Genomic DNA, 60,948 nt, shown 5'->3' on the forward strand with positions numbered 1-60,948 from the left:
GGGGGGGGGGGGGGACAAAAAAGCAAAGTATGGATGGAAGGGCAATAAAGAATAAGAAAGAGATAAGGAGAAACCTGATCAGATAAGATAGGGCCTTTTTGGAAGCCATTATTAAAAGTTTTCAACATGGGAATGTTATGATCCAACCTATGGTAAGACTAAAGGAACAATGGAAAGCGGTGAGTAGCTAGGATTCTTCAAATGGTACCTTAGGCTAAGGTGGTAACAATGAAAATAGATGCCGAAACAATTTTGGCAGTAGAAACAGGACTTATTTCCTATGCTTTTAACACTACCAAAACTCTTACATAATTTAAAAGAAATCAGGCTACCTGATGACATAATGTGCATTGCTGGCTTAAACTGTTATGTCTAGCCAAAGAGAAGAACTTGAACTAAACAAACCTGGTATCAAACTAAAGCTGTAGGGCCTCCAGTTAAGTCACCCAAGCTATTTACTCTTCCGGAGAATAAATTCCAATTATTTTCAAGAATAGATTGCGGTAGTATTTAAAGGTAATAATGCAGCACCCTAGCACAGCTCCTGGGTCTTAACAAGCACTCACGAGGTAGCTATTTATTTACTTTTCACCAATTTAGATCTTGCTTCCCCTTTAGGTTATCATCATTTAGGGAAAAATATTTTTATTTTTATTCCCCAAAATACAAAGCAAATGTTGGCTGAAAACCATTTCATTTAAAAAGTTCGCAGCTGCTTCTAAGTCCGTGCCTCTTTTTCAGCTGTTAGTACCAAACCATTTTACAATTGAGACACAAATTTAAAATCCACAATATACATATATATTTTAATAAACTCTACCCCCAACATGGGGCTCGAACTCATGACCCTGTGATCAAGTCATATGCTCTACCAACTAAGCCAGCCAGGTACCCCAAAATCCACAATTATTTTTAATCGAGGGGAGAAAGCCATTACTGAATCATATCAAAAAATAAGGTCAAATACATAAATTATCTTTACGTTTTAAGTAAGCTCTATGCCCAACATGGTGCTTGAACTCATGACCCCAAAATCAAGAGTCACATGCTCTGCTGACTGAGCCAGCCAGGCACCCCAATACATATACTATCTTGACCTAAGGTACTTCTCAAGACACTCAAAGTACAGGAAAGCAAAAAGAAATGGTCCCTCAATCCTGTCTCATCTATAACTAATGCCAAACAGGCATTTTTTTCAACATATGATCATCTACAACTAGAACAACCATTCCATTATCTTATATAAAAATTCACTTTAGACAGAAGTATAATTCAAGCCGACTCTCATGATACGCCACATGTAGGAATAGTTTTCAAAATACGCTCCTTTAAGGAACACATTTAGGACAAGGGTACTCATTTCCACAATAAATACAAAGTAGCAAAAAACACCCTAATTAACTTGAATTCTATTATTTCTGTAGAATGCTTCATTTCCTCAAAAGTCTAGTCCTCTCAGTTATATTAAGGCAAATCTCCCAATTCCGTTATCACCAAAATCCTACCACAGTAAAGCATCCTTTTAAAGCAACGATGATACATTCAATTCATCCTAGTGGATGTACACCATCACCACTAAAAATATCTTTTAAAAGGCACCAAAATGCAAAGCCTCCTTCAGGCAGTAAATAAACATGCTCCCAGATAAGGACTCAAATCACAAACTCAGAAAAAAAAATGTAAAAAAAGGACAAGAATTAGTTCCTAGATGAATCAAAATGGCTGTTTGCCTATCTACGGAACTTTCTGCATTACAGTTAAAAAACTTAACTATATCAATAACACTATATATTCTAAGCCTATAGCAATGCAATTTTGGACAATCTTATTTGTTAAGCCAAGGCAACTGCCCAAACTGAAACATTATTTCATAATGTGTTTTTACTGGCACTCAAAATCATTTTACAATTGGATTATATATCCTCTTCCTCTAATGATGCATTTTTTAAGGATTCTAGAAATCATCTAGAAATAAATTCTCGTAAGGACCCACCATAATTACCGTATTTTGGTAGCAAGAATTAAGTGTCCTAGAAATGTTGGTTTAATGATTCCTTTAAAAATATTAGTAAGAACACAAATCACCACTTACACACTAAATAACCATACTTACTAAGGAGAGTAAGAACTTTATGTAATATCAAATAAAATGGATCTGAAAACAATGGTAAATTCTGTACTTGCTTGTTGTAGTAAGATATTTGTCTTCTCAATCATTCTACAATGCCACATTAAAACTTAACCACTACCTTATTACTACCTGGCAAAAATGTTAGTATTCTTTTATAAATTAAACTAGATGATTTCAAAAGTATCTTCCCAAAACTCTAAAAAAGTCCTTAATTTTACCTCAACTGCTTAAAAGTTAAAATTTTGACCACCCAAAGGTTATCAGGAATGGTTACCTAGAACTATGCCTGCTCTGAAATAGGAAGCATTCTTTAAAGGAGGGAAAAATCACCCATGACTTAAAAAGAAATATCTAAACTCCTGAATTCTTTTTTTAAAAAAGACACTACAATCTTTCAAGTACCACTTTTCTAATGTAGTCTTTACCATATTCAGTTATACACACCAATGGAGAGATTCAAGCAATATAAAAAGCAAAAACAGCATAGTTGGCTTTTCTCCTTATGGTATGCCTTAAAATGTGAAACATCTGAATGTGAGGAAAGGAATAATAGAATTCAGGAAAAATCAACCCGGGGATATTAAGTTTACTTGGAATTACCCATAAAATATGTAAGTCAGACAGGGCAAATTTAACAAATAACTGCCTTAATGGACCATTTACAAAAGTTCCTCCCCAGTTGTACTTTTTGGTACATTTTTTGGGTTGAAATTAACCTTGACATGTTAATTATAAAATGTAGAAACCATCTGAGTCACAAAACTTAATAAAACTGGTTTAAAGATGAATTATATAAACTATAATTTGAATCATTAAAAATTTTTTAAAAAATTACTAGGTCCCCACACCTTACATCTGGTATTTTGAAATCAAATACTGCAACTCACCAAAAAACCCTTTATTAACTAGAAATTTATCATCACAATGTCTTTGTGATATATTTTAGAAAAAGGGATAGCCCAGATACAGCCAGAATATAAGGAAGCCCTACCCTATATTGTTACTTTCTGAAATCTTTTAACATTCCTATTAAACCATTACTAAGCCAGATGTTTTAAAAAACCAGTAACTCAGATTTCTGACACACTAACATAGATCCTCAGTCCAATCAACTATACATGCAAAAAATACTGCTACAGTGAGTACACAGAGATTTTAAGACAGCGCCTTATCAGCACTTCAAAAAACATTTGGTTAACTCTTATGCACAATAAGAAAAAACCTGGCTTTAATTAAAGATAGTGAACGTGGAGACTGAAGGAAAAAAACTTACCAGTTTAACAGCCTCCTGAGCTGCTTCTTTTGTACAAAAAGTGACAAACGCGTAACCTCTATTGAGACCAGTGAGTGGATCCATCATTAGACGAAGATCCCATATCGGTCCAGCTTTCTCAAATAATGGAACAAGTTCATCCTCAAACAGATCTCTTGGGATCTTCCCCACAAATATCTGTAAATTAAACATGAAGTAAAAACCATGGAGAGTTTCTTTAGGAAACCAGATACCTGTGCATTTACTACAAAAGGTACAAGTTTTTAGTTTCTTTACCTCAGTGCCAACAGAAGGCTGCTGACCTGAATAAACGGAATCTGGAGGCGGTCCCCCATACTTCCTCTGTCCAGTGGTCACATCAAGTGTGTAGCCTGTTCTTTCCAAGAGTGCCTTGAAAAGTTCAAAAGTCATTAATACATTTAATTCACAAGACCACACCCATGCATTTCACAGTTAAAAATCAATCTTGTTCAAATCTTTCCCATTTACCTTGGCAACAATCCCTACAAACAGGTTTCTGGTATCTGTTTTAGAATTTCTCCTTTAATGTACCCTGCCATAGCTCTAATTTCTAGTGAAAATTTCAGGATCCTGCTCAAATTATTTTCTGATCTCCAATTATTTAGTGATTACTGAACAACAAAAAAACTAATGTTGATCCATCAACAACTTTCAAGACAGAGTCTGTATCTACTCTGCTAGTTATCTCCTAAAAAAATTACTGCCCCTAATTTAGCAGTTTAATTCTCTCCCAAAGGAGGAACTAGGGAAGTTTCCTCTCCCCCAAGTCTGGATTTTTCACTCAATAAATTCCCTGTACCCCACACTTGAGGTACACACTGCCATTCTGGGCATTTCACCAACCTTAAATTATACTCCCCAAACTAAGTCCAGAAACTTAGGAGTTACAGGAAAAACAACCTGAACACATCTGACATTCAAGCACCATGCTTCACAGACAACATGGTTCATTCAAAACAAAAGTCCAAAATGACTTTGAAAACTTTATCTTACTGCAACAATGTGAAATAACTTCTACATTTTATCTCCCTAAAAGCAAACTGTTAAAATTTACACAATTCCTATTTACTAATCAGAGTGTTAGTTTCTCTTACCCCTTACTATAGGCAAAAAGTGTTAGAAGTGGTCCACTGCTAGCCTAAGGAAAAAAACAAGAATTATTCTCCTCCACCATCTCAACCACAAAGCACAGAACCCCTTTCTAAAGAATAAAATCTAATAATTAGCTGATAAATTCTGAAATAAAAATAAGCTGACACCAAACACAATGACAATCTTATCGAAATGCTGTTAAGTGACTTGGGGTCACTTCAGTCTCTGGAAATGAAAATGACAAGACAGATTTTATACATCTCTTACATGAAGAATGTTAAATATCTGTGAAAAAATACTAAAGTAACTATTCCTAAAATCCCACAAACCGTTACATTATCTTAAGCAGTCTTTTTCTATTTACCCAAATGTTTACTAAGGATGCAACACTGAGTAACAAAAATAAACTGAAACCTATTACACTACTAAAACATAAATGAAACCATTAAATGGCTCATCTTCCTTTTCCCCATGTGTAATCCCTATTTCTTTCACCTTAATTTTTTTTCACTTTGATCTTTATGACCCAAATAATACCTTTTGTCTCAGTCCCTAAAAGGAAAACTTATTCCCCAACAAACATCCTATTAAAAAAAAAAAATCCTATAAAAAGTACCGTCTTCTTGCTGTAATTTAAGTCACGCTAAAGCTTTAAACCACTCTCTCCCAAAGATAGAACGGAAAAATCACATAAACTAGACTTTACATTTTTAATAAAACGTTAATAATCGTAATCCCTAACTGTATATTTAATTAGAATTGACATAATTACATTGGGGACAAATATACTCCATTTCTATGGAAAAAGTTAGATTTATAATTCAAACACAATTCCTCACAGCTAGACCTGTGAAAGCCTCAAATTTATGGATGACATTAACAGCTAACTCCTTATCCCAAGTTTCCCTCCTCCCATACCATTAAAACATCACTTAGCAGCATTAATAACTGACTTTCTTAAACCATAACCCTTGGTTCAAGAGAACTAGTACACTGTATTAAGAGCTTCAGATTAAAACTACTATGATCACCATTATTTTCTATGAACTAAAAACCAAAACAAAGATCAAAACTTAGCTGCATTTGAGTCCATTCACTGTTCTATGACCTTAATAAAAAAAAAACTTCACTCCCAGCCTGTTTCTTCATTTACATTTCTACACTAATCAATTTTATTGATAAAAGCTGCCTTTGCAAACGAACAAATTAGCCTTAAAATCAACAGTAATAGAAAGGAAAGAAGATAACGTTTAAAATTCTAATCCATTTAATTTGGGGTTTGAGAATTCTAAGTCAACTGTTAAAGGTACACTCCCCACCAGTAGTGGAGTGACCTGATCCCCTCCCATTTTTGATCCACTGTCATTAATCTGGACTTGCAGGTTTTCAGAAAACATTTAGAAATATGGCAGACGTATTTAAAGTGTTTTCCTTAGAATACCAATAGCACTGATTTAAGCCATAGCTCAATAACAACAAAAACTTAAAAATGAGTTGTTCTAAAAACATATAACTAAAGGCAGGACACTTTTCAAAAAATAATAGAAAAGATTAACAAATTATCTCATTGTTATTAACTCTCAACATCTTAAAAAAACCCATTTCACATCCAAGGAATATTCAGCAAAGCTAGAAAAGAGTTAAGAACTTTAAAACTGAAGGGAATTTTTTTAAAAAAGTTTTTAAAAACATACCTTAATTTTTGCCTCATCTGGTCCTTTGCTAGAATCCGCTACTTTGGTCCCTTGTTTTTCTCTCTGCCTGTAAGTCTTCATGACTCCACATAAAAAGGCACTTTTGTTCTACAAAAGAATTTTCCAAATGTATTTAACAATTACTGTCTTATCTGTATCTAATCAAATAAAACAAACTATTTCAAAACTACTCATATTTATTTACACTGAAATTAGCATTACCTGAACATGAGAGAGATCACTGTCTTTAAACTGCTGAAGAACTGCCAATGCGCCGTCTTCATTGAATTCTTTTAAAGCTTCGATAGCTCTTTCATCTAAATCACTATGTGCAACCAGCCCTGGAGAAGAGAAAACTTAATTAGTTGTCAACTTTAATATTTTTGGAAACTTTTTTTTAAGAGACCATGATTTGCCAATACAGGTACATGCTTGCCAACTAAGAATTCTTCCATTTCCCTTATCTATATATAATGAGAAACACACATACTTTAGTCATTCTGAACTGCAATCTCAACTAAGGCCCCTCAACCACACTTGCAATAATGAATCAACTTCTTTTACATCATGTTCTGTGTCTAAATCACATAGTTCTGAAGGCTAAGTATTTCTACAGTAAATATACAGGCTTACAAATCCTAAAATCAACCAACAAAGTACCAAGCATGACAACTGAACCTCTACTCAATTTCAAATACCACTAGAAAAAGCAACAGCCACACCAAGACAGACAGACTACAAGTCTACAGTTACCAAGTTATTTAACAAGAATCCTACTATAAAAATACCCCCAAAAAGTCACATGGCCTGTTCCCAACATTTAGCAGCTGTTGCTACCATCATATACTTTTCCATCTGGCCAGCCAGCCTTTACCTCCTAATCTTTCCTTCTTCCCTCCCTCTATACACCTAAACCTCTCGTTCACAACTGTCACAACGAAGCAAAACTCTAGTTCCCACACTTATTGGAAACCACAAAAAGTTGCTATTTTAGCTCAAAGCCAGAAATCCAATAGAAAAATTTCATAATGTAATTTTGCAAGTGTTAGTTCTTACCTGCAACGTAAATTTCATCTAGTTTTTCAGCAACTTTCTGTGGTAAACCAGCATCAAGCAATGTCTGAAAATTTTCTGAATGGATAACTGCAGAAGTAGTATCCATGGGCTCTTCAGTACCATTTCCATTAACATGTTCTGTAGCCATGTTTCCAGAGATCTGTTCAAACGCAATAAGCAAAATTAAACTAGGATCTTCAAAAAGGGTAGAGGAAATATAAGAGCCCCAATCTTTACTTTCTCTACCAATTTCTACACCAGCCAACCTGCGCCTCCCTTTAAAGAAGCCTTACAGTCACTATCGCCTGACAAGCCAGATTTGGAGCGCGGGGCACAGGAGGACAGATTCACTATGTTTTTCCCTAGCACCACCCCTGACTCACCTGCTAACACTCCCTAGAAAAAACCATATTACAAATGGAGCCCAATCAGCACGAGGACGAGCCAGCGTGCCACATACAGCTGTGCCCGTACAGAGAATGAGGTGTGTGGAGAAAGCAAAGCTGGGCTTTTCTCTCTCAAAGGTAAACCCCCAAAGTGCGCGCTTTTCCCGCCTGCCGCTTATAGATCAGTAACAACAGCCAGCGAAGAACAAAGCGCTCACACAAGCTACCTTCCTACCACCCAATTTCTCCACCCTTCACCCCCGCACCCCAAAGCCCGCCCCCGACTCCGCACCCATAGCGGCAGCCTCACCGCTGCGGCCACCAGGAGCCCATTAGAAACACGTGCTCTGCGCCTTCAAATGTCCTACAACTTCCTTCAACGGAAACCCACCGAGTCCCAGGCCAAGACGACCATCACCTACTCCCAACGTCAACCTGAAGCCAAGATCGGAGCCCCCAGAAAGCAGTAGCAGCACAACCTCGCCCCTCCACACCGAGGCCGCAGCGGCGCCAGGCCACAAGCTCTCCCCGCCCCCCCCCCCAAGCGCCGCCGTCTCCGCCGTGACACATGGCTCTCTCCGCCCCGGGCGCCGGCGACCCCCGGCCGCCCGCCCGCCCCGCCGAGACGTGAGCCGCGGCGCATGGTGCAAGCCCCCACCCCTCGCCCGTCCGTGCAGTGACTGCGGCGCCGGGGCCAGCTGTCCCACCCCCGGCCCGGGGTCCGCAACCCGGCGGAGTGAGGGCGTTCCGCGAACTGCCTAACGCCCGCCGGCCCGCGAGCACCACCCAAGCTCGCCGCGCGGCTGCGGGACGGGACCCGCTCCTCTCCGCCCACTCCCGCGCCGCGACGACGGCCACGACAGCACCAACTCCGCCGCCGCTCGTGGTCCGCGCGGGCCATGGGGCCGCCTCCTCCCTGGAGCGCCGCAGACAAAGCCCGAACGGCGGCAGCACATGGAGAAGAGGAGGAAGTGGCGGCGCGGGCCGCGGCCTACTCTCAAGCAGCCCCAGTCAACGTGCTCCTCTCCCCCTTGGAATCCATTTTCCAGAAAAGCCGGTTTCTCCCCACTCTTCCTTCCCCCAGCTCACTCCACAATGTCACGGTGCTCCCCTCCCAGACCCGGGTCCAGGCGGTCGTTACCTCCCCGTTGGGCTGCGGCGGAAGAATCCTGTCCGAGGAGATCGGGTTGCGGGAAACGCGTGCTCGCTGCTCCCTGTGTCCGGCGCGAGTGGAGCTGTTGTAAAATGGCGGCCGAAGCTCACGCCGCTGGCAGCAAACCCGATCCAGTTCCACTCGCCTCCGAGCGCGCTCCCGGTGCGCGCGCGCGCGCCCGCGTGACCCCCCCCTTCCCTTCCCTCCCCTCCCTCGCGCGTCCGCTTCTCTCACTCACTCCCTCTACCCCTGCCCTCCTCCAGCTCCTCCTTCTCCCCCTACCACCACCACCAGCCTCCGTCAGGCTCCTTTCTCGGCCTTTCTTCTTCCCCTCCCTGCTCCTTTCCCCCACTACTCCCAGTGGCGTCCGCGGCCGCTCAGGCACGAGTGGCCGTCTTTCCCCTCCTCGCTCGAACGCTCGCTCTACACCCTCCCTCGCTCGCTCTCTCGACTCCGTCCCCCAGTCCCAGCCGAGTCGGCTCCTCTCTTTCTCTCTCCCGCGCTGACGTGACGACGTAGCCTACGACTCGGGACGCGCGCCCGCGGGCTCCGCCCCCACGCCCCGCCACCTCCCTTGCTCCTCACCTCCCGGGGGAGGGGGGCGCGAGACCCCGCCCTTCCGCTCCGGCAGCGACGGAGGGGCCGACAGTGAATGAAAGGCCCGCCCCTTCCCCTCCCGGCACTCCCCCTCCCGCTCTCCTCCATGCGGGGCGGGCCTGCTCAGCGTGTCCCACTCGTTCTCCTTTGTCAGGAGACAGGCATCTCCCCACCCCGCCCCACCCCACCCCCACCGCAGCACCACGCGCACGCCACCCCCACTGAGCTGCCACCCGCCCCACCCCCCGCCCCGTCCCGGGCCGGCGGGGCGGGGGGCGCGGAACGCGGAACGCTACCGCAGCTCCGGAGGGCACCCACCGGTCCGTGCGCGCCCGGCCCCCGCCCCCGGCGCCGCGGCCGCACAGCCGTTCCCGGCGGTGTCCACGCCGCCGCCACCCCGCGCTCTTCTCGCTCGGGAAGCTGCAGGCGCACGTGTCCCCCGGGGCGGGGCGAGGCAGACAATGGGGCGGCGGGGGGAGGGGAGTGGCGCGGAGACCCGTAGACCTTTGGTTAACCTAGATGGTGGGACCCGAGTGCGGGAGTCGTGCTGGGGAGACCAGGTCTCCCCAGCGGGACAATGGGATCTTCGGCAGCCCCGCGCCCGCGCGGCTTCACTTTCGCGTAAAACCTTGGGCGGAGGGAGGGGCGCCCATGGCTCGGACGAGGAAACCCTGGCTGCTTTTGAGGGGGAACCGGGTTGGCTCCACTGGAGCCAGAAGCGACTCCGGCCGTGGGATGATACGAAGGCCAGATTTGGAAGCGAAACCGCCCGGTGGTGAAGAGTTGTGCAATAGTCTGTTTCAGTCCCTGGCCTTTTAAGCAGTATAAGGGCTTCTTCATAGCACAGTTTGAGCAACTTGAAGCAGCACAAAAGCTGCGTGGTTAGGGCAACTGTGAGGAACATATCTGTGTTTCTTTTTTAAAATCTTGGCAACTAATCTTATGTGAAGTGACATTTCCTTTGTAGCCATTTACTAGGTATAAGAAAAACAAGACAAAGGCATTAGAATTTCAATCGCGGTTTGGATACTAATTTTATCCAATTCAGCTGTAATGTAATACTGTCCTTTTGATTAAGAAACAAGCTTATTTTTAAGAGCTCACTGGTTCCCGAAATAAGCTCTATGATGTGACAACAAATCAGTAGTTCGAGGAAAAGTTAGATGAGTGCTCTTGAAAGTGCTCAAGCACATAAAATGCCAGTTTATTTTCCAAAGGCAGCTGGATCAAAATATGAAATACTTGACCAAAGTACTACCTAGCCAATCTGTTCAGCAAGGATCTGACATTTCCACTACCTAAAAATCCCTTACTAATTTTTAAACATGTATCTGCTATGGTATTTAGCTAATTCAGCAACAAGGATTTTCGTTCGTAATCCAAAGGTTGGATAATGTTATAAATAAAAAACAACCCAGATGTTTACAAAAATAAAAGAGTAATCCTATTAATGAAATGAAATGAAATTTCATTAATTAATGAAATAAAATTATGGATCTGAACCATCGAACGCTCTTTTAGACCTACCTGGCGATCAAGTTCCTTAAAGAAAAAAAAAAGTGCCTTTACCTAGGCAATGTCTTCTACCATATGAACAAGACTACCAAATTAAAATCTCTAGCTCTTCTCTGACCTCTAATTCCTTTGTCTTATCACCCCCTAGACCTTTAAGTGGATTTTCAGGGCCTTGAAAACAACATTTCAAAACTGACCACATGATCTTCCCCCCAATCTTATATCTCCAGAGTTCCCGTCTCAGTGAACGTCACCCACTTACAACCAGCAGCATTAGCTGGGAACTAGAGAGTAATACAAGACCCTTCTCCCTCTCAATGCCATATCAGTTAACCAAAATCTTGTCAGTTCTGTGTCCCTAATGTATCTCCACTTCTCTATATATTGTAACCAGGGAACAAGTCACCATCAACTACCACTGGACTAATGATATATAGCCTCCCGACTCATTGACCTTGCAGCTTTCCTAATGCATTTAAAACCCAAGTGTCTCCCCCCTCCTTCTCTTTTAACTGCAAATAAGACCCTGTGGAGCATCCACTTAAAACCCTTCATTAGTTTACCATTTCCTTAGAACAAAAGCAAAAATCTTTAACCAGATCAACAGAGCCTTCCTTGATCTGTCCAACCAATGTCCCCGGCCACATTTCAGGCACTTTTCCAACTTCAGCTGGCCTTCTCTCAATTTCGGCATTTCTCAGGTTTGTGCACACTGAGGACCTACGCAGAGAAGTGCCTGATACCCTAAACAGACCTGAGAAAAAAGCAATCCGCCATGCTTTCCATTTGACACCTTTTTGGGTAAAACAATAGTATCATTTTCCTCCTGATCTACAGAACCTATTCCAGGCTTGACTCTTAAGAATTACTACCATTACTGAAACATAGGAATACCTAATAATACTAAAAAGAAAAAGAAAAAAAAAAAGAACCACACACACACAACAAAAACAAAAAATGTAGATTGACTTGGTATATATCATACCTAATGTATCTGAAAGATCTGGCACAAGAAAGTGCGCAATAAGTATGTGTTCTTACTTGCTGAATCTTCTTTAGTACTTATTACAAGATGTTTAGTAAATATTTGCTGAACAAAACCAAAGAATAATAGGCTGAGACCCAAAAAATCTTGGTCTAATATCAGATCTGCTATTAATGGATAGTGTGTGGTTAAATAAATCATTTTACTTCTCAGAATTTCTATTTCCCCATCTATAAAAAAAAGTTCACTGAAACATAATTTTTAAGATCTCTTCGAGGTCAAACATTTTATAATGTATAAAAAAATTCTCAGGGGCGCCTGGGTGGCTCAGTCGTTAAGCGTCTGCCTTCGGCTCAGGTGGTGATCCCAGAGTTCTGAGGTCGAGACCGCATCGGGCTCCCTGCTCAGCGGGAAGTCTGCTTCTCCCTCTCTCTCTGTTGCTCCCCCTGTTTGTGCTCGTTCACTCTCTCTGTGTCAAATAAATAAATAAAATCTTAAAAAAAAATTCTCAAACCCTTTCTCTTTCACTGCTGTAAAAATATTCAAATGTCCTATTTGCCATTTAGAATCTTCCCAATTTGAATCCCAACTTCACTTTAAAGCAAAATAGCCTGCAATTCCCCTTGTAAAGACCTTTTTTCCAAACAAAAGAAACAGCAACAACAACAAAGATTGATAATATCCAATTTGGGAAATCATCCCTAGCATTGATGTGGAGAACTCAACACATTCACTGTTAGTAAGAAGACAAATTGATAGAACTTTTATACAAAGTAATTTGGCTATCATGTTACTGCAGTACTGTTTGTAATGCTGTACATAAGTATGCGTGTGTGTGTGTGTGTGTGTGTGTGTGTGTATAAAAATATATATAACCTAGGGGCTCCTGGGTGGCTCAGTCGATAAGCGTCTGCCTTCGGCTCGGGTCATGGCCCCAGGGTCCTGGGATTGAGCCCCACATCAAGCTCCCTGCTCAGTGGGAACTCTGCTTCTCCCTCTCCCTCTGCCTTTCTCCCTGCTCATTCTCTCTCTCACTCTCTCTCTCTCAAATAAATTAAAATATAAATATATGTATATATATATATAATGTAACCTAAACATCCAGTAATAGGGTACTGGTTGAATAAATTATAATGCATTCACATAGTGGATTATTCTGGAGCCATTGAAAATAATGAAGTAGTTACTGATGCCCTAACATGGAAACATATTCAGGTCACATTCTTAAATTAAAAAAAAAAAAAAGCCACCTACAGAACAAGGTAGAGTGTGACATTTATTCATTCCATTTAGCACCTTCTGTGTACTAAGGCCCATGGTGTGCCCTAGGCTTACAATGATGTACATCAAGATAGACATGGGTGATCCCTGACTCATGAAGCTTGCATGTCTGTATGTATGTGTATAACCAGGTAAGCATAGGTATAAAGATATTTGTTTCTATAGAAAATAATTACAATTATAAAGAAGGATGGTGTGGAAGGAGACCATCACTTTTTACCTCATACACTTTGTGATACTTATTACATACATGTTTTTATTTTTTATCTTATTTTATTTGGGGGTGTGGGGTGAGAGGCAGAGGGAAAGGGAGAGAGAATCCTAAGCAGGCCCATGCCCAGCATGGAGTCCAACATGGGGCTCAATCTCATGACCCTGAGATCATGACCTGAGCTGAAATCAAGAGTCAGACGCTAAACCAACTGAGCCACCCAGCCAGCCCTAAATATGTGTTTTTAAAAAGTTAATTATTGTGCTCACTTCAGCAGTACATATACTAAAATTGGAATGATACAGAGAAGATTGGCATGGCCCCTGCACAAGGATGACATGCAAATTCGTGAAGCGTTCCATATTTTAAAAAAATAAATTAAACTTTAAAAATTAAAAAAAAGTTAATTATTTATGTACCACATTACTGTCTTTTCACCCATGAAGTAGTGAAAAGGTTAATTTCATTGCAGTTAATGAAAGACAGGCATATAGGCCCACCTGTTTGAATTTTTTGTCATCCAAAATTCTTGCACTTAGTGCTATACTGTCCTAAACTTTCTTCAATACCATATATTAATGTGGTAACGGAGAGGGGACGCTAGAATTAATGTGGGAAAAATCCATAATACACCATCATTCTCTCCACAGAATCATAAAAACTAGAGTCAAAAGAGACTGGAAGTTATTCAAGTCCATCTCCCTAGTAATCAAGATCGTTTTTTGAAAAAAAAAAGTGGATTTTTTCCCTTTTTAAAAAATTCATTTTTTTTCCTTAAAAAAAGTTTTCTGCAACATCTCTGACATCTTATCTTTATGGTAATTAAAAGGCTGATGTGTTAAAATTTAAAACATCTGTTTTGCAAAGACACTGCCAAGAGAATGAAAAGGAAATCTACAGATTGGCGAAAATCTTTGCAAAGCACATATCTGTTAAAGGACTAATATCCAAAATATACAAAGAACTCTGGGGCACCTGGCTGGCTCACTCAATGGAGCATGTGACTCTTGATCTTGGGGTTGTGAGTTCAAGCCCCATGTTGGGTGTAGAGATTACTCAAAAATTAAGTAGTTAATTAAAAATAAAAAATTTTATGGGTGCCTGGGTGGCTCAGTTGGTTAAGCAACTGCCTTCGGCTCAGGTCATGATCCTGGAGTCCCGGGATCGAGTCCCACATCGGGCTCCCTGCTCAGCGGGGAGTCTGCTTCTCCCTCTGACCCTCTTCCCTCTCGTGCTCTCTATCTCTCATTCTCTCTCTCTCTCAAATAAATAAATAAAATCTTTTAAAAAATAAATAAATAATTAAAAATAAAAAAAATAAAAAATTTTAAAAATCTTTAAAAAAAAAAATATACAAAGTACTCTTAAAACTCAACAATAAGCAAAGAACCCAAACCCAATTAAAAGCTGAGCAAAAGACCTGAATAGATACCTCACCAAAGAAGATATACAGATGGCAAATAAACATATGAAAAGATTAGTCAACATCACATATCATTAGGGAATTGCAAATTAAAATAGTGAGATACTACTACACACCTATTATAGCCAAAATCCAAAACACTGACACTAAATGCTGGCAAGGATGTAGGGCAACAGGAACTTTTATTTATTTATTTTTAAAAATTTATTTATTTGCGGAAGGAGGGGCAGAGAGTGCAAGTGGGTGGGGGGGAGGAGCAGAGGAAGAGGGAGAGAAACACTCTTCCGTAAGTGTGGAGCCTGACACAGCACTCCATCCCAGGACCCTGAACCGAAATGAAGAGTCAGAAATTCAATCAATTGAGCCACCCCAGTTTCCCTGGGCAACAGGAACTTTTAATCATTGCTAGTGGGAGTGCAAAATGGTATAACCACTTTGGAGGACAGTTTGGCAGTTTCTTACAAAATATACAAAATTAAACATACTCTTATCATATGATTCAACAGTTGTATTCTTTGATATTTACTCAAATGAGTTGAAAACTTAAGCCCACACCAAAAACAAAACAAAACAAAACACCAAAAACAACAACAAAAAGCACACATGATGTTTTGTTTTGTTTTGTTTAGGGGAGGAGGGGCAGCGGGAAAAGGAGAGAAAACCCCAAGCCAACTCCATGCAGAGCATGGAGCTCAACATGGAGCCCAACGCAGCCTCATAACCCTGAGATCATGACCTGAGCCGAAATCAAGAGTTGGACACCTAACCAACTGAGCCCCCCAGGTGCCTCCAAAAATGCACATGCTGTTTACAGCAACTTTATTCATATTGCCAAAACTTGGAAGCAATCAAGATGTCCTTCAATAGGTGAATGGTTAAACAAACTTTGGTATTTATATAATGGAATAGTATTCTGTGCTATAAAGAAATAAGCTATCAAGCCATGAAGAGACACGGAGAGATCTTAAATGCACATTGCTAAGTGGAAGAAACCAATCTGAAAGGGCTGCAAACTGTGTGATTTCAGCTGTATGACATTCTGGAAAAGGCAAAGCTATAGAAAAAGATCAGGGGTTGTCAGGAGTTCAGAAGATGGGAGGGAGAGATAAATAGGTGGAACACAAAGAATTTTTAGGGCAGTGAAACTATTCTGTGTGATACTATAATGATGGATACAGGTCATTATACATTTGTCAAAACTCATAGAATATACTGCATAAAAGGTGAACACTAATGTTAACTGTGGACTTTAGTTAATAATAATGTAGCAATATTGGTTAGTCAATTGTAACGAATGTACCAACAATCACAGATGTTAACACTGGGGTAGAGGAGGGCTGGGGGAGGGAGTATATGGAAACTGTATTTTCTGCTCATTTTTCTTAAACCTAAACATGCTCTTAAAAATAAACTCTATTAATTAAAAATGTTAATGTTTTAAATATACTTGAAATACTAGACATTCTTTCTATTGCTTTTAGCTCTCTTTTATTTATTTTTTTAAATTAGAAATCCAATCTCAAGGGCACCTGGCTGGCTTAATCAGAAGAACATGTGATTCTTGTTCTCAGGATTGTGAGTTTGAGCCCCACATTGGGTGTAGAGATTACTTAAATTAAAAAATAAATAAATAAATAAATAAATAAATAAATAAATAACTTAAAAAAAAATCCAGTCTCATTTTAGCTGTTTGCATTTAACTTTTACAATGAAAAGTGATGGATTAAATTTAAAAAGGCACAGAATTTATACAAGTAACTAAAAAAATCAAGGATTATGTAAACATAAACCATAAAGGTTTTATCAAAGTATTCCCACTCTATTCTGAATGGAGTCCCAGAATACAAGCAATCTTTGGTTGTTCAGATTTTCATGATGAATCATGGCACAAAAGAGGAAAATAGAGTGATAATTCTTACACTGAACATGTCCATTATGGTGTGTCTCAAAGCTCTTTTCAAGGGTAACCTTACCCAAAGCCCCTGCTAAGGGAGCAGCCTAGGCTGTCAGAGTTTTACTCTATAACACCACTCAAACTTGCCTTGCCAGAATTAATTAAACCAGCATCAGGCACCAGACCATTCCTAGAGGAAAACCAAAGAGAGAGTCAGTGTCATGAGGAGGGAGTTAGAGCTGGGCTATGAGATATCATGTCAAACTAAAATTATGAGGAAACAAAAACCATAAATAAGAAGCTAGGAGGAGGGGAAGAATGAAGGAGGGGAATCGGAGGGGGAGATGAACCATGAGAGACTATGGACTCTGAGAAACAAATTGTCCCCCCCTAGAGGGGAGGGGGTGGGGGGATGGGTTAGCCTGGTGATGGGTATTAAAGAGGGCACGTTCTGCATGGAGCACTGGGTGTTATACGCAAACAATGAATCATGGAACACTACATCAAAAACTAATGATGTAATGTATGGTGATTAACATAACATAAAAAAAAAACTAGGTAAAAGTTTCATGTTTAGGGGTGCCTGCCTGGCTAAAGCATGCAACTCTTGATCTCAGGATTGTGAGTTCAAGCCCCACATTGGGCATGGAGCCTACTTTATATAAATAAATAAAACATTAAAAAAAAAAAGAAGCTAGGAGGAATCCACACACTACATTCATCATTCCACAGACACGTTCTGAGTACCAAATTATGTGCCAGGCACTGAATTAAGCGCAAGGTGAATTAAGCAGAAAATGCCTCTTGCCTTCATGGAAACCACAGCTAAGTGAGGAAATTAATTAATTAATTAATTAAACAAATAAACAAACAAAACATTTATAAAATGTGATAAATGCAAAGAAGAAATTAACATAATATAGTGTTACAGAATAGGGAGGACCTACTTAGGCTGGTCAAGGAAGGTCTTTCAAAGGAAGTGATGTATAAACTAAGACCTGAAAGAGTAAACCAAGGAAAGTGAGGAATAAAGGGGAGCTGGAAGAACATTTCAAGCAGAATGAATAGTATATGTGAAAACCCTGAGAGGAGAAAGAGCTTGGTCTTTACTGAAAGGAAGCTACTGTGGCTGGAGTATATTTGGTCAGGGAAATAGTGGCTCAAGATGAGTTTGGAGAATTCAGCAGGAGTGGAGCCAGGTTACACAAGACTACGTGAGTAAGTACAATGGGAAGCTATTGAAATTTTTCACGTTTAAAATTAGTATTTAGGGGCGCCTGGGTGATTCAGTCTAAGCGTCTGCCTTCAGCTCAGGTCATGATCCCAGGGTCCTGAGATCGAGCCCCGCATCAGGCTCCCCGCTCCACATCAGGCTCTGCACTCCACGGGAAGCCTGTTCTCCTTCTCCCACTCCCCACTGCTTGTGTTCCCTCTCTTGCTGTGTCTCTCTCTGTCAAAAAAAATAAATAAAATCTAAAAAAATAAAATAAAATTAGTATTTAGAAACAGAATTGATATTGGGGGTTAATGATGGAGATGTAACCAGGGAAAAGAACGAAGTTACTTGGACAAGGGTATTACAGAGGAAATAGAAAGAGGTGGGCATATTCAACAATGTATTTTGAACCCGAGTTTGCCAAGGACTCAATAGTGGACTGAAAGTAGGGAGTTAAGGTGAAAATTAATGGATATTGATGCTATTTATTGAGTTGAGGAGTTCTGAGAGAATAAGATTTCAGGAGTGTATCAGGAATCAGGGAAGCAGAACCACTATGAATATTACAAAATGAGTATATTATAGGAATAAGAATTAAAATGATGGGGGTGCCTGGGTGGCTCAGTCGTTAGGTGTCTGCCTTCGGCTCGGGTCATGATCCCGGGGTCCTGGGATCGAGCCCCACGTCGGGCTCCCTGCTCAGCAAGGAGCCTGTTTCTCCGACTCCCTCTGCTTGTGTTCCCTCTCTCGCTGTGTTTCTCTCTGTCAAATAAATAAATAAAATCTTAAAAAAAAGAATTAATATGATGGGAGAAGCTAGGAAATCAATGATTCAAAAGGGAAAGTTGGAGAATGAGAGCTGCCTCCCTAACCAGCCCTCCTGAAGCCTGGGTGAATAAGGGAGACCTTGCAGGGGAATCTGGGACCAGAAAGGAGAACTAGTGGAGAGCTACAGGAAAGGCTGTTCTGTGGCTGGTGGCAGGCCAGGAGTCACTGTTGGTTAGCAGGATTAACAGTTGGGAAAAAGATCTAGATGCAGACCAAGGGAGGCAGAGACTGAGCTGAAACCACACAGCACCTGTGCCTCTGTTTTTCACTACATTTAACCAAATTCACACAAACTTTTATTACTACTATTTAATACTATTTAATGTTTAAATTAATGTGACGCTTGAACTCACACCCTGTTATCAAGAGTCACATGCTCTATCCACTGAACCAGCCAGACACATCTCTTTTGTTTCTTTTAATCTAGAACCAAACTCAATCAAAGCCACTAGCCACATGTGGCTATTCAACTTTAATTAAAACTGAATACAATCTAAAATTCAGTTTCTTAATCACACTAGCTTCCTATCAAGTGCTCAATAGCCACCGGTGGCTAGTGATTATGGTATTGGATAGCATTGATATAGAACATTTCCATCACTACAGAAAGTTCTGTCAGATGTCACTAATCTAGAACAATCCACTTGCATTTTCAATTAACTTCTTATAAAAGTATTTAGGGGCCCCTGAGTGGTGCAGTCGGTTAAGTGACTGACTCTGTTTCCAGTGGGTCATGATCTCAGGGTCCTGGGATTAAGCCCAGAGTCCAGTTCTGTGCTCAGCACAGAGTCTGCTAGAGATAATCTCCCTCTCTCCCTCTGCTCCTCCCCCTGCTTGAGCGTGCACGCTCTCTCTAAAATAAATAAATAAAATCTTAAAAAAAAAAGGTATTTAAAGCCATGTTAATGGATACAATTAGGTAGAATGTAGAAGAGTAGGAAGAGAACATGGACAGGAAGTCTAAGCTTTAAGTCCTGGTAAAGCTCAATTTATAAAGAATAAGTAAAGAAGGAGCAGCCTATAAAGGAAGTTTGAGATGGAATGGCCAGAATGGTAGAAGAAAAAACAAGAGAGTGTGAGGTTTCACAAGAGAGGAGGGTTTTTAAGGAAGTGGAAGGAATCAATTATGTTGAATGAATGTGGTTAAGAGTTTAGACTGGAACAGAAATGGGATCTTAAGCAGGGCAGCTTCATTTACAACGTAAGGGTGAGAGCCAGTCAGGAGGCAGTGACCGGGAAGAGGAGGCAGCGTATCTGGACTGCTCTTTCAAGACCTTTGAGAAAGGACCCAGAAAGATGCGCGGTTGCTTAAGGAAGATTTGAGTTCCAGACAGGGGTTATTGTTTTGCCTCGTTTGGTTTGCTTGTTTTGGTTTTTAAGATGGGAGAAGCAAACTTATATACCTGTGGATAAAATCCAATAGAAAGAAAAAGGTTGAGGATGTAGGAGAGAGAAGAGTTGAACAAAGGAGTAAGGCTTCTAGAAGGTAAGTGTGAAGAGAATGGATGTAAATTGTAGAGAGAGAGGGAATAGGCCAATGGGAAGCAGGAGAAAAATAGAGCAAAACTTCAGAGATAGGCAAAGATACTCTGAAAAAGAAAGGCCATATACAGCAAGAGAGGAGACACAGAGTTGTCAGTCCCTTGAGCCTCCTGGGTCCTGTTGTCCCTCCAGGTCCAATTCCTGTGAGTGCTGACTGGACAATCATTCCATCACTGCATCTCAGATTCCTCGGTTCCCCCCTAATGCTCACCCCTCTCCCATGTATTAAAGTAACAGTCTATTTGGCTAAATTTGAGTTCCTTGATCAAGCACAAAAGGACCCAATTAGAACATACCATTTAAGATTGAACAATTTATATGAATCAGTTGCACTACTTTGTCTATTTCTTCATCATAGCTGATAAAATGTGACATAATTGACTAGTTTTTCTTTCCTTGTTTATGCATAATGATTTGTGAAGTGGTTGAAAGGCCAGCAAAAAAAGTGTGAGGAAATAAAAGTCCTAGGTAACTGGGTCATAGAATCTTCCAAGAAAAGAAAGATCATCATATAGTTTCTCAGACTGCTAACTTGTATATCTTCAGTTTTGTTTGTATTTTAAATATATTTATTGTTTTTTTAATAAAAGATAATGTATGCTCTTAATGAAAATTCAAGCATCATATAAATATATAAAATAAAAGTAAAAATGTCCTAGAACCTCATTGCCAGGGATGATTACTGTACAAAAATACAATCTTCTGGTTTTTCTCTCTCTACACTTGATCTTAGCCAAAAGGCAGAGAAGCTATGATTTTTATCTCTCCAGATACTAATATTACATTAATATATTTGACAATAATGGTCTCATATCATATACATAAAATTTTACTAATATAACATCCTTTTTCACTTAATATGCATATTTTGTACACCTTTACCTACAATCATCATTAATTATTGTAATGTTACACTCTTACAATAATATACTGTTACACTTCAACTGACTGATAGAATTTCAACATATAAAGCATATAGTTTTTTACTAAAGGAACATCCAAAATGCTTGTCCTATATTCAGAAATTAAAATACATCCAAATGACAAGTCTTGTTCACATTACTGATGTACTTAATCTGATTAAAGATCATGGTAATATATATGACTGCTGGTCATTGGTTGCACACAAGTTCAGGGATGCCTTGAATTCTTTTGAAGTCAGCATTCGGCAATTCAGTCTTCCACAGGCTAAAGTTGAAATGTAATGGTCTAACAGCAGATTTTAGCCTAATCCCAAAGACAAAGCCAAATTTCAGTTTAATATTTATAGCAAAAGGTATAGACTGCAGCCAAAGCTGTACTTACAGGCAAATTTATGATCTTACATATTTTCACTTTGGAAAAATATAAAATGAAAATAAATGACCTAAGCATAACATTCCAATCAGAAATAGAGAACTATGAAATAACATAAGGTAAAATTTAAAAAGGAAAAATGAGGAAAAACAGAAAAAAATTAATTGAAAAATAAGAGAAGAATGTAATTGATTTATATACTCCAAGACTATTTTTCCTTCTAAAGAACCACTAATATAGACAAAAGGCAGGCAGTTTGAGGAAAGAGGGTGAAAACACAATTCAGAAAGTTAAGAATGATAACACAAGATTTTTTTTTTAAAGATTTTATTTATTTATTTGAGAGAGAGAATGAGAGATAGAGAGCACGAGAGGGAAGAAGGTCAGAGGGAGAAACAAAGACTCCCCGCTGAGCAGGGAGCCCGATGTGGGACTTGATCCCAGGACTCCAGGATCATGACCTGAGCTGAAGGCAGTTGCTTAACCAACTGAGCCACCCAGGTGCCCCAACACAAGATTTTTTTTTTTAAATCTTGTCTATTTTGGGGTGCCTGACTGACTCCGCAGTTGGAGCTTGTGACTCTTGATCTTGGAGTTGTAAGTTCGAGCCCCACGATGGGTATAGAGTTTATTTTTTAATTAAAAATCTTTTTAAAGGGGCGCCTGGGTGGCTCAGTCGTTAAGCGTCTGCCTTCGGCTCAGGTCATGATCCCAGGGTCCTGGGATCGAACCCCACATCGGGCTCCCTGCTCGGCGGGAAGCCTGCTTCTCCCTCTCCCACTCCCGCTGCTTGTGTTCCCCCTCTCTCTGTCTCTGTCCCTGTCAAATAAATAAAAAAAATCTTTAAAAAAATTTTTTTTTAAAAATCATGACTATTTTATGTACTACTTCATAATGCCTGGCCATATGTTTGGAAATACTAATAAAATTGAAAATTTTCTAGAAAAATATGTTATCAAAATTAAGTGAAGTAGAAAACAGAAAAAGTTTAAAAACTATGAGAGAAATTGAAAAAGATGTTAAAGGGCGCCTGGGCGGCTCAGTTGGTTAAGCGACTGCCTTCGGCTCAGGTCATGATCCTGGAGTCCCGGGATCGAGTCCCACATTGGGCTCCCTGCTCAGCAGGGAGTCTGCTTCTCCCTCTGACCCTCTTCCCTCTCGTGTTCTCTATCTCTCATTCTCTCTCTCTCAAATAAATAAATAAAAATCTTAAAAAAAAGAGAAAAAGATGTTAAAGAATTAACTCCTCAAAGGATTTGGGGCCTAAATAGTTTGAAGAGTGGATTCTTTCCTGAAAAATATAATTACAATGTTATAGGAACTGTTATCTAGAATAGAGAAAGATAGAAAATCTCTTAGTTAATTTTACAAAATCAGCATAAACTTTGATATAAAACCTGACAAAGCACACATACACAAATTCAGACTGATTTTCACTATGAAAGAAATGTAAAAATCCTAAATAAAACAGGTATTTGCAAGTTCAATTCTACAATTAGTTAAAAAATTGGTCGAGTTTATCCCAAAACACCTGATCATCGTATCAATAGGTCAAATGGAGGAAGGTATATATTCATTTAGATAAGAGCTTAAAAGGCATATGATAAAAATAAAACCTACTTTTGAGGTTTTTGAAAAATATTTATTCATTTTATTTTTTATTTTTTTTAAGATTTTATTTATTTATTTGACAGAGAGAGACACAGTGAGAGAGGGAACACAAGCAGGGGGAGTGGGAGAGGGAGAAGCAGGCTTCCTGCGGAGCAGGGAGCCCGATGTGGGGCTTGATCCCAGGACCCTGGGATCATGACCTGAGCCGAAGGCAGACGCTTAACGACTGAGCCATCCAGGTGCCCTATTTATTCATTTTAGAGAGAGACAGAAAGAGTATGTATGAGTGCAAGGGGCAGAGGGAGAGAGAATCTCAAGCAGACTCCCAGCGAAGCATGGAGCCAGAGGTGGGGTTCAATCCCAAGACCCGGAGATCATGACCTGAGCCAAAACCAAAAGTTCGATGCTCAACCAACTGAGCCACCCAGGCACCCCTTGAGTATTTTTTTTTTAAAGTAATCTCTAGGGGCACGTGGGTGGCTCAGATGGTTGAAGAGTCTGCCTTCAGCTCAGGTCATGATTTCTGGGTCCTGGAATTGGGCCCTGCACGGGGCCGTGTTGGGCCCCACGTCGGGCTCCTGTCTCAGTGGGGTGTCTGCTTCTCCCTCTCCCCCAGCTCATGCTCTCTCTCTGTATCTCTCTGTCTCAAATGAATAAATAAAATCTTTAAAAAAATAATCTCTATACCCAATGTAGGGCTCAAACTCACAACCCCAAGATTAATAGTTGCATGCTCTACCAACTGAGCCAGCCAGGTGCCTCTACTTTTGAGTCTTAATTATAGTAAACTAGAAAGTGAATAAAACTTCCTTAAAATAATAAAGAATATTTTCATGAAATACAGGTAATATCACACTTAATACTGAAATACTAGTGTTTCCATTAAAGTAAGGAAATCAAAGGGGATCCTGCCCTTATTACCTTTATTTAACAAGTTCTGGAAATTCTAGCAATTTTTTAAAAAGATTTTATTTATTTATTTGTGAGAGAGTGAAAGAGATAGTGACAGTACCAGCAGGGAGGAGAGGGAGAAACAGGCTCCCTGCTTAGCAGGAAGCTTGACATGGGCTGGATCCCAGGAGCTGGGATCATGACCTGAGCTGAAGGCGCACACCCAACTGACTGAGCCACCCAGGTGCCCCTGGAAATTCTAGCAATTAAAGTGAGATGTGAAACAAATAAGAAGCATAACCATAGAAAAGAGAATATATATATATATATTATTTACATATGATAAGATTGTGTACATTTATAACTGAAAAATCAATACAGCAGCCAGATAAGAAAGCAATTACCAACTCTATTAGATTTCCTATATGCCACAAACCTGTTAATAAAAATATGGTGGAGAAGACTTTGAATTCATAATAACGATGATTTTACACATTTGTGTGTGCGCATATCCACACACATATACATACACAACACATTTAAATGCTTAGTCACCTTTAAAAGGATTATGAAGATCAGGGGCACCTGGGTGGCTCAGGTGGTTAAGTGTCCAACTTTTGATTTCGGCTCAGGTCATGATCTCAGGATCGTAAGATCGAGCCCCATGTCAGGCTCGGTGCTGAGTGTAGAGCCTGCTTAAGACTCTCTCTCTCCCTCTTACTCTGTCCCTCTCCCCACCCCCCTCTCCCTCTCTAAGAAAAAAAAAAAGATCATGAAGATCATATATCAGGAAAATTATAAAATTATATTCAGTGATTATAAAAATAAGACTTGGGGGTGCCTGGGTGGCTCAGTCGTTAAGCGTCTGCCTTCAGGTCAGGTCATGATTCCGGGGTCCTGGGATCGAGCCCCGCATCGGGCTCCCTGCTGAGCGGGGAGCCTGCTTCTCCCTCTCCCACTCCCCCTGCTTGTGTTCCCTCTTTCGCTGTGTCTCTCCCTATCAAATAAATAAATAAAATCTTTCAAAATAAATAAATAAATAAAAATAAGACTTGTATAAATGGAGAGAAAAACAGATATAAGAGATATATACCCTAAATGAGATTGACTGAATGTTGCAGAAATTGTCAATAGTTCCTAAATAGATTTGGAACAATAAGCCTCTGGCAATGAAGTTACCGATATATGTCAAGGATTTTAAAATGATAATATTCCTTGATCTAGTAATAATTTTGCTTCTAGGGCTTTATCCTAAGAAAATAATCATAGGCCTTGAAAAGATTTAAGTACGATGTGATGCATATATAATAGTGTAATGTATTTTACATAGAAAATAGAAAACGTGTGGGGCACCTGGCTGGCTCAGTTGGTAATCTGACTCTTGGTCTTGGGGTCAGGAGCTTGGTCCCATGTTTGTTGTAGAGATTACTTAAAAAAAAAAAAATAGAAGGGGAGCCTGGTTGGCTCAGTTGGTTAAGCGACTGCCTTCGGCTCAGGTCATGATCCTGGGGTTCTGGGATCGAGCCCCACATCGGGCTCCCTGCTCAGCAGAGAGTCTGCTTCTCCCTCTGACCCTCTTCCCTCTCGTGCTCTATATCCCTCATTCTCTCTCTCTCAAATAAATAAATAAAATCTTTAAAAATAAATAAATAAAATAAAATAAATAGAAAATGTGTTTTTAATTCAGTGCAACATTATTTGTTGAGCACTTTCTATATGCCAGATTCTGTGGTCAACAATAGAGGTAAAGATAAATAAAACAGGCATTGTCCCTTCCCACATAAGACCAAAAAGTCAGTTAAGCAGTTATACAACCTGGTGATGAATTCAACGCTAGGGGAAAGGATGATGCTGGAGTCCTTAGGAAGAGTGACTTACCTGAACATAGGGGTCAGAGAAGGCTTCCCAAGGAGGTGATGTCTGTACTGAATCCTCCAGGCTGAGGAGGTGTTATCTAAGTGAAGAGATAGAGAAAGAATGTTTCAGACTGAAGGAAAACATAGGTAAGTGCTGGGGTAAGAAACATGCCTTCAAGAAATGGAGAAAAGGTCATTGCAGTTAGAATGTAAAGTGCTTAGATAGGCAGAAGGCAGGTCTGGGGAAGGAAAATTAATTGCAAGATGTGATTGTGGAGAGATAATCTACAACCAGATTATGAAGGCCTTTACCATCTGGAACTGAGGCTTTCACACTTTTTTGACCATAATTCAAGGAAAAAGATATAGTTCATAATGCCACCAATTTACAAATTTCATAGATATGTATATATGAACCATACTTCATGACAATATTATTACTATGTGCAAAGCACTCCTATATTTTCTATTTCATGTTCAATTTTACTTTTAAAAAATGCTGTCTGCCTCCTAAAAGCCTCCTCTGAGCCTTTGTGTGAATTAGAAATAAGCATCCTCTCTGAGCAGTTGCAACTTAGAGACTCCAGGCCTGGCCTTGGAGACTGAAAAGGGCAGTGGAAAGTGTCTTCATCCAAAGAAGATGCCCCTTCCTCATGGTGGATGAAGTTCCACAGACTTGCCCCTAACATTTGTAAAGCTTAGGGCAAGAATACAAACAGAGGCCCACATCTTAAAGTTGTAGATCAATCTAATTGACTATTAAATAATTGTGTTCTATTCCTCTAACTTGACACATATAATTCCGTAATGACCTAAAAGACCAAGTTCAAATTCAAAATTCTTGGACTCAGAGTTTGGTGTTGGCATATGACTTCAAGCCTGGTCTCCTTCTATTTCTACTTCCAAGTCATCCTCTACCAAAAAGGGCCTTGTTCATATGCGTGCGGACATCTTGACCCACCTGTCTTAGTTCTATTCACCATTCCCTTTCCCCCAGCAAACAATCTGAATCTGGTGGATTCAGAACTGTTTGGATAGGGAATTCTATGGTCCTGGGTATCTGAACCCAAAGGGGTTTTTGTATGAAAGTGGCATTGCCTGAGGACCCCAAGAGCAAGGTCCTCTAAAGCCTTGCTACTCAAAATGTGGTCTATGGACCAGCAGCATGAGCATCACATGAAAGCTTACAAAAATGAAGAATCTCAAAGGGGTACCTGGCTGGCTCAGTGGGTACAGCATATGACCCTTGATCTTGGGTTGTGAGTTCAAGCCCCATGTCGGGTGTAGAGATTACTTTAAAAAGTAAAACCTTTAGGGGCACCTGGGTGGCTCAGTTAGTTAAGTGCCCAAATCTAGGTTTCAGCTCAGGTCATGATCTTGTGGTCATGGGATCGAGCCCCGCGTTGGGCTCTGTGCTCAGTGTGGAGTCTGCTTCAGATTCTCTCTCTCTTTCCCTCCCGCGCTCTCTCTCTGTTTCTCTCTCTCAAGTAAATAAATAAATGAAATCTTTTTAAAAAATCTTTAAAAAAATGCAGAATCTTGGGCCTCATCCCAAATCAACCAAATTGGAATCTTCAGTTTAACAAGACCTCTAGCTGATTTGCATGCACTTTAAAGTTAAGACCACTATCAAGCAAGGAGGCCAGGCCAGGGGCCTCTCCTTGGTCTAAGGTCAGTATTGTACCACACGTCAGGGTGCATAGCAGGTCAGGCAGAGTGCAAGCTGGATTTCAGATCCCTTTCTCCTCCTTGAGCATCCTTGTGTAGAGTGCAACTGTAGGGTAAGGTTTTGGCAAGTTTCAGAAAGGCTTTATTTATTTATTTATTTATTAACGATTTTATTTATTTATTTGACAGAGAGAGACAGAGAGAGAGAAGGAACACAAGCAGGGGGAGTGGGAGAGGGAGAAGCAGGCTTCCCGCTGAGCGGGGAGCCCGATGTGGGGCTTGATCCCAGGACCCTGGGATCATGACTTGAGCCGAAGGCAGACACTTAATGACTGAGACACCCAGGCACCCCTATTTATTTGTTTTTATTAAATATTTTATTTATTTACTTGGCAGGGAGAGACACAGCAAGAGAGGGAACACAAGTAGGGTGGTTGGGAGAGGGAGAAGCAGGCTTCCTGCTGAGCAGGGAGCCTGATGCGGGGCTCGATTCCAGGACCCTGGGATCATGACCTGAGCCGAAAGCAGACGCTTAATGACTGAGCCACCCAGGCACCCATCAGAAAGGCTTTAAACAAGAAAATGACTTAATAAATTTACAATTTGGTTCAGTCTAGGTGTAGGATGGATTGGTGAGCAACAACCTGAGCTGGCTACATAATTTCCTGAGTCTAGTACAAAATGAATATGTAGAGCTTCTTGTTGAAAAAAACAGGAAAAATGTGGTGTTAAAGGTACTAAAATATAAAGCTTTTTCATTCTTCCGCAGTCTTTCTCTTCACTTGTCATAATGTTTTCTATTTGTTATCTAACATTCTAAATAGAGAAAAATTAAAAATTTAAATTATTAGCATAAATTTTACCATTCATCTTTATATTGTGCAAAGTCAGCTCTAGATGCAAATATAAGAACAGTTAACTCATATGAAGAATCATTGAAATTATACAATTTGTATTTCATAACTGGTACATGCTTATGTATTTTGTTCTTTCAGAACAGTGGAAACACTGTATAAATCAGCTCAGCTTTTTTCTTTCACTTTTTGATAGGTGCATATTCTACCAATACTCTATCTTTGGAATACTGTTGAGTAAGGAGAGTCTGGAAGGAAAAGTAAGTATGGGTTTGCCCTTTCCCTTTCCTTATATTCCATTTTCAGCATAAGTTTTGAGTTAACACAGGGAAGTAACATGAATTTTAAAAAAGGGTATCATAATGAACTCTTGGGACTTCATCAAGATAAAAAGCTTTTGCACAGCAAAGGAAACAGTCAACAAAACCAAAAGACAACTGGCAGAATGGGAGAAGATATTTGCAAATGACACTATAGATAAAGGGCTAGTATCCAAAATCTGTAAAGAACTTACCAAACTCAACACCCAGAGAACAAATAATCCAGTCAAGAAATGGGCAGAAGACATGAACAGACATTTTTCCAAAGAAGACATCCAAATGGCCAACAGATACATGAAAAAGTGCTCCACATCCCTAAGCATCAGGGAAATACAAATCCAAACCACAATGAGATAACACCTCACACCAGTCAGAATGGCTAAAATTAACAAGTCAGGGAATGACAGATGTTGGTGAGGATGTGGGAGAAAGGGGAACCCTCCTACACTGTTGGTGGGAATGCAAGCTGGTGCAGCCACTCTGGAAAACAGTATGGAGGTTCCTCAAAAAGTTGGAAATAGAGCCACCATATGACCCAGCAATTGCACTACTGGGTATTTACCCCAGAGATACAAATGTAGTGATCCGAAGGGGCACGTGCACCCCAATGTTTATAGCAGCAATGTCCACAATAGCCAAACTGTGGAAAGAGCCAAGATGTCCAACGACAGATGAATGGATAAAGAAGATGTAGTGTATATCTACAATGGAATATTATGCAGCCATCAAAAATGAAATCTTGCCATTTGCAACAACATGGATGGAACTAGAGGGTATTATGCTTAGTGAAATAAGTCAATCAGAGAAAGACAATTATCATATGATCTCACTGATATGTGGAATTTGAGAAACAAGACAGAGGATCATAGGGGAAGGTAGGGGAAAATGAAACAAGACGAAACCAGAGAGGGAGACAAACCATAAGAGACTCTTAATCTCGGGAAATAAACTGAGGGTTGCTGCAGTGGAGGGGGGTGGGAGGGATGGGGTGGCTGGGTGGATGGACATTGGGGAGGGTATGTGCTATGGTGAACGCTGTGAATCACAGACCTGTACCCCTGAAACAAATAATACAGTATATGTTAATTTAAAAAATAAATAAAAATAAAGAGTAAAAATAATAATAAAATAAAAACAAAAAAGGGTATCATAGGGGTACTTGGTCATTGATGTTTCTTAGAATGCCATTACCTTCTTTCTGCCTTCAAAACAAGTTCTGATTCCCCAGTGGAAACCATGGCTTTCTTTTGCTGACCCAGACTTAACACTCTTGCCTTGTACTCATTTGAGCCTTACTGAACTTGCACACATGGTGGGTCTGCTGGAATTCTGTGCTCATGTGGCATCGTGGCCACTATATAGAAATAGAATGGCAAGAAATGACAGACATGCATATTGCCTTTATCTCCTCCACTCACACATATGCTCTATTGGACTCCTGTTGGACTTCACTTAAAAAAATATAAGTTCAAAGATAAAAGTATTAAGTATTTCAAGATGGAAACCTCAGAACATAAAACCAAGTGAGGGGCTCTTTTGAGTGAGGGCCCTGCATGATTGCACAAGTCGTCTGCCCCTGACACTGGCCCTGAGAGCAATAAGGAGGGTGGTGTAATAATTGAGATGAGAGAGAATAGTGGTTGATACTAAAGGAGTACCCTTAAAATTGGGGGAAAGCAGGTAGTTTCAAGAAATATTTGGACTGCCAGACCAGTAGCATGTGTAGATTGCTTGGTTGTAGAGGGATAAAGGAGAGAGGAGTTAGGAATGAGTCCCAGGAATGGCTTTGGCGATGGGAAGAATGGAAATGTCATTTTCTGGGAATGTTAGAGAAAGAACTGGAATGGAGGGAAGGGAAGAAGGTTAAAAGTGTTCCATTTGAGGTACACGTATCACATGGTAGTGATGTTTATAGACAGTAGAATATTCAGATCTCTCTCTCTGGAAAGAGATATGAACTAGAGCTATTGATTTGGAAATCCTCCACATACAGATTGTGACTAAAGCCAAGGAAGTAAGAGATTGCTTAGGAAGAGTGTGCAAAGTAAGAAAAGGACACATCCTAGTCTCTTAAAAAACACCAACATTTACATGGAAGAAATATCTTCAAAAGAATCTGAGAAGGAGCAGTCACAAAACGTGGAGAAACGATAGGAGAGAATAGCTTTACAGACACCAAATGTAAAGAGCATTTCAGGAAGGAGAAGTAGTCAACATGGTCAGATGCTGCTGAGAGATCAAGCAAGGAGGAAACTCAAGGTTCCACTGGCTTTAGTGACAAGTTCATCTGGGGACCTTGGCGAAAGGAAATTCAGTGGAATAGTGAGGACGAAGGTGAGAATACAAAGGGCTGAAGTGTGAGTGGGAGATTGGTATAATAAAGACAACTGGAGATGACTACTTTAAGAAATGTGGCTATAAAACAGGAACAAGAGACAGCCTGTCAGAAAGGAATGTGAAGGCCAGGGATATTTTAACTTCTATGTAAAAAATACTGGATACTTTGGGGCGCCTGGGTGGCTCAGTTGGTTAAGCATCTGACTCTTGATTTTGGCTCAGGTCATGATCTCGGGGTCTTGAGATCTAGCCCTGCATCGGGCTCTGTGCTCAACGAATAGTCTGCTGGAGATCCTCTCTCTCTCCCTCTGCACCCTGCTCCCCACCCCCATCAAATAAATAAATAAATCTTTAAAAAAGAGAGAGAAAGAGATACTGGATACTTAAAGTTGGGAGGAGCCAGAAGAGAGAGAGAAGTTGAAGACGGAGGAGAAAAAGGGGATTATTTTTATATCTAGTTTCCAAAGAGGGCAGGTAAGCTCCACAAACAGGCCAGGAATCATTGCTCTGTTTACTGTTTTGAGCCTACAACAGTATATTTGTTTCCGAGGGCTGATCAAACAAAGCACCACAAGCTGGGTTGCTCAAAACAATAGAAATTTATTGTCTGACAGCTCTGGAGGCTAGAACTGCGAAATCAAGTGAAATCAAGGTGTTGGCAGGGTTATGCTCCCTCTGGAACCTTTCTTGCCTCTTCCTAGCTTCTGGTAGCACGCAGACAATCTTTGGCTTTCCTTGGCTTGCAGTTGCAGAATTCTAATGTCTGCCTTCATTGCAATATGACATTCCCTCTGTGTCTCTGCTTTCATATGACCATCTTATGAGCACACCAGTCGTATTGGATCGGGGTGGGGGGTGCAGCCCACCTAAACTAATTACATCTGCAACGACCCTATTTCCAAATGAGGTTACATTCTGAGGTACTGGGGTTTGGGACTTCAACAGGTCTCTTTTTTTTTTTTGCAGGGGGAAGATGGATATAACTTATAACAAACATAGGGAGTCTTGATTCAGTATTTGTTGAATGAATGAATGTGATTTGTAGAATGGAGGAGGAACCTGCCTTAGACAGGGGAGGACGCCATTCCGTTGTAGTGAGAGGGAAGGAAAAACTGTGGCTACGTATAATGACTGGCATCAGGAAATTGTGTCAGCTGAAGTCTTTAAAGTTCTCCATGAAGAGGGAAGGGAGTCGAAACCTCTGCTGAGGTGAGGGGAAAGTTGAGGTAGGGGGAGAGAGGAATTAAGAGGTATGGCGCAGAAACGAAGTCTGAAATGGGGAAGAAAACTAACAGGGGAAAGGAGGACTCCTTTGAAGCACTGAGGGGCTGGTTGAGGATAGAGACCCTGAATTTTATAGTGGCATAAATCTGCCCTGCTGTGTGACTTCTGTAGCAAGGCAAAGGGCTGATGCAGATAGTTGGGGTTTCGCCGGATAGTAGCCAAGGAAAGACCATAGGGGTAAGGGAATTGGGAACACTGGCACAAGAAGACCACTGGTGAGTCTTGGAATTAGGCTAGATAGGAAGGGAAGTTAAACACAAGTATGGTATATTTGATATACAGTACTTCCACCTTATCCACAGTTTCACTTTCTGTGGGTTCAGTTACAATGCCTACATCATTTGCTTCACTTCATCTCATCATGTAGGTGTTTTATCATCTCACGTCATCATGAGAAGGGTGAGTATGGTACAATAAGGTATCTTAAAGAGAGAACATGTTTGCATAACTTTTAATACAGTATTGTTATAATTGTTCTATTTTATTATGTTATTATTGTTTTTATTTTTTTTAAAAGATTTTATTTTTAAGTAATCTCTACAGCCAGTGTGGGGCTCCAACTCACAACCCCAAGATGAAGAGTTGCATGCTCTACCGACTGAGCCAGCCAGGCGCCCCTTAGTTACTGTTGTTAATTTCTTACTGCACCTAGTTCGTAAATTGAACTTTATCGTAGGTATGTACGTATAGGAAAAGCCACAACACATATAGGGTTTTGTACTATCCATGGTTTTGGGCATCCACTGGGGGTCTTGGAAAGTATCCCTGCAGATACAGGGGGACTACTGTATAACGCAGAGGTTCTTAACTACTTGAACCATGGACTACTTGCCACTCTGGTGAAGCCTATGGCCCACTTTTCAAAAAATATTTTTAAGTATATAAAACAAAATATGTAGGATTATATATAAAACCCTTTACATTAGGGGCGCCTGGGTGGCTCAGTCATTAAGCGTCTGCCTTTGGCTCAAGTCATGATCCCAGGGTCCTGGAATCGAGCCCCGGCATTGGGCTCCTTGCTCAGCGGGGAGCCTGCTTCTCCCTCTCCCACTCCTGCTGTTTGTGTTCCTGCTCTCACTGTATCTCTCTGTCAAATAAATAAATAAAATCTTAAAAAAACAAAACAAACCCTTTACATTAAAATATAGTGGGGCGCCTGGGTGGCTCAGTCGGTTAAGCGGCTGCCTTCGGCTCAGGTCATGATCCCAGGGTCCTGGGATCGAGCCCCATGTCCGGCTCCCTGCTCAGCAGAGAGCCTGCTTCTCCCTCTCCCTCTGCCTGCCACTCTGCCTACTTGTGCTATCTCTCTGTCAAATAAATAAATAAAATCTTTAAAAAAAAATAAAATAAAATATAGTTATAGGGGACCTGGGTGGGTCTGTCAGTTACATGTCTAACTTCAGCTCAGGTCATGACCTCGGGGTCCTGAGATCGAGCCCCACGGGCTCCCCGCTCAGCAGGGAGTTTGTTTCTCTCTCTCCCTCTGCCCTCCCCACCCCGGGGCTCATGTACACGCTCTCTTGCTCTCTTTCAAATAAATAAATGAAATCTTTACTTAAAAAACCTTTAAAATATAGTTATAAAAATCTTTGAACAAACTAAACAAATGCTACAGCAATGTATGTGTGCCATGACCTGAATGTTTGTGTTCCCCCAGAACCCACATGTCATAATCCTAACACCAACATGATGGTGTTAGGAGGTTGAGATTTTGGGAGATGATTAGGTCATGAGGGTGGAGCCCCCATGAGTGGGATGACTGCTTTTCTAAAAGAGACCTCAAAGAGCTCCCTCACTCCCACCCACTATGTGAGGATACAATGAGAAGCTGTGACCCGGAAGAGAGCTCTCACCGAACCATGCTGGCACCCTGATCTTGGACTTCCAGCCTCTATAACTGTGAGAAATAAATTTCTGTTATTAATAAGCTACCGAATATGTGGTATTTTGTTATAGCAGCCTCAATGGACTAAGATAATGTGCTTCTTTGCATTAAACAACAAGATCTAGTGTCAGGTTTAAAAAGAACCATAATTTCTAGGTAGAAATAAGCATACGTGAAATTCTTAAGTACTAGTATGTGAAAGTAACTGTAATGCAATGTATATAAAAATAGCTGTGTTTTCTGTGGTGATAAAGCCATAGATATCATTAGTAATTCAGTGGTATATTGCCTACCTTTATTATTGAAGGAAAAGCTACATTTCAGTTAATGCTTAATGAAAATAAAGATACAGATTTTTCCCTGCCCAAGTTTGTAGATCCCTTGAATTCCATCATGGCTCCTTGAAGGCCAGTGGATCCCAGGTATGAATGCTGGGTGTGGAGGGGAGAAAACAGAAGAAGTCAAAGAACTGAGAAGCCAAATTGTTTGGACATTGATGTGTGGACATTGGAAACAGATGGTACAGAATAGCACAGCACACCTGGCACTGAACTCTTCAAAATTAGTAAAAGGCAGTAACTAGACAGTTGGAAAATAATTGCCTTAATGCAGGGCAAAGGGTGGCAAGTCAGGTGGAATGAACATGAAAAAATCAGGGGAGAGGGGCGCCTGGGTGACACACTTGGTTGAGCATCCCATTTGGTTTGGGCTCAGGTCATGATCTCAGGGTCCTGGGATACAGGCCCACCTTGGGTTCCATGCTCAGTGCAGAGTCTGCTTGGGACTCTTTCTCCCTCTCCCTCTGTCCCAAGGCCCCCCAAAATAAATAAAATCTTTTTTTTTAAGTCAGGGGTTGCACATAAAGATGAAGGAATAATTGTCAAGAAGTGGCAGTAGGATGCAAGGAAGATATTGACCTTAACTTTCTCACCTGAGGGAAATAGCTTAAGAAGCCTGCAAAGAGAGGCACCTAGCTGGCTCAGGTGGTAGAGCATTTGGCCTTTGATCTTGGGGTCCTGAGTTTGAGCCCCATATTGGGTGGGCAGAATCCTTAAAAAAAAAAGGAGGATGCAAAGGGAAGTGGTGTGCTCAAGGATGGAGTAGATCTTACCTAAGGCAAGGAGCTGGAAGGATCGTACATGGTTAAGGATGTTAGGTAGTTTCTTACCCCTGTAGACTGGGCAGTGGAAAAGATTGGGAGAGGGTACCAGCTGGGTTGCAGTATGGACTAGAATGGCAAATGAATGTGAGAAGATAGATTACCAGAAGCATTTTAATTCAAATAAATACAATCTTTAAAATAAAATAAAATTTATATCTGCATACAGAAATAAAACATTTTTTACAGTGGTTATTTTTTTTTTCTAAGGATTTTATTTATTTATTTGACAGAGAGAGACACAGCAAGAGAGGGAACACAAGCAGGGGGAGTGGAAGAGTCAGAAGCAGGCTTCTCTCGGAGCAGGGAGCCCAATGCGGGGCTTGATCCCAGGACTCTGGGATCATGACCTGAACTGAAGGCAGCTGCTCAACCACTGAGCCATGCAGGCGCCCCTACAGTGGTTATCTTTAACTTGTAGAATTATGAGTTACTTTAATTTTACTTTTAATATCTTCCTTCTTTTTACATTTTTATAAGATATCTTTTCATAATATTTTTTTAATATTTTTACAAGATTTTATTTATTTATTTGACAGAGAGAGACACAGCAAGAGAGGGAACACAAGCAGGGGGAGTGGGAGAGGAAGAAGCAGGCTTCCCACTGAGCAGGGAGCCCGATGTGGGGTTCGATCCCAGGACCCTGGGATCATGACTGGAGCTAAAGGCAGATGCCCAACTGACTGAGCCACCCAGGTGCCCCCAGATATAAATATTAATAAAATTTGAATTATATTGTCTATGGTTTGTTATCCTTAATTTTTTTTTACTTAATATTTATTTATTTATTTATTTCTATTTATTTATTTGACAGAGAGAGGGAGAGAGCACAAGCAGGGGGAGGAGCAGCAGGCAGAGAGAGAGGGAGAAGCAGGCTCCCAGCTGAGCAGGGAGCCCAATGTGGGGCTCGATCCTGGGACTCCAGGATCATGACCTGAGCTGAAGGCAGACACGCAACGACTGAGCCACCCAGGTGCCCTTTTCATAAGTTTTTAATAGTTAAAAAAGAAAAAAGAAAATATAGCCTTTAGGAAATTAGATACATTTAAACATGCCAGAACCCATGCCTAAAGCTGAAAACATATATTTTACTTACTCTGGAAGTTTGTGTTCTGCAGATTGTTCTTTATGAGAATTAAAAATTGATAAATAATTTAAATACCTAGTAAATGGCAAACAAAATTGCATAGGAGACAGTTTCTTATATTTGGATTTCACTGGATCTAAGTTTAGAGGTTGTATTTATTCTATATTAAGAAGAATGTTCAAAGAAATTTGGGGTACTATAATATGAATCATCTATGAACCATAAATCTAGAATAAACATTAATATGGTATTGAGCATATTTTACTTTCTGAGATATGTGTGAGATATGGCTCTTTATTAAGGTAGACAACAATAATAGGGGCAGGACTGATATCACTAGTTGATAGAAGAGTTTGAAGTGTCTGTAACAAACACACCTCTCCAAGATGCAGCTGAAGCTGAAGTAATAAATCTCATGCTATTCTATTCATGTTAATAATTAGTTTTCTAGAGTTTTGTTAGATTCATTCAAGGAACTCTTTCTGGGGAGACTGATCAGACATCTTGCAGATGTGTGACATTATTGCAATGAATGGGAAGTGCCAATATCTTAGGATAAATATATCACATTTTATGGAAAAAAATATTTAAACATATTTCCTGTGGAAAGTGGATCTTAAAGTATCTGTATATTTTTGACATGCCCCCAGAACATCCAATCAATTACTTATTCTAAGGTTGCTTTTCTTTTTCTTAATGCTAGCAGCCATTAATGATCATTGCTTAGATACATTGATTTGTTAGATGTTTGCAAAATGGTGGCATTCTAATTATGTTAATCTTTTTCAGGTATTAGCTAGGATACATCAATAAAGAGAAACTTACCTTCTATTTGATTATCCGTTACTACAGTTGGTGTTGGAAAGTCCCTTTATTTGCCAGTTCTGAAAGTGATGAGTTGGTGCACCAGCATCCTCTAACAGCATCAAAGTCAGTTTTGTTTTGTTTTGTTTAGGTATCATTATGAATTCACAGATTTGAACATATTTTATGTATGTCAAACTATTGTAGTTCTTATCCTTGGTAATAGTCTAAATTTACCTCTTTGTATGGTAGGAGATGCTCCACGTTGGCTACTGAGTTCTTTTAACACAATCCTAGCAGTCTTTGGCAGCTTTCTTGCTCTCTGCTCTAGCAAGGTGCACCAGATTCATCTTGTACATTTCTTGCCTCAGATCTGTAATCAGTCATTTCTTCATTAAGTCCTGTTTCCTTTTAATGGTAAATGATAGAGACCACGATCCAGGCCCTAGGGGGTACGGTTCAAAGGTTTTGATGCGTATGAATCACACTTCAGGTTTCTGTGTTTCTTTTGCAGTGGTTCCCATTTTACTCAGAGTAAAATCCTTTCAGCAACCCATAAGGCTCTACATGATTTGCATGGTCTATTTCTTCTCTTTCTTTACCACGCATGTTTTGGTCTTTGGGCTGCTGCCATGGGAATGCCCTTTTCCCAGATATGTGCATAGCTCAATCCCTCATCCCCTGTATGTCTTTGCTTAACCTCATGGAATTCTATCCTGTCAGCTATATTTAAAATCATACTACTTATGTCCCCAAACCCACTCCCAATGTACTGTGTTCTATTTTTTTCATATCATATCTCATTTTCTCATATACTTTATAAGTATTTATTATGTAGTATTACTCCCCTCCTCCTAAAATATAAGCTCCACAAGGGCAGGGATTTTGGTTGTTTGGTGTACTGCTATATCTTTAGTGCTTAGGACAGACGGTAGCTGCACATGGTAGCTATTCACTACCTATTTACTCAATGAACAAATGAATAAATTTTAGCATATTTCTGAATTATGACACACCTAACCTATTGGGTTCAATCTCAAAGGAAAAAATCAAATTTAAAGCAAACAGCATCCATCAAGAAACTGAGCTATATCCAGGTATGTAGAATGTAGAGACAAGTCCATGAATTTCAAAACTAACCTGACATTTCTGGCTTTGAGCAATGTTTGTGTATTCACTTTTTTTTTTTTTTTGAGAGAGAGAGAAAGAGAGAGAGGTGGGGGAAGGGGCAGAGAGAGAGGGAGAGAGAGATTCCTAAGCAGGCTCCATGCTAGCCTGACAAAAGGCTTGGTCTCACAACCCTGAGATCATGACCTGAGCCAGAGTCAAAAGTTAGATGCTTAACTGACTGAGCCACCCAGGCTCCCCAATGCATTCATTTTTGAAAAAGAAATGCAATATAAGCTGAGAGTCTCCATCAGTGATAAAACTAAAAGGTGAGAATTGAGATGTACCCCAAAGAATACACCTTACTATTGCCCCAGAGAAGTTTAATATGCTTAATGTCCATGTTCCTTCTAATGTAATTAAATTATCAACTATTAACAACATTTTTGTATAAAAGTAGTTGATTAAAGTTACTTGAGGGCATCTGGCTGGCTCAGTTGGTAGAGTGTGTGACTCTTGATCTCAGGACTGTAAGTCCGAGCCCCATGGTTGAATACAGAGTTTACCTAAAATAAATAAATAAATAAATAAATAAATAAATAAATAAATAAATAGGTAGGTAGGTAGGTAGATAAATAAATAAAACCTTAAAAAAAAAACACACGTGGATTTCAGGCTACTATTGACATAGCAGGGTTAAGCCTAATCTGAGATTCAGATTTGTCTGGACTCATGAGGCTGAGCCTTCCCGGTTCTTAGGATGAATTGCAGCGTAGGTGTCTGCCAGGAAGAGATCAGAGATGGGGCAGAGGAAGACAGGAGAGTACTAAACCCAAGCCTGACTATAGGGACCAGGTCTCAGTGCTATGGAAAAAATCTATGATATGTTTTTATTTTTTATTTTATTAAGTAGACTCTACTCCCAATGTGGGGCTTAAATTCATGACCCCAAGGAGATCAAGAGTTGCATGCTCTACAGACTGAGCCAGCCAGGTGCCCTTCATGGAAAAAATGTCTATGACAAAAGGCTGACAGTAGGAACTGCAGAGATTTCTACTTTATTAGGCATAGCACCAAAGGGAAGGATATGAGAAGATAACACCCCTCTGGACTATGATAGTGTCAGCAAGAAAGGAGACTTTGAAGTTTTGTGGGAGGCACTGGATGTGTGGGGGTACCCAACGGAGGGGCCACAGTAATAGGCAGAATATCAGGAAGGGCATCAGGAGGTCTATTTGTGAATACATGTGAGATACTCTAATGGGGACCCCAGAACCTCTATGAGGGAATTTTGTAGGGACTAGAGGTTCTGTGTCAACAGAAGGGCAGTGAGCTAGTAAAATTTAATGTGATTTTACCCATTCCCACAGATTAGTGAATTTTGAGGAAATTTACATTTCCACTGGAAAAAAAACTGGGGCACTATACTTAGTGGATTGAACACTGGACTGAGAAAGGGATAGAGGATGTCGATGGTCATTTTGGTCATTAACTAGCTGCGTTACCTTGGGCAAGTGAAGAATCTGAACTTAGACTTGAAAGGGTCTTTGAAGTTGATTAGAGCCAGCCTCCTTCCTCCAACTCACACTGACAGGAAGACTAGGATTTGGAGGCTGTACATTCTCATATTAGGAACTTCATTTTTAGGTTCAGTTGTGGTTTGCCTCTTTTTATTTATTTTATTTATTTCATTAATCTCCTTTGTGCCTTTTAGAGAAACATTTAACTACTCCTTTGGGGGAGGTAGTTAGTGGGGGTAGGAACACCATCTTTGGACTTAGACTGCCAGATTTTAAATTCCAATTCCTCCACTTCCTATGTGACCTATGTGACCTTCACTAAGCTTCAACTTAGTTCACTAACTTTCAACTTCCTCATCTGTAAAATGGGCATAATAATAGTACCTACCACATGGGATTATTAATATACTATTATCCCACCTGATATACTTTCAAATATGTAAAAATAGCCATCATATTTTCCCTTGACTTTCATTTCTTTAGGTTAAATATTTCTAAATCCTTAAAATATTGTCCAGAATGAATTGTTTACAGAGCCTTTGTCTTCTTTCTTTGGATACCTCCTAGTTTGTCAGTGTTTTTCTTAAATGTAGCACCCAAACTAAAAAACAGCATTTTTATGTGCAAAATACAAAAATTGATTAAATCATTCCCTCCAGTGATCTAGACCTTAACCAGCCTATATTTTAAATATCTCAATTTTAGTTTATCACATATAAAATGTATGAATACCAAATTATGCCTACTTTACCTTCCAGGGTTTCTATAAGAGAAACCAAGATGATATATGTCAAAGTACTGTGAAAAACAAAAAGAAGTGAAAGTGTCATTATTTTATATTGTTTTTCATTAAATAGGGAACAAAATTATGATAGGTATGACCTATCAGTTACAAAAAATAAGTTTTAGGGGCACCTGGGTGGCTCAGTCGTTAAGCGTCTGCCTTCAGCTCAGGTCGTGATCCCAGGGTCCTGGGATTGAGCCTCACATCGGGCTCCCTGCTCCGCGGGGAAGCCTGCTTCTCCCTCTCCTACTCCCCCTGCTTGTGTTCCCTCTCTTGCTATGTCTCTCTCTGTCAAATAAATAAATAAAATCTTTAAAAAAAATAAGTTTTAAAACTTACTGCAATCCTAATGTTCATATAGAAAAAGGAAATTTTATTTTTGGGGGGGTATTTTTTAATTTTTAATTTTAATTTTTTAATTTAAATTCAATTAATTAACATATATTATTAGTTTCAGAGGTAGAGGTCAGTGATTCATCAGTCTTATAATACCCAGTGCTCACTACATCACGTGACTTCCTTAATGCACGTCACACAGTTACCCTGTCCCCCACCCACCTCCCTTCCAGCAACCCTCAGTTTGTTTTCTATGATTAAGAGTCTTCCACTGGGGAGGGTATATGCTATGGTGAGCACTGTGAATTGTGTTAAGACTGATGAATCACAGACCTGTACCTCTGAAACAAATAATACATTATATATTAAAAAAAAAAAAAAGAAGAAGATAGTAGAAAGGGAAACATAAAGGGGGGGAATCGGAGGGGGAGACGAACCATGACTGACTATGGACTCTGAAAAACAAACTGAAGGTTCTAAAGGGGAGGGGGTGGGGGGATGGGTTAGCTTGGTGGTGGGTATTAAAGAGGGCATGTACTGCATGGAGCACTGGGTGTTATACGCAAACAATGAATCATGGAACACTACATCAAAAACTAATGATACAATGTATGCTGATTAACATAACATAATAAAATTAAATTAAAAAAAAAGTCTCCTATGGTTTGTCTCCCTCTGAATTCGTCTTATTTTTTCCTCTTCCCCAGTGATCCTCTGTTTTGTTTCTTAAATTACACATATCACTGAGATCATATACTTGTCTTTCTCTGATTGACTTATTTCGCTTAGCATAATACCCTCTAGTTCTATCCATGTTATTGCAAATGGCAAGATTTCATTTTTTGATGGCTGAGTAGTATTCCATTATATACATGTGTGTGTGTGTGTGTGTGTGTGTGTGTGTGTGTACTACACACAATATCTTCTTTATCCATTTATCTGTTGATGGACATCTAGGCTCTTTCCATAATTTGGCTATTGTGGACATTGCTGCTATAAACACTGGGGTGCAGGTGCCCCTTCGGATCACTACCTTTGTATTTTGCAATTGCTGGGTCATACGGTAGTTCCACTTTTAACTTTCTGAGGAACCTCCATATTGTTTTCCAGAGTAGCTGCACCAGCTTGCATTGCCACCAACAGTGTAGGAGGGTTCCCCTCATTCTGACTGGTGTGAGGTGGTATTTCATTGTGGTTTTCATTTGTATTTCCCTGATGCCGAGTGATGTGGAGCATTTTTTCATGTGTATGTCTTCATTGGAGAAATGTCTCTTCATGTCTTCTGCCTTTTCCTTGATTGGATTATTTATTCTTTGGGTGTTGAGTTTGGTAAGTTCTTTATAGATTTTGGATACTAGCCCTTTATCTGATATGTCATTTGCAAATATCTTTTTCCATTCTGTCAGTTGTCTCTTGGTTTTGTCGACTGTTTCCTTTGCTGTGCAAAAAGCTTTTTATCTGATGAAGTCCCAATAGTTCATCTTTGCCTTTATTTCCCTTGCTTTGGAGACGTGTCTAGCGAGAAGTTGCTGTGGCCAAGGTCACAGAGGTTGCTGCCTGTGTTCTCCCCTAGGATTTTGATGGATGCCTGTCTCACATTTAGGTCTTTCATCCATTTGGAGTCTATTTTTGTGTATGGTGTAAGGAAATGGTCCAGTTTCATTCTTCCATGTGGCTGTCCAATTTTCCTGATACCATTTGTTGAACAGACTGTCTTTTTTCCATTGGATATTCTTTCCTGCTTTGTTGAAGATTAATTGACCATAGCGTTGAAGGTCCATTTCTGGGTACTCTATTCTGTTCCATTGATCTGTGTGTCTGTTTTTGTGCCAGTACCATACTGTTTTGATGATCACAGCTTTGTAATAGAGCTTGAAGTTCGGACTTGTGATCTCACCAGCTTTGGTTTTCTTTTTCAACATTCCTTTGGCTATTCGGGCTCTTTTCTGGTTCCATACAAATTTTAGGATTATTTGTTCCAGCTCTGTGAAAAAAGTTGATGGTATTTTGATAGGGATAGAATTGAATGTATAGATTTCTCTAGGTAGCACAGACATTTTAACAATATCTGAAAAAAATTTGAGGCTGTGAACTATTTAGTAAGTCTAAACCATTTTTTGTTACGAGGTGATTATGAAAGAAGTAATCTCACTTATGTCAAAAAGGTTTTCCTGTGAAGCACACAACTTCAGACAACATTCACTTTCTATCTGAGATAGTTTCATTTCAATCTCTGGTTTCTCTGATATATAATTTTTATTTTTTATAAATTATTTTTTAAAAGATTTTATTTATTTATTCATGAGGGAGAGAGAGAGAGAGAGGCAGAGGGAGAAGCAGGCTCCCCACTGAGCAGGAAGCCTGAAAGGGACTTGATCCCAGGACCCTGGGATCATGACCTGAGCTGAAGGCAGAAGCTTAACCATCTGAGCCACCCAGGCGCCCTAGTTTCTATTGTTTAACGGAGCTCTGTGCCCAATGTAGAACTTGAACTCATAACCCCAAGATCAAGAGTTGCAAGCTCTACCAACTGAGCCAGCTGGGCATCCCTCTTTAGTAATACTTTTTTTATTAAAAAGTTATCTATTTCTCAAAAAACTGAACTTGATGATGAAACAGGTAGAGAGGAAACTTTGTGACTGGCAGCTCTGTTTGTTAGTATTCAGTAAGAAAGCACATTGTAGATTTAGTTCCAATTTAATAAATAGAAACCTAAAGGGAAAAATGTATAATACCAGAGGGATTACATTGCATGGGCTTTTTTCATAGTTATTACTCATAATTCTTTAGCTAAATATAAACTCCCAAAATTATAGCAGTGGCCATTTATCCTTTGCTTCTTAGTCTGTTAGAGCTACCATAACAAAATATCACAGACTGGGTGGCTTAAACAATGGAAATGAATTTTCTCACAGTTCTGAAGGCTGGAAATCCAACATTCTGAGGCCTCTTGTCTTGGCTTGTGGGTGGCCACCATCGCATTGTGTGCTCATGCAACATCTTCTCTGTGGGTGTGCTAGGGGAGAGGCAGAGAGTGAGCTCTCTGGTGGTTTGTTTTTGTTTGGTTTTTACTAAGGACAGTCTTCCTCCTGGATCAGAGCCTTCCCCTTATGAGCTTATTTAAACTCCTTTACTTCTTTTGAGGTTCTGTCTCCAAATATAGCCACCCCCGGGTTAGGGCTTCAACATATGAATTTTGGGGGACACATATATTTGTCCTTAATGCCTTCCAGCTTTTCTTATTTTCTTTTACCCCTTTTGGAGAAGTTAAATCACATCATCATTGTCCTAAATATACAAATTGAATTCCACTTAATTTTTTATAGGAGCCATTACATTGTTTTAGGCAGAATTTAAGAGATTAAAGGGTACAGTTTCTTCTTGTAAAGACTTCACATTCCAGGGCCAGAGGGAGCTAACCCAACAATCAGAACACATCATGCTATGGGTCATTTTTTAGTATAAGTGGAGAGGACCTTATTTTACCTAGTTTTCATCATCATTTTTCCGTGGTACGTCTGATTTTGTCTTACTTGGGACCCTCACTTGTTTTTTTTTTCCCTAATCAGCCTGGATCTCAAGGTTAATAATTTTAACAGTTTTACCTACATCATCAATTCCCTTGGCTTGACATTATTTTGCTCCTTCTGGCCAGTTTATTCCTAATTTTGGATTAATTCACTGATCTGCTTTCTTCTCCCAGGCAGATAAGCCCCATAAAATAGTAAGAATTATGCTGATTAACTATTAAAATTGGTAATTTTTAGCCTCAGCAGGCACTTCAGCACTTTAACACAAGCCTCTAACTCGTCTGTAGCTGACTCCACCTAAGTAGACAGTGTCTTGATGAACACCCTATCATACTTCCTAAATTCCTTATCTCATTCTTTCCTGGAGACTATTTTGCCTGATACTTTACAAAGTTGTTCTCAGATATTAACTCCCTCAATTTCCGTGCTAAGTCTCTGCATTAAATCAAGGCTATCTCCAGCCCTATAGCCCAAGCAATTATTTATTTGCTAGGTTTCATTTCATTCACATGTTTTTCATTCCAAAACTCCTTTTTCATCTAGTTTCTGTTCTTGATATGGCAGTTGGACTTACAACACATTTCTGCTTCCCAATTTTTGTCCCTTGGCACAAAATAATCTCCACGATTTCAACTAAACCTGGAATCCCCTACTCTTGGAATGTTCCAGGACTCAACTCTTGGACCACTTCTTTTCTCTTATTTATATTCACTCCTTGGTGATCTCATCTAATCTTATGGCTTTAAATATACCATCCACATGCTCATGACTCCCAATTTTATTTCTCTAGCTCAGATCTCTTCCCTGAACTCCATACTTCTCTACCTAGCTCAAAATTTCATTTGGGTATTAGATGCCATCTCAAATGTAAGGTGTTCAAAATTAAGCCTCTACAAGAGGACACTTTTGGGAGAAATGGATAGTCATTATTTTGATTGTGGTAATGATTTCATGGGTGTGTATCAATGGAAAAACTCACCAAACTGTACAATTTATTGTGCATCAATTATATAGTTAGGAGGCAAGGATAGGTCAAAAGTTTACTGACCTCAGTAAAATAATACACTGTATTTGTAAATCTTTTCTTCAAATGATAAATTGAGTATTCTTAAATGCTTTTTCCATTACTAATACTCTTTTGAAGAAAACTGGAATCAACTGAGTAAGCGTAACTAGGACAAAGTTCCCAAATAGGTTGGATTATACTGTACTCAGCCTGGGATTCTGTTGAGATTAAATCTTTATTTCCTGTTATAACTCAGCCACATGGCGTGCCAGGACTTTAGTAGTGTGCTAGTGGTAAAGGAAGAGGCCAGGACTTGTGAGAATGAGATCGAGGAGTCGAGTTCTCATTTTGGAAAGACACCTTCTCCTCCGTAAAGCTAAGATGGTCCATAAAGCTTCCGGAACTGCATGGCAGACTTTTGCTTTGATCTGATCTCTGTACGTACCCAAATACGTAGAATCAGTGAGGTGGAGAGAGGCCAGAGGCAGTGGCAATATTCAGTCAGGCATTTATGAATACTACATCATGCTGTGAGTACTACTTGGATCCTGAATCAAGCTTTTGGGAGGAAAGATGGGAAAGGTCTCATCCCCAGGAAGGACTAGCAAAAGATAAGCAGACTATCTTAGCAAGTTGGAATTCAAATAAAGATTCTAACTGGGCAAGTGGTGTTAAAAACCTGAGCACAAGCAAAAGATTCCATACAGGTTGAGCCAACAGTAAGGATTTATGAGGTGCATAATCAATTCAGAGGGCACTTGATTGGGGAGCCAAGTGCAGTGGATATTAGATTTCTGGCAATAGAACCAATTTTAGAAAGCACCAAATGGTAAGTTTGAGCCTACTAGATTTGAAGATAAATTGGAAGCATGATGGAAGGCAAAGAAAAGAATTCCTATTGACTAAAGCCCCTAAAGCCAGACACATACAGATTTTGCTCTTTCAACTTCTGGAATCAGTCCTAACCATGCAGATCCCCGTCTATTATAGCCAAATTCCTTTATTCCTTAGGTCTTTAAGGCTTTGAGTCTCTGTTCTCTGTAAGTTGCACATATGCTCAGAAGGATTAAGTCCCTTATCCAGGTAACTTAAGGTCCCTGGTTGTAACTAGTAGTTACCTTTATATTACCAAAGTAGGTATTACTTGTAATGTTACCATTCACAAAGCTTAAGGCTAGTAGAGTCTAGCAGCCAAGACCTCCATTGTGTGAATGAGAAATGACATCCAGATCTACTAGAGGTTTTCCATTTTAATGGGAAATGATGTTAATTATAACATGTTAATGTTTCAAGCTTAATTCCACCAAATTGCACCTTTCTGGTCCTGACTCGCTCATGTGTGTACTCTGCATAATCAACAGACTAAATTATGTGACTTTCTGCTATATGCCTTCCCACTGAAAAGTTGTTTTAGGTAATTCAAATGACCATAGCTTTACAGTTGCCCCAAAACACTTCAGCCTTTATGTTCCACCTTATTTGTCCCATATCTGACCACCCAATTGATAACCCAAATTCCCAATTCATCACTCTCAGGTTCTGGAGCATACCATCTTTGCTTCAAGTGTATATGCTTAAAAATTGATATTCCTCACATCTGTATTGTTTTTTATTCAATTTCCTCATATTATTATCTCTCTCCCACAATACTTCATTATAGCTTGCCTTTGATTTTGTCATTTTGTATCACTATTGAGAGGACACAGAAGTATTTTACCTCTGACCTCCTTAGTAGAGCCCAGTACAGTGCAATAAACATATTAACTTGATTTGGATTTTATCAACTGAAGAAATGTGACATTACCAGATCCAATTGCGAGAGAAGGGAGCAAAAACAGAACTGCAGGAAAAGAGGTCAGAGTGCTCCAATGCAGTATTTCCCAACTTGTTTTCAAGTGATGTTTGCCAGCTTTGACAAAAGGGTAGACACTTTTCCCTGGAAAATTTTGTGCAGACCCCTAATCATTTTTATCATTCATTGTCCACCTAACATTTACTGTACAAACAGGTGCCAAGTAGATAGCTAAGGTATCTAGGTACTTAAGATCTTATTGAAACTCATCTTATAGAAACACTGGTTTATATAAATCAGGCACGTTCTTGAATAATAAATGCAACTAAGAACAGGGTCACTAATCCAAAGCCATTTTAACTTGGGAGTGAGTTTATAGCACTGAGGAATTATTTCAGTAGCTAATATTTTGCAAACCATTCCACCTCATATACACTCTACCACTGATCTTGTTTTTTTTTTTAAAGATTTTATTTATTTGACAGAGAGGCACAGCGAGAGGGAATACAAGTAGGTGGACTGTGAGAGGGAGAAGCAGGCTTCCCACGGAGCAGGGAGCCCGATGTGGGGCTTGATCCCAGGACCCTGGGATCACGACCTGAGCCAAAGGCAGATGCTTAACGACTGAGCCACCCAGGCGCCCTCTTCATGTGTTTCTTGAAGTGGTTGTCCTAAGGCAACAGTTTTCCCATGATTTCTTTTGGTAACATCAAGATGTTACCAAACATCTTGGATAATGGATAATCTATTATACCAAGTGGCTTTTCCCATTGCTGGATTTCATCAAGCCTTAAGGTCTCTCATTAAAAGGACCACACCCCGGTGTCTCAGTTTACTTCCTACCAAAGGACTGGTTTATATTTCCTGCAGACAACTTGCAGTTCATTTCCCTACATTTTAGTGACCATATATGGTCACTGCAATTCCTTGCACCTAGTTTAATAGTGTGCAGGGACTTAAGACTACTTGATCTCTGTGGTGGCATTAATAACTTTTAGTTTGGGTGCAATAAACTTTTTCCAATGTGCATTTTGTACATTTTAGTACTTGAGCAAATTCACTCTGTGCCTGCCCACCCAACATGCTTGTCAGTCTCATGAGCCTCTTTTGAGCTGCATGGGTCTAAAACTGAATTTTCACTAAGGCAGGAAAAACGTTTTAGGGAAAGGACAGCTCATTATAAGCTGACAAAAATACTATTATTTTGACTGACACATAAGTATGGACTTAGAACAAATTATTCATGCAGCTATTTAGGGAAAATGATCATGCATAGGGCCCAACCACCTTGGTTAGAGCAGATGCTATTACAGTCTACACTAAATCCATTCTGTGCAATGTTTGACTACTTTAAATTCCCTGATCTTCCCCCAGGACCTATAATTGTTATGCTGTGCTCTCTTCATTTTCAGTGTTCTACATTTTCTATCTTGAGCATCCTTTCAACTTACAATTGCATTAGAACCAATTATTCCATGATTCAGTAATCCCTGATCATTTTGATACCTGAGATTTTTCTCCCTAATAACAGACACTGTCTCTCCATTTTGCTCACCATTAACCCAGTAATTATTTGGTACCCTACAAAAAGCCAACATGATCTGTACTTATTCTGATACTCCCAAACCGAGTCATTGCTCCAAAAAATCCTAAGAATTTTCCCACATTACTCTGTAAATTTTCACTCAGCTTTAATTACAATCACGCATTTTAAATTCAAACAGGTGACCAAATGTGAAGCATTCAGAATAATCTGATTACAAGTCTGGTTAACTGAAAACAGACTTCTCCATAAAAGTTTTCTATGCATTCCTGTAAAGTAGAGCTAGATCTACAAAGTGATCTATTTAACAGGTTGTAACTAGGGCAGTGTGACAAAAAGTAAAAGCAAATGGCTTAATTCTTATGGATACATTAGATTTGATGCTGCTTCACTATCTGCTTACAAAAATAAAAAACCAGTATATTGTCTTGATTTGTAGGTTTTCTTCCCATGTCAGTAAAGTGAAGAGCTTTTCCTTGTTTTTCATACAAGCAAATCTCGTAGCATTAGCCCTAGAAAAGGAAGAAACATTTGAGATTTACGAGTCTATTAACATCAGAAGAGCAGAAGAATTTTTAAAAAATATCTTTGTCCTTATAATGGTCTATCTCAGAAGCCAGATCCGTATAAGTTTTCTCAACAGATATTCAGGTTCGGGATAAGATCATCATAGATTAAGACCAAGGACAAAATACTGACCAACTGTTGAATAAAAAATCTCCACTCACAGAAATGGGTTATACCTGAGGAAGGTTGCTGCAAACTCTTTGCATGGGCAGACAGCGATCCCTCACTGTTGGCAAAGAAAAAAACAAACACACACACAAAACCTATAATACATCATTGTGAGGTAGCAGTTTTCCCCCTACAAGATTTATAACCTAATTTATAAAATCCAGACAACGAAAATTTTATTTCTGCTCATCGGTCTTATCTCAGAAGCCGAATCCGTACATGCTTTTCTTCAGGTAGTCAGCTTCGGGATAGGTTTCATCATTGATTAGACCATAATCCATAGGACATGTCAGAGAAGTACTATACTAGAAACACTGTAGATTTTGTAAACCACACAACTTACTTTGCAAGGTTGTTCGTCAGTGACATTTATAGCTCCATTATTCTTCTTCAACCTCCAGGATGCTGTTCAAGGACAAAAAATTTTTTTCACTTAATCTACATTATGGACTAAACATACTGAATCAAAACACTAACCCAACACATACCTGGCTAAGATTGTCAGTTTCCAACCAAGTATTCTCTCCAACCAAGTATTCTCTCACGTGTTTTGGAATTTTCCTTTGCCATCTATTAAGAAGCAAGTTTCAATGATACATCATATTTTCTGTATATCAACAGGTTTACTTCTCTAAGTTATCAACTGTACTTACCTCAACATCTCCAGGTAACAGTTCCGTTACACCACTGAGAGCCACTGGTCCCGCAGGGGACCAATATTTTGGAAAACTAAGCATTCTCACAGAACGGCAGTCGAAGGTTTTCAGTACCAGAACCCTGCCTTTCACTAATCTGGTTTGCACACAGCGCCACCTGGGCACAGTACCACTCAAATCTCAGACAAGGTCGGAGACCGCCCATTTTCAAATAATCTTTTGATCTGCGACGAGAAAAAAAACAATGGTCTAATTAGTAAAGGCCTCTTATTCTCATCGTAAAACTAACTCTGCGCCCCAAATCCTGGGAATATGGTTGTTCTTCCGCCGCCGCCCAGGTTCCGCCAGTCGGGTGTCGGCGCTTATCAACTAGGCCGCGCGCAGCGCTCGTGGCCATCAACACCAGCCTCCGCCCGCCTAAGCTCGAAGCCTGTCGCTGCCGCCGCCGCCACCACCACGCGGGACACGTGGCGGTCTGGCTGCGTGTTTCCCACGTGCAACTTTCCAACCCACAACACCCTGAGCTGAAATGTCTTAAAATCTCACAGGGCGACAGCGAAACTCAGCCCCAGCTCCAACCTTGCCCGTCCGGGTACTCGCCCACAACGCCCACTCACCTACCACCAAAGTACGGCCTCCCAAGTCCAGACGTAAAAGACCGAATTGCGCTTCCAGCAGTTCCCTTTATAGCCTCTCCTGAGTCAGACCGAGGTTGCCCCGCCCCCTCGCGTTTATTGGACATGGGAGAGGACGGGGCGTGGCCGTTTCCTGAGGAGAGAGAGCGGGAGCGCGCGCGGCCGTTCTTTTCTTTCGGGGGCTGGTTCCGGGGCGTGGTGCGCGCGTCGCCCGCCCACCGCACGCTCTCCCAGTTCCCGGTGCGCGCCCGGTGCGCGCGGCGATCCGTCGCTTCCGAGTCTGGCTCTACGTGGCTCGGGAGTGGCGCCAGAATTCAAACTAACTGCTGCAGTTTGGAGGCGAGACTGCCGCCTGCTCCCGGCCAAGTCTGCCCAGAACAGATTGGCCGGCTCGGGGCCGGGAGTGGACTTGAATTTTGCAGCGCAGGGCGGCCTCAGCGTATTGCCCTCTCGAGAAGTCGGGCTGGTTAGTTGGCCGGCGCCGGGCGGGAGTTGATTCCCAGCGGGCACCGCACGAGCTGGCAGGCACTGGCCCCCGCACGCCCGGAAAGAGAAATTGGCGTACAGAAGTGCTCGGGTGAAAAAAGTACGTGAAAGCGCCGCATTTCTCCTGTGGTCCACGGCGAGAATACCGCGCCTCCCCAGAGAGCCCGCCCGCCGCGCTGCACGCGGCCCAGCTGCGCCCCAGTGCGGGCGTCCCTGCCGTACTGCGGCCCATCCCACCCCCGCGCTTCCTTGGGCCAGGCACTGCTGTTGAGTTATATGATCAGCACCTAGAATTCTTCCCGAGACAGCCAACCTGAGAGGTAAATACCCCATTTGGCAGAGGAGAAAATTAAGGCCCTAAAGCAGCTAATTTTTTTTTTTTAAAGATTTTATTTATTTGACAGAGAGAGACACAGCGAGAGAGGGAACACAAGCAGGGTGTGTGTGAAAGGGAGAAGCAGGCTTCCCGCGGAGCAGCGAGCCCCACGCAGGTCTCGATGCCAGGACCCTGAGACCATGACCCGAGCCGAAGGCAGACGCTTGATGACTGAGCCACTCAGGCGCCCCCCTAAAGCAGCTAATTGCCTAAATTCGCACAACTGAAAAGTTTTGCTGTTTTTACTTTGTGCTAAGATCGTTAAAATGAATGCAGGAGAAAGTTAAATTTCAGAAATATCCCCGAATACTATATACAAATAAACTTTTAAAAAAATTAAGTAGCGGATCGAGCCCCGCATCGGGCTCCCTGCTCGGCGGGGAGCCTGCTTCTCCCTATCCCTCTGCCTGCCTCTCTGCCTACTTGTTCTCTCTCTGTATCTGTCTGCCAAATAAATAAATAAAATTTAAAAAAAAATAGCAATGACTGTGTGAGCGAATACGTGTATATGCACACAAGCACACATGACATTTGAACATTCTAGCATTTGAAAATTCAGGTCTTCATGGCATTCATTACTAATTATTATTTACGTGCGATTTATTGTCCTGCCGATATGTAAGGAACATACGGTTTTGTGTCCACTGTTTATTGTTCTGCTTTAGAACAGTGTTCTGTGTGGCATAAAGTAGGTTATTGGTAACGATTGGTTGAATGAATGAAAGAATATAAGGGGTGGCCTTTTAGAAAATTAATTTAGAAATTAATTTAGAAAATTTAGAAAATTAAAGACCGGACTACAGATTAAAAGATAATAGTAAAAAGCAAATATCTGTAACAGGAACCTAAGTGATGAAGTACTTACTTCGCTAGGCATTATGTAGATTTTTCAACAGTATTTTTTAATGTAAATGTAAATTTGCATGTTGCTCATAGTGAAAAAACTAAAACAGTACAAAAAGCAAAAAGTTCCTTTCCATATCACTGGGAATCTCCCCACTGTTAACAGTAACCACTGTTAATAGTTTTTTACTTTCTATGCATATACAAACATATGTACATGTTTTTTCATATTTCATATGTACAAATAAGATCTGTATACTTTTCTGCAACTTGTCCCCTCATATATCTAGATTACTTTCCATATCAGTACATATAGATGAACTTATTCTTGTTTATACCCTGCATAGTATTCAGTTGGACGTATCATAATTTATTTCCTCAGTTTCCAATTATTCACTTTCAAATTGTGCTGAAATGAATTTCAGATGTAGTGTATTTGTGAGAAGATCTGCAAAATCAATTTCTAGAGTCAATTAAGTCTGTGATAGATATTGCTTAATTTTTCCTACCATCCTTCCATTCCCACAAAATGGTTGTGTTGTATTTATATTTTGAAGAGTGTTTTGCTAATTGAAAAACATACATATGACTTTATGGGGCGGCAATTATTACACAATTGAAATTGAAAAATATTACTCTGTTATCTTTGAATTACTGCTGTGTTGGAGACTACCAAAATCACCTGGTCAAAAGCAGTGTAAAACAATGATTACCTACCCTGACTTATCAATTGAATTAGTTGGAGATCTAAAAAATCTCAGATTTCTGTGCCCTAACCTGCAACTACCAAAGCAGAATCTCCAAAAATGGGACCCAGGAAACATTTCAAACAAGCATATGAGCCATTGTTGTTCAACAAGAACATAACATGAACCACAAATGCGAGTTGCATATGTAGTTTTGAATAGTGTAGTAGCCACATTTTAAAAAATAAAAAGAATCAAATTCTAATACATTTTTTAACCCAATATAGCCAAAATATTTTCATTTCAACATATGATTAGTACAAGTTATTGAGATATTTTACATTCCTTTTTTGCGTTCCTTGCAATCCAGCGTGTATTTTACAGTCACAGCACAATTTGGTTTGACTGTCCCTATTTCAAGTGCCTCATTACCATATGGCAAGTGGCTACTGTATTGGACAGCACAGGTCTACAGACATTCATATACGTATAGAAGTTTGAGAACCACTGTTTTAGGGTAAGTGTGGTACTGCATACCTGAAACATTCCAGTCTTTAAAAAACAAACCAAAAAAACAAAAAACCTTCTGTATCAACTTTTGACTCAAACTAATAATTAACAAATGCAGAATGAAATGATTCCCAACTTCCCTGTTAACAACACTGCCCTCCAGTGAACATGGGCAATGACTGTGAAGCAGGTACACAACTCATTCAAGGAGTTTATCTCGTCAAGGAACATAGAAACATACTGGGAGATGAAGCCATCAGTCATTGCTCCTTACACCTAAAACAGTCAAGCAAATTGCTACCAAATATTTGAAGTGATTTAAGAAAGACCATATAAAGGTCAGAACTGAAATTAAATATGTATGCTTCAGTATGCTAAAAATAAGTTTTCATATTCTTAACACACTTTTAGATACAATCATCGTTTTAATAATTTTTTGGAAGAAATGTTCACTGAGCCCCTGGTGCATGCCATGTGCATCAGGGAAAGCTAATAAGAATACACAGAAGTCCTTGTCCTTCCCTGAGTTTAGTAAGAAGTGTCTGTCTAACTTTAGATACCTCTGCTTTAAAAAGTAGTCATTAAAGACTTGGATAAGATCATAATGTGAACCAAATTGTGTTTTAGAGAAAAGATTAAAAGCAGAGGTTAGAAATTGGTACAGTCATTTAGATGAAATATTGTGAAGGACACCATTATAATTTTGGCCATGGAATTGGATGGCAGGGAAGAAAACACACAGAACTTAGGTGCTGTTAGGTTCTTCTGCACTTTAGCTCATGTAATCTTCAGATAATCCTGGTATGTATTTTTAACCTTGCAGTAGAGATGGAAAAAGTGAGGCATAGAGATTTCAGTTAACTAACATTAAACATAAAAGTCTTTCTTTTCCCAAATTCATAATGTCATGAAGGCATGATATTGCTGTGTTGAAGGAAGAAGTAGCAGGATGTGATGAGATGTGGGAGCAGCCTGGAGTCTGGGCAGCCAAGAGAACAGCAACTCCATTGGGAGGAAGAGGGAAGTCAGTTACTGATTTGGGAGAAGGGAAAAGATTCATTTTCTCTTGTGTTAAATATGGGGTGGATCATTGCGTTACATATCCAATGGATCATCAGAAATGTAGAAATGAAGCCCAAGAGAAAATTCAGAGCTAGAGAAGGACAAACGAATGTAGAGAGGATGATTGAAGTTTTGTGCATGGACAAGTGTGGGGAGAAAAGAGAAAAGTGCCAACTGCAGTAGTCTAGAACCAGTGCCATAGTGTGTGCAGATACCTTACAGTAGACAACTTTTGAAAACATTTCAGTACACACAAAGATCTGGATAGATAATGCATGAGAATAAAGTTCACTATTACAACTTTGGCTAAAAATCATAGTAGAAGTATGTATGCCATGTGAGGTAGTGTAAGCATAATTATTCCAAAGCAGAAAAAAAAAAGATCAAACTTCAAAAATTAGAATGAAAGAATCTTAGTGTAATGTTCTTTTTTCCAGTTTCTAAACTGAACTAGTCAGTAAAGTCTAGGTTTGATGGCAGAACAGAAAAATGTGAATTGAAGAAAATCTTGTGAATACTCTATAAAATAGTAAAGTGTTAAGTTCATGAGATAAAGAGCTTAAATTAGGGGAAAAGCCTTATATATGTGGAAATGTCAAGGACAGTTTGATACATGAGTCTAAAATTCAGAGGAGAGGTCAGGGCTTGAGTGTCATTGGCATGAGTAAGATATTTAAAGCATGACACTGAGATCATCAGGGAAAGAGTATAAATAAAGAGGAGAAAGCCCAGGACAGAGCAGAACCTTGGTGCACTGCTTAGTTTAGAGTTCTAGTGGAGAAGGAAGTGCCAGCAAAGGAGACCTCTTAGAGGTAAAACTGGAGAGTGTGATATCTTGGAAATGAAGTGAAGAAGGAGAGAGATACGTGATTTGGAATGCTCCTGAAAGGTCAGGTATGATAACAGAAACGACCGTTGGGTTTGGCAACATGAAGAACACAGTCTCAGCGAAGTAGTGATGATGGAAGCCCAGTTGAAGACTGAGGAGAAAATGAGATGAGAAGGCAGAAATGGGTCAGTAGCTGGAGAGGGTCATAGGTCAAGGGACTGCTTTTTTAAGGCAAAAAAAAAAAAAAAAAGTTGTAGGAGCAAAATCCTTGAGGAGATCCTTTCCAGAATGCAGATGGAGGTCTTTGATTGGAACAAGAACAATTCATCTGTTTTATTTGTTAAAACGGTGTTGGGAAGGGCAGTCATGCACAGCCCATTGACCCTTGCATAACTGCATAAGTGTGCCTAGGGCCTGGAACATTTTCTTTCATGGAGATAAGGAGTCCTACCAGCCTGCTCTGGGCATTTGGACTTGTCTGGGACTCTTTCCCTATTCAGGATTTGATATGTACCTCTTTTTTCTGCTTAAAACATGTACATCATTTGGCACCTGGCCAACCCCATTGCTATATCTGTTCCTGCTGAGAAGGGAAGGGCATTCTTTACCTGCCGCATAAAAAGATTGAGTACAGATCACCTCATTGAGTCATCTTCAGGGCAAGATACACTGGCCATGATGGACTGGCAGTCACTGTTGAAGCTGATCTTGCTTGATCTCTTCTTTGTGAATAAAGTGTTGTTCCATCCAGTGTCTGTGTGAGTCATGTCTTTCTTGGCAATGCCAACACCTGCAAACTGCAGTAGGCTGACATCTTGCTATTGCTTTTCCTGGTGGTTGGCAACAGGTGTTAGTTGCTTGACAGTTTAGGGCAGTGAGCAGGGTCACCAACAATGTTAGTACATGATGCAGATGCATGGCGTTCATCAGTCCAGCCATCCCAGGGTGGTGTCAGCTCCCGAGGGGGGCTGACCTAGTGCTGGGCTCTCTCTGGCTGAATGGGAATAAATGAGATGTAGATAATTACCCTATCAACAAGGATAAACTGGGATGATGGATAAGGGCAGAAATGCAAGAGGTGGGCCCTAAAAAAATCTGGAAAATTAACCTGGCTTCTGGCCACCTTCACACTCTGTCACTGTCCTCTAGCTCCCACATGCAGAAGCTGCAGATGACACCCAAGGGGAATCAAAGGCCCCCGTGTAGAAAGCTTTGCTTGATCCAAATCGCTTAAAAGCCCCAAGTAAGACTTTGTTTTCACTAAATGCAAACCACCAATGATGTTGCTGAAAATGAAACTGTTGAAATGAGGTCCGTTTCAGAGAGTGAAATACAAAAACTGAAAGATATGGGCAGAGGCCAGGAGAGTCTTGTACAGCTTGGTTGGTGCCCCTGTTTGATGAGAAGGCCTTGCAGACCCAAATGTCTCAGGCTCAGTGGTGCAGTTGAAGCTAACTACTGACCTCTTGCTGCAATGCATTTTTTGCCTGCATTGAATAAGGCAACAAACAGGACAGAGAGATAAGTCCATGTCACTCTTGATGCAGATTGCAAGGAGTATGGGAACAGTATTCTCAACTATAGGACTTCCCTAAGACTAAGACACTCTGGAAAATCATTCATAAAGCCTGCATTTCAGGTAAAAGCCATAGACACCTGATTATATGACCCTGTCTCTGGGGACATGGATGATGCACTGGAGGCCTTCATGCAATAAGGCCTTTCCCAGTGGAAGACCCCGCTATCACTACTGTTGTCTCTGAAATGACCGTGGGGGCAACAATGGAAAAGCTCCACTCAAAAGTCTTGCTTGGGATAAAAAACAATAAAATGACTTCAGTGGTTTCCCACAACTTGGGGTGAACAGATAGAAAACAAGGGGAATCCATGCCCAGAGGGCCAAAAGGGGAATTCAAGAGATTTTATAAAGGGGGAAAAAAAAGGAGAGCACAGGGTTGATCCATGGAGCAATATGGCTTTTGTTGGCAAAACAGGATAGATAAAACCGAAGTGAATGAGATTCCTACAGAAGACTTAACACCCCTACTATGTAGTAGAGAGAAGTCCTCTAAATTAAAGGTTAAGGCCTAATTCCATATTCCCATTGTGATGGCCTGACTGGTACAGAATGACTCAGACCTCCAAGCTATCCAAAACCAACAAGACTCACCAAACTCACTAGCTAAGGTAGTGATGGATAACTGAATAGCCTTGATTATCTGTTGGCAGAACTGAGGCATTTGTTTTATTGCCAACAACTCTTGTGTATATATCAATAATTCAGGTAAGGTAAAAACTAAAGAACATCCATGCTCAGGTGGGATGATTACTGACTATATACCTGCAGTCCCCATCCCCCCAACTCATTTTTTAAAAAACTCCTTAGTTGGCTTAATCCAGGCACTTGGGGTTCCTAATTAGGGACCATCCTCAAGGTTAGGGTTGATAATCATCCTGGGTCCTGTTCTCCTAGAGACCTTGATGAAGTGCTGCCTCAAAATGACAGGTAGGCTCTGCAGGCAAACTGCATCCATATAGATTGTTCAAGGGCCCCATTAGATCCAGCTCTACCTCCAAATTTGGGGCAGACAGTGGTCTTATCAGATTTTATGCACTTTATCTGCTATTTAAGCAGCTGAACAATGGTTGGGGGGTGGACCATTGAGAAAGGCAGTCATGCACAGTCTCTTGACCCTTGTGTGGCAGCATAACAGTGTGCCTTGGACCTGGAACATTTCTGGACATGGAGATGAGCCCTCATACCCTGTACTGGGTGTATAGATTTGTTTGGGAGTATCTTTCCCTGTTCCTGATTTGATATTTACTTTGTTCTGCCTAAAGTGTGTGCATCATATGGCACCTGGCCAACCCTACTGCTATTTTTGTTCTGGCAGAGAGAGGTGGGGATCCTTCACCTGCAGCACAGGAGGGGTGTGTATAGATCATCTGTGCATCAACTGTAGGGTGAGAAGCGCCGGCTGTCGGGGACTGATGCTCACTATTGAGGCTGATTTTGCTCTGCTTCTTGTGTGAGTAAAGTGTTACATCCAGTGCCTGTGTGAGTCATATTTCTTGATGACCCTGATACCTGCAAAGCATGCAGTGGTTGACATCCTGGGGCTGCGGCTTCTGGTAGTAAGCAGTAGATGTCTCTTGCTCCACAGCAGGAAATATAGGTACAGATAATGCAGGTCCTGACTCACTTTGTATTTTCTCAAATAATCATGAGGCAAGGTCATCAAGTGAGAATGGAAAATAATGAGGTACAAGAGGTTTAGGAAAAGGATATGTGAAATTGTCAGTCTGCAGAGTAAAAAAAGGCAGACCAAGGAAGTGAAGTAGGACTGGTTGCCAGAGTTGTGTGCCCATGACATGTATGGCCATAAATTTATTATGAATAAAGTTTTAAGCTTTCCTTTTCTAGAGATATTCAGACACTTGGGTGCAGGTATGGAGTAGGTGGGATTAATTAGGGTTAAAGTTTTGCCAGGCAAGATAAGGAAGAAAGGACTAAAGAGTTAAGAGTGTTTGCAAGGAAATGATTTGAATAAAAAAACAAGGAAATATAAACTGGGTAAAGGGATGATTTGTAGTGAGGAAGAGATGGTGTCTGTGGACTGGAGATTTCATTAAGTCCAAGGAAGAGTTGAAGTGGGAAGACTAGAAATGATAGGAAACGGGAGCATTAGAGAATAGGGTTCTGGAATTTGAGATTTTAGAGGTAGTATAATTGTTGGTAAAGATGGAGTCAACAGTGTTACCCCAGGATGGGGTGGTTGAGCTGGAAGAATGAAATGATCATTGGAGGGAAGGAGGATGAGAAACTGAGAATGTAAGGTATTAGGTGAATCATCACTGTGGCTGTTAACGTTGTAATTGATAAGAGTGGTGGTGAGAATAAAGACAAACAGGTGCTAGAGTCATCAGTGGATGAGGGGGTGTGATGCAGGGGTTTAAAAGATGACGGTAACAAGGACAAGAAGCTAGTGTTAAAATCTATTGGCTCACTTCAAAGATTATGGGGCTTTGGCAGTAGGAGAGTGAGGGTAAAATTTGGGAGCTACAACAAAGAACAAGGGGAGCACTCCACCTCCAGGCCTGTTTTACATAGGTGGTTCAGTTTGGGACATTTAAAGTTTGAGATGTTTGTAGACATCCCATACAAAATACCAAGTATGCAATTGAATAAACAAGCCTAGAATTTGGGAGAAAGGTGAAGGGTGGAGCTGTGCATTTGGGATTCGTACTACAAATTCATCAGTTTTGGCTACCTGGCATCCACAGGATCCTTTTCCAAGTTCTCTTAGTTTTTTTGTGGATCCATCCTTCATTTACTCTCAGCTCATATTATTTGGATGCAACTACTCACTCTCAGCTCTAGGGTAGGGCCTGATTGGCTTAACCACTCCAGTCCTACCCACCTGGCTACAGTGATTGGTCTGCAGGTAGAAACAACCCAGTTTGGGCCAGTGAGAGTCAGATTTAACTTTTTTGTCCAACTGTTGAGAAAGAGTCCATATTGCATATTTGAGGATGTAAAATCTGGAAGTGCTACAACCTTCTCTCTCTCTCTTTTTTTTTTTTTAAAGATTTTATTTATTTATTTGAGAGAGAGAGAGAATGAGAGATAGAAAGCACGAGAGGGAAGAGGGTCAGAGGGAGAAGCAGGCTCCTCGCTGAGCAGGGAGCCTGTTGCAGGACTCGATCCCGGGAGTCCGGGATTATGACCTGAACCGAAGGCAGTCGCTTAACCAACTGAGCCACCCAGGCATCTCTCTCTTTTTTTAAATTGAAGTATAGTTGACACACGATGTTCCGCTAGTTTCAGGGGGATAGCATAGTGATTCAACAAGTCTATATGTTATGCTATGCTCACGACAAGTGTAACTACCCTCTGTCAACCATACAACACCATTACAGTACCATTGACTGTATTCCCTGTGCTGTACCATTCATCCCTATGACTTATTCATCCCATAACTGAAAGCCTGTACTTCCCACTCCACCCATTTTGCCTCTCTCCCAACCCCCTCCCCTCTGGCAACCATCAGTTTATTCTCTGTATTTATGGGTCTGTTTCTGCATTTTGTTTGTTCATTTATTTTGTTTTTATAGATGCCACATATAAGTGAAATTGTGTGGTATTTGTCTTTGACTTATTT

General features: G+C 40.5%; 1 protein-coding gene and 3 non-coding genes across 9 annotated transcripts in view; 1 reads left to right on the forward strand and 3 right to left on the reverse strand.

The window, feature by feature from the left end:
• SYNCRIP (synaptotagmin binding cytoplasmic RNA interacting protein) overlaps positions 1 to 9,743 on the reverse strand; it is a 43,211-nt gene extending 33,468 nt beyond the window's left edge. For 2 of the 6 annotated variants that reach the window (XM_025862232.2, XM_025862225.2), the window contains exons 1-6: positions 8,795 to 8,951; positions 7,268 to 7,427; positions 6,434 to 6,552; positions 6,212 to 6,319; positions 3,681 to 3,794; positions 3,405 to 3,581 (exon numbers count right to left, since the gene is read on the reverse strand). In XM_025862232.2, coding sequence (XP_025718017.1) covers positions 3,405 to 3,581; positions 3,681 to 3,794; positions 6,212 to 6,319; positions 6,434 to 6,552; positions 7,268 to 7,415 — 666 coding nt within the window. In that variant the 5' untranslated portion in view covers positions 7,416 to 7,427; positions 8,795 to 8,951. Of the gene's footprint in view, positions 1 to 3,404; positions 3,582 to 3,680; positions 3,795 to 6,211; positions 6,320 to 6,433; positions 6,553 to 7,267; positions 7,428 to 8,794; positions 9,466 to 9,721 lie in introns of those variants that run through there. The other 4 variants (XM_073893586.1, XM_073893585.1, XM_025862217.2 and 1 more) reach the window with 4 other exon arrangements.
• A 3,913-nt stretch (positions 9,744 to 13,656) lies between these two features.
• On the forward strand, positions 13,657 to 13,763 carry LOC112819501 (U6 spliceosomal RNA). Its single transcript, XR_003206874.1, has one exon. It is a non-coding gene; the product is annotated as a U6 spliceosomal RNA (small nuclear RNA).
• Positions 13,764 to 49,574: 35,811 nt separating this feature from the next.
• On the reverse strand, positions 49,575 to 49,644 carry LOC112819461 (small nucleolar RNA SNORD50). Its single transcript, XR_003206857.1, has one exon. It is a non-coding gene; the product is annotated as a small nucleolar RNA SNORD50 (small nucleolar RNA).
• Positions 49,645 to 49,900: 256 nt separating this feature from the next.
• On the reverse strand, positions 49,901 to 49,970 carry LOC112819462 (small nucleolar RNA SNORD50). Its single transcript, XR_003206858.1, has one exon. It is a non-coding gene; the product is annotated as a small nucleolar RNA SNORD50 (small nucleolar RNA).
• Between the last annotated feature and the right edge of the window lie 10,978 nt (positions 49,971 to 60,948).

Source organism: Callorhinus ursinus, unplaced genomic scaffold, assembly GCF_003265705.2.
Source record: "Callorhinus ursinus isolate GAN/ISIS: 27379988/994484 unplaced genomic scaffold, GSC_fseal_2.0 scaffold6, whole genome shotgun sequence".
Taxonomy (NCBI): domain Eukaryota; kingdom Metazoa; phylum Chordata; class Mammalia; order Carnivora; family Otariidae; genus Callorhinus; species Callorhinus ursinus.